This window comes from Trachemys scripta, chromosome 24 (genome assembly GCF_013100865.1).
Source record: "Trachemys scripta elegans isolate TJP31775 chromosome 24, CAS_Tse_1.0, whole genome shotgun sequence".
In the NCBI taxonomy this organism is placed as follows: Eukaryota; Metazoa; Chordata; order Testudines; family Emydidae; genus Trachemys; species Trachemys scripta.
In genome coordinates, this window is record NC_048321.1 from 5911273 (window position 1) to 5982220 (window position 70948).

Sequence of the window (70948 nt, forward strand, 5' to 3'; positions counted from 1 at the left end):
ACATCGCTGTCACTGGTTTGATGTAGCCCCCACGCTGGGGCTAGCGGCAAGTACAAGGGCACCAGATACCAAGCACCCCTCTGCATGGCACTGCTAGAGGCTGTCTAATGCAGTTGGAGAACGATTGCTCAGCCAGCCCATCACTTAAATCTCCTGTGGAGCAATGAGACACCTGGGGAGGGTGTATCAGACAGAGAGAATCCGAGAGGTTCCTCCTTATTCCCGCTGTTAGCTCTGAGCGCAGGCCGAGCTGGCTGGTGGTGGAAATGCCAGCTGTTCAGCTGTACCAGTGCTTCCCGCTCTATGCGGCTGGGGAAGCTGCCACAGTGCTAGGGGATAAATAAAATGTGAATGCAGACAGGGCCTGGGTGGGCACGAAAGTTAGTGAAACAGGGACATCAGGAGAGCGAACACTGAGCTAGTGAGAGGGGTGTAATCAGTTTTTTTTAGGGTGAGGCCTATTTAACTCCAATGACTAACTAACAGTTTGGATACAGGACATCTTTGTTAAAGAGCTAACATCCCACGTCTTTCGGTTAAGGGAGAAACCTCCTCGCAAAACCTGGGCAGACTGGATTTGACATCCCTGATTGTTCCTAGGATTGAAAAACAAGAGATGCCTTCTCTACGCTCTTGTTCTGCACAATCAAAGGTTGTGGGGGATTCTCCATCTTTTTTAAATCAAGATTGGCTGACCTGCTCTGGGAATTAGTTTAGGGCCTGTGTTAGGCAGGAGGTCAGGCTAGATCAGTGGTTCCCAAACTGGGATTCGCGAAACCCTGGGGGTTCGCAGAACGTTACAGGGGGTTCGCCAGAAAAGTTTCACTAATGGCGGACAGAGGACCCTGGGCATTGGAGACAGCAGGTGGGACCCGGTTGCAGGGCAGACACCCCGAGCCCCAGGGAGAGTGGATCCGGGCAGTTGGGGCTGGCAGCCTGAGCCCTGCCACCGTGAGCCGGGGAGCCGGCAGCCTGAACCCCAACCCGAGGCCCAGGGAGAGAGGAGCCGGGCAGTTGGGGCCGGCAGCCTGAACCCAAGTGCTCTGTGTGGGGCTGGCAGCCCGAGCCCCAGGGAGAGCAGGGCCAGGCAGTAGGGGCTGGCAGCCTGAGCCCCCTCCCCATCAGCGGGGTAGCCGGCAGCCCGAGCCCCAGCCCGAGCCCCAGGAATTTGCCAAATCTCATCTAAAGCCAGAACCACGGCCCTCCTTGTTACCACCAGCCACAACCTCACCAGAAACTAGAGATGGGTGAAAAATACCAAGCATTTTTCACAGAAACTTCTGAATTTTTTTCACATTTTTCAAAATTCCCCCCAAGAAAAATTTACAAAAAACTGAAACGGAAAAATGGTCCATTTTCAAAAACTGTTTTCATGAAACATTTTCTGATTTTTGAAAACCAAAAATGAATTTATTTTTATTAGAAACCATTTTTTTTTTAAATAAAAGCCAAAAAAACATTTTACAGAAACATCTTTGGTTTCTGGTTTTTCTATGTTCGTTAAAAAAAGTTTCAATTAAAAATATTTTTCAGAGGTTCATAGATTCCGGGGCCCGGTCGTTGGGGTATCCATCACACTGAGGAAATTTAAACTTAAATCCCTGAAAATATTCATTTTTAGGAAAGGGTTCACAAGATTTCACAATTTAGTGAAAGGGGTTCGCGGCCTGTTAAAGTTTGGGAACCACTGGCCTAAATGGTCACACTGACCCCTTCTGGCCTTGGAATCCATTACACCCCAGACAGCAGCAGGAGAGTCCAGTTTTATAAAGGCCACCTCTCTTTGAGCCCTTTCAAGCAGAGATCTTTGTTCCCTAGTCCCAAAGTGGCTTAGATTCACAGATTCCAGGGCAAGAAGGGGCTCAGGCTAGAGACCCTCATGCATCCAGCTCATTGCTTAAGTTAGTGATGCTCGTGGGCAGACCAAAACACGGACCAAAAAGGGGGAAATTAAAGGCGAGACACATCACAATAACAACAACGACAGTCACCCAACGCTTGAGCTTTAAAATCAAACCTGGGATCAGCGGGAACACCAGCTTCCATCCTGCGGGGTGCTTAGCGCCTGCGAGCTGTGGCAAAAACTCCCTCTAGATGCAAGACTGGCGGTGTACCCCAAAAGCCTCTGATTTCAGCAACACAAGTGATGCTGTGTTGGGGCGAATGGCATTAACTCCAGGGGTTTGCTTTGGGGCAGTTACACGAAACCAGCCGTGCTGTCCAGTATCCCAGAGCAGCGTGATCTACAGAGGGCACCGTAAACACGATCTCTTGGGTTACTTCTACACTGCATGCTTAACCCGGGTCTGTGGGACCTGGGCTTGTGGACTCAGGCTGTGTTTGAGCACTGCAAACCTGGGTTTCCAATGGTGGGACCCGGGTTTCAGCCGTGTGAACATGTCTGTACTGCACTGCACTGACCTTCTGATGCGAGTCTGCGGCTCACGCTGCATCCCCACTGCAAAATGACAGGGCTTGGACCCACCTCCCAGCAGGGTCCCGAGGGCTCGCTGACCCAAGTCACTGGTTTGGTGTGGACGGAAGGGGGGCTGGGGCTTAAACCCGAGTCAGAGCCTGGGTGCAGTGAGCAGTGTAGACGCCCTTGCTGGCTGAGGTTGGAGAGATGTTACCCAAGTCATTTCTTGACCTGAGGGCTTCCTACTCTCCAGCCGGATCTTTTCCACCCCTGGAAGCAGCAGCCCTTTCCTTCCGGAGGGGGCAGGAGTGATGGTGTGTTGGCCTGGCCTCCCAATGCAGCAAAACCAAATTGCTGGGCCAGAGGAAAGGGGACGGTTGCCGATCACAAACAAACCGTGCGTGGCAATGATTGGCTTTATTTAATTGCATGGCAACAGGGAGGGTGGGGAGGAGGGGTGTTATTCTGCAGCCCTGGGAAGGGACGGAGGCAGTTAGCAAATGAATATCATTTTTAAATCTTCCCTGCAAGGCATCCGGTTGCGGCAGAGCGCCCACTCCTGGGCGTGGGCAGAGGACGAGTTCGGCTTGCTGAGGCGTGGGCGCTGCACAGAGCGTGCTCAGGGGCGATCCGCTGTGGACTGGGGGCTGTGGAGCCTTTTGGAAGCAGGGCTGCGCTGGCGCCTAGCGGCTTTGTCCTCGCTAGCGCCGGCAGAGTGCAAATCCGCCGGCGACGACTCGTCCGAGCCGGACGCGTAGCACAGCAATTCGGGAGAGCTCCCGGAATCGGATGACTGAGCGTGGTCGTCAGGGGCGGAAATCGCTGACAGCAGGAGCAAGGCCGGGCTTTTTCCCAGGCTCTCCCGTTTGGTGTCTCCCAAGGGAGAGCGAGGGTGAGGTCTCCCCTCCTGGGGGCTGTGGAATCCTGGTACAGAAGCCTCACCTGGGTTCATCTGCACCTGCAAATCGTCCTCCAGCTCCGGCTCCTGGGCGCCAGCTTTCAGCTGGCTCTGACCACTGAACCGGCTGTCCTGGATGACGCTCACCTGGGAGGCGCCCGTGGCTCGCTCAGTGTCCAGCGAGCTGCCTCTGTTGTCAGCACCGGGCAACGCTCCCTTAGCCCAGCTGTCCGGGCCCCCCACACAGAGCCCTCCCGACTCTCCGGGACACGGGCTGGGTGACCCTCCATTCCTGCCCGAGACGAACGAGCTCCGTGATGTGCTACCCTCGTGGCCGGCGTCGCCCCCTCCTCCGGTCTCAGGGGCACCCCCCTCCTCCGCGCCGCTAAATTTACCCGGCGAACAGGCCTCCGTCTCATCCAGCCGCTTCCGGGGCCGACCGCGCTTCCTCTTGATGGTGGCAGCCTCACTGGGTGACTCCGGGGGGCGTTTGGCCCCTTTGGCTCCCTGCGCCTCCTGCTGGCTGCCGGCCGGCCCCTCGCTGCTTTTGGCGGGGCCGTGCTTCTCGCTGCCGCCCCCGGCTGCGCTCTTGGGGTTGGCTGGGATTTCGGCCACGGGGATGCTCACGCTGGCGGGCACGTTGGGTAGGATCATGTTGATCACCGGCACCGCCGCTTGCTGGCTGACCAGCCCCGCCGCCCCGTTCACGCCTGGCGCCAGGTTGATGGGCAGGGAGGAGGCGGTGCCCACCGGCAGCGGCAGGGCGGCCATCTTGACCGTGCCCCCGATGGGCGTGGCCGTGATCTTGGGCGCCAGGATGGGAGGGGAGGAGCGCACGGCCTGGGCACCCGGCGGCATCAGTCTCTCGCTGGCCTGGATGCGAGGCAGGAGGAAAGGCAGGCGAGCCACCAGGGCGTTGACTTGAGGGCTGCTCACCGGCTTGGGGGTCTCTGGGGTTTTCTTCCTCTCGGCTCGGGGAGGGACGGAGGGTTTCGAGTTATTCTCCTTTTTGTTCTGACAGGCAAAGACAGACGGACGGACATTGGCAGAAAGGGCATCACCACACACCCATACTGTGCCCATCTCCAGTGCCTCCACCAGACACCTACACCCGAATAGGGCTCAGCAATAAGGGCCCACAGCCCCACTCCTGAGGCTACTGCCACCCCCATTTTATAGGGGGAGACTGAGGCACAGAGAACTGGACTTGCCAACGGCATGAATTCAGTGGCAGAGGTGTGAAAGAACTCAAAAGTCCTGGCTCCCAGCCCCCCAGCTCTAACCCTAGACTCTACTCCCTTCCCAGATCTGGGGCTAGAACCCAGGGGGCCTGGCTCCCTGCTCCCTCTGATCTAACCCTAGACCCCAATCTCTTTCCAGAGCTGGAGCTAGAACCCAGGAGTCCTGGCTCCCAGTGCCCCCCTGCTCTAACCACTAGACCCCAGTCTTCCTTAGATTAATATTAAGCCGAATTCCAAGCAGGGGCTGACCATACCAGCCTTTCAGCTCTTAGGGGAGGAGGGCGCTAGTCATGGTGGGAAGGTTTCTCCCCACCACCCAACACTTTCTCACCTGGGCCTGGGTTTTGACAGCGCTGTCTGATGTTTCCAATCCATTCTTCCTGGCAGTTTGTGACGGTCGAGTGTCTCTGTGGATATTTTCTGAATTTTCTATAAACAAACCAACCAACCAAAAAATAAAATTCAGGGACTTGAGTGTTCTTAAAAGAACACCCTCTTTCCGTTTAAAAAAAGTCCCTTCCCTTAAATTATTAGTGCTTTGAGAGCCACCGAAGAAAAGCATTGGGGATTATTAATTATTATTTATTTGGGAAAAATGCATTTACTTTCCATCCTGGATATTATTTATTATTGTCACAGGCCAGGAAAGCCCCAACTCTGTTCTGCTTGACAGGTCTATACAAGAGAGCTACCCTGGTTTAATTCAGGGTTTGTCTACACCTGAAACACTACAGCAGCAGCGCTTCAGAGTAAACACTACCTACATCAAGAAGAGAGGTTCTCCCATCCTGGTGGGCAATCCACCTCCCCAAGAGGCAGTAGCTAAGTCAACAGAAGAATTCTTCCGTCAACCTAGGTACTGCCCCTCGGGGGAGTGGATGAACTACAGCGATGGGAGAACCCCTCTCATCACGGTAGTGTCTACACTGAAGCGGAGCAGCTGCAGCATTTTCAGTGTGGATGTGGCCTTAGTAAGACGGGTGCAATCCCCTACTTCAGTTTCAGGGTGGGTTTATTCTGGTTCCGCTTAAACCAGCTCCTGAGGGCTTGTCTCCACGTGAACGCTGCACCAGTATAACTTAAGACTGGTCTTTAAATGGACATTAAACCAGCAAGCGGCTGTGTACACGGCTATGTCCGAAAGTGGTGGGCCCAGTTTATTATTAAAGTTGCAGGTTTGACGCAGGCACACCAAAACCGGAACTCCCCCCCATGTCCAGCCCTGTTCCCCCCTCTATGCCCCACATCCAGCCCCGCTCCCCCCACCCAGGGTCCCGGGGAGGGAGTTGCCATCACACCTCTGTGTACCTACACCACCTAGTATAATGGGGCCCTGGGGTTCCCAGGGGAGACTGTAATACACCTAATAAATGATCCTAGACAGTGCCTGTCTCAAAGACCTTATAGTCTAAATACAGATCATACAATAGAGATAATAAATAGGGATGCACCAGTATTACCGCATCAATATTAGGGCTTTGTATTGCTTTAACTAGGCCGGTATGGTTAGAGCGCTACCGCTATTGGTTAGCCTAATCGAGGCGGGCGCTGTCTACACACAACAGCCGTGCCATTTTAGCCACACTGGCACAGTTCGAACAGTGCAGCTCCTCCCCGTGAGTTATACTGGTGTAGACAGTCTGCAGAGGCACTAATGAAAACTGGGCAACTGACTTCAAATGCTCTCGCTAAGGGAACGTCCCACTGAGTTCTACATTGAGTCACAGCTGAAAGGGTTAATCTCAGGTGATGACGGGCCCCCCGCTATGAGCAGAGGGAACTTTGCCTGTGATTTCCCCAGGAGCAGCAGGACCCAGTCCTCTGTCACAGGGCGGCTGGTCCCTTTAAGGGAGATGGGTCCAGCCCCACCTGTCACATAATTAGCTCACCTCCCTAGGTGGGGAGAATGAGAAAAGTCAGGCTTCTGGGATAGAGATGAGGCAAGGAGGTGGAATGGGGAGTGGGGCTTTAAATTCTCATCTGACAAAAGTAAGGGAACAATAGTCACTAAAAGGAAAATTGAACGAGATTATAAATTGTATCTATACGGGCCGCAAAGAAGCGTGGTTAAAAGCTTCAAATTTTTACAGGTGATATTTAGCAGCAAGCTCACACGGAAGGAGCATATTGAAAATATTGGAGACAAGGCAGAATCAACCTACTTAAAAGTATTTCTGGAACTTCCCAGGGTGGAGAGCCGCAGTATCGCTGCACAGAACGCTAATAAGACCAGTTACTGATTACGGTGCCAGGATTTCAGTTCGGCATCAAAAACCACTTTGAGAAGGCTTGACTCAATCCAAGCTCAGCAGATGGTAGCATACTGCATGTGGTGCCTTCATCACAACGCCGCTGGGAATGGCAGATAACTGGCGGTGAAATGCCCATTACTTTAAGAATGAAGCTTTTAGATGTAGCCTTTGGGGCTAACATCATTGGAAACAGTGAAGAGAAACACTAAGCTAATATATGATGAATGCTGGGAATTAAATGGTCGACGTGCAGGGCAAAAACTCAAAAATGCCTCATGTAAGGAGGGTTAAAGCGTGGACAAAGGATCTTAGCATGAAGACCCAGAGGAGGTTGAAATCTATAGCTTTGGGAAAATGCATTAACATTGGAAAATTATACCTTCGGAGGTAGATACAGAATTGTCTAGTGAAACTGAAAGAGGAAAATATAGCAAATCAATACGTCTGTGATAAGTAGCGGGGAGGGATAGCTCAGTGGTTTGAGCATTGGCCTGCTAAACCCAGGGTTGTGAGGGGGCCATTTAGGGATTTGGGGATTTAGTTGGGGATTGGTCCTGCTTTGAGCAGGGGGTTGGACTAGATGACCTCTTGAGGTCCCTTCCAACTCTGATATTCTATGATACTAACTACTGCCAAAAATGTATGCTGACGGCTCCAAAGATATGAGAACAGGAAAAGTGGGAACTGCGTTCCTGCATGTGGAATCAAGAAAGCTGTAGAGCTATCAAACTTTGGGGCCGTTTCAAGGACTGAACTGGCAGTGAAAATGCTGGCGTTAAATTGGATCATAGATGTTCGCCCAGCCGCTGTGGTCCTCCTGTCTGATTCCTTATCAGGACTCCTGGCGATCAGAAACCACTCTTCGGATAGCGGCAAGGCGCCATGTAATGAAACGTTACCGTTAACAACGGAACTGATGAAGCTGGGTGTAATCACAGTGATAGCACGGATCCCAGCGCACGAAGGGGTGGTGGGCAATGACAATGTGGCAAAAAATGCCGTTAAACACGAGCAAGTTGATTTAGACACCCCTGTAGGTAAACTGGAGTTTAAAAATCTAATTAAAAACAAGTTAATGGCAGGAAATATGGGCCCAAAGAAACAAAGGGGAAAAGATGCTGTGAAAAGGTTGTCACAAGAAGGAGAGAGAAAAATTGTTCTTCTTAACCTCTGAGGGCAGGACAAGAAGCAATGGGCTTAAATTGCAGCAAGGGAGGTTTAGGTTGGACATTAGGAAAAACTTCCTCACTGTCAGGGTGGTTAAACACTGGAAGAAATTGCCTAGGGAAGTTGTGGAATCTCCATCATTGGAGATTTTTAAGAGCGTTAGACAAACCCCTGTCAGGGATGGTCTAGATAATACTCAGTCCTGCCATGAGTGCAGGGGACTGGACTAGATGATCTCTCAAGGTCCCTTCCAGTCCTACGATTCTATGAAACGTGCCCAAGAGTAGAAAATACTCATGTACTCCAAGGCCCTGAGAGAATGATTGAAGTGGCTCTATTTAGAATTTTAACTGGTCACTGTGGCTCAAACAGTAATTTCTTTCTAATAAACAAACATGAAAACAGAACAGGCAAGGTCCAGGAAAGAGGTGATCAACTCCTTTGGGACTGCAGAATGTACCATTGAAAGGGGATATACAGAAAACTTTAAGTATCCAGACCTTTAAGTATCCACATTTTCACTGCAACACCTAGTAAGCGCATCAGGAAAACGGAGGCCTATTAAAAGCAACACTGCAATTCTTAAAGGACGCTGGGGAAGGGGAAAGACTTGAATTATTTCTGGTGTCCAGTGCTTGGCCGTCATAGACCAGGGCTACCCTAAAAAGTTCTGTCAAGCCAGCTACGTCACTTAGAGGTGTGAAAAATCCACCCCTCCGAGTGACACAGTGAAGCAGACCTAGCCCTGGGCAAAGACAGCGCTAGGTCGGTGGAAGGGTTCTTCCTCCCGTGGCAGTGGATTAACGTCAGCGACAAGCCTGTGAAGACTCAAAGGAGGAGGGGGGCTGCATGAGCTGCTCTGCACGGAGCGACCCCACCAGATCCCAGCCAGAGAGCCCAGGGGTGCAGCCTGCAGGTGGAGAGCAAGTCTGCTGCTGACGCAGTGGGGACAAGACGGCTGGAGCTGGGACACCGGACGGGGAGGGCCATGCTCCGAGGTGGCACCGAGCATTCTTCCCGTCAGCTGCTCGGCTGGCTGGCTCTTGCTCACATGTTCAGGGTCTAACCAATTGCTGCCATATGTGGGGTTGGGTAGGAATTTCCCCCAGGTCAGCATGGCAGGGACCCTGGGAGTTTTTGCCTCCCTCTGCAGCACGAGGTGCCGGGAATCTCTCACTTAATTCTCTGCCATTGCAGAGGCCTCGGGCATTGGTGCACCGGGATCCTTCCCCTTCTCTGCCTGCGGCACAAAACTGTCTAGTCTCCTGCTGGCTGGGATACTTTGGTCTCAGTCTGGTTGCTTTTGGGGTGCGGGTGCTGGGTGGGGTTGGTGGCCTGCGATACACAGGTGGTCAGGCTGGATGATCTCTATGCCTAAGAGCGTTGCGGGGTGGGAGCCAGCCAGGAGGCTGGGGTGGAGGGGAGTGCTTGAGTTTCCTTGGGAATCTGAATAAACCCAGCCCCACGAAGGGGCGTTTCTCAACACACGCAGCCCTATGTCCGTTACTGGGGAGTGGATGAAGAGGAAACTAAGGCAGCAGCTAGGCTGAAGCCAGCCTGGGTAGACAGGCCTGCGGCACCCTCAGTAGCCCCAACCCTGAAACGAGCGCTGCACGGGGAAGTCCCAATACTCCACCGAGCCCCACGCTGGGCAATGGGGATCCCGCCTGCCCACACACACAAGCACAGGAGCGGGTCCTGCGGTAGGAATCCCCTTCTGAACGCCCAACCCACCTGAGACCACCATGGCCATGACCAGGTCCGCGCGGTCGGAGCGCGAGCTGATGAGGTGCTGCTGGATGAGGAACTGAGCAACCTCCACGATGCTGTTGAAGGAGCGCTTGAGGATCTTCTCAGCCCAGTGGCAGGTCAGAGCACAGGCCGCGTCCACCAGCTCGTCGTGGTACGACTGCACCAGGTCTGTCAGCTCCGACTGCATCAGGGAAGAGGAGTGAGGTCAGAGACTGGCCTTGTAGTGCTTCTGCTCCCCTCCCTGGGCACAGTCATCGGGCGCCTGAAATTCCCGGGGCGCTCCTGACGTACGCCCAGTTCTCCCGCCTGAATTCACAGGGGGTCATCATGAGGACAGCTCCCACGGATGGGTCACGTTATACGCCAACATACAAGAGCTGGGGGGGGGGGGGGGAGAGAGAGAATCGATTTTCTGGCAATGGATGCGCTGGCATTTCCGAAAAGTCAAAATCAATCCGTTTCGGGTCGAACAAAATGTTTGATTTTTGATCATTTTTAAAAGGTTAAGAAAACGATATTTTGAGCCGACATCATTTTGAGCCAAAACACCAAAAGGTCAAATGTTTAACTTTTTTCTTAACCTTTTTTTTTTTTTTTTTTTAGTTTTTTTCAGTCGTAACAATTTGGCGAAACTGAGATGAATTCACACAATGGTTCCGTGTTGCCAAATCTGCATTTTTTTTCCAACAACAAAAAATGTTTTGGGTGAAGAGTTTTGCCCAGCTCTATGTACAAACCCCTCTACACTCCTGCCAGCCCCAGACATGATAGTGGGACAAATACCCAAGATTCCCAGTGCCCACGGTAGGGGGAATATACAACCTCCCCACTACCCTCCTATAGCTGATGGGGCTGAGCTAGGACCTTCCCATGGCCAATGGCATGAAGGCAAAACAGACTCATCGCTAGATTTAAAATTCAGAGCAGGTGTGTTAGGTAGCTAGGGCTGGGGCAGCGACATGCTAGAAATCGACTGCGACACCCCCTAACCATGGAGGGCTTTAGAGTCCATGAGCACCAGGATGGCCCACTAAAGCTCAAGAAGCCTTCACGCTAGGAGACCGTGCTTCTGGGGAACTTACAGTATCGGTAACTTTGAGGTCCAGGCTGGGCAGGGGTGGCATGCTGACCACTGTCTTCCTCCTGATCCCGCTGTAGCAATACGTTTGGCAAGGTTAAGGGATTTCAGTGGGAAGTTGAAAGGAACTAAATAAAGCTGCAAAAATGAGAAGTTAAAGCTTGAAAGGAGGCAGTTTATGTCCTTAGTGTGACTCCTTCCACCTCCAGTTAGAGAGCTGGGAATCACAAATCCTCTTGCTTTTCACTGCCGATGCAATTTATACTTCACTGTGCTCCAGACTAGTTCGGTCCACTTCTCAGTTCCCATCAGCTAGCCCAGATCTGCTCGACGCCCACCATGAGTGGAAGAGGAAAATAAACTTTCCTGCTTTTTCAACTCCCAACCTCAACTTTGACAAATATTCTCTCTGGACTTACAGAAGAGGCTATTTCTGTCCCCCGCTGGATTAGTAGGTCAACAATTCAGACTGGAAATGAGGCATCCCTGTTTAACAGTCGGGGTAATTAGCCATTGGGACAATTTATCAAGGACGGGATGGATTCTCCATCACTGGGAATTTTCCATTTAAGACTGGATGTTCTTGTAAAAGATCTGCTCTTGTTCAAACAGGAATTATTTTGGGGAAGTTCTAGGGCTTGAGTTATATAGGAGATCAGACTGGATGATCACAGTGCTACTTTCTGGGCTTCAAATTTAGGCTGTCAAGCGATTAAAAACATTAATCTCGATTAATCGCTTTGTTAAACAATAATAGAATACCATTTATTTAAATAAAAGATTCCTACGTCCCTTCATGCTTCGCCCACCATTCCAGAAGACATGCGTCCATGCTGATGACAGGTTCTGCTCGATAACAATCCAAAGCAGTGCGGACAGACGCATGTTCATTTTCATCATCTGAGTCAGACGCCACCAACAAAAGGTTGATTTTCTTTTTCAGTGGTTCAGGTTCTGTAGTTTCCGCATTGGAGTGTTGCTCTTAAGACTTCTGAAAACATACTCCACACCTCGTCCCTCTCAGATTTTGGAAGACACTTCAGATTCTTAAACCTTGGGTCAAGTGCTGTAGAAATCTCACACTGGTACCTTCCTTGCATTTTGTCAAATCTGCAGTGAAAATATTCTTAAAATCGAACATGTGCTGGGTCCACATCAGAGACTGCCATAACACGAAATATATGGCAGAATGCAGGCAAAACAGTAGGAGACATACAATTCTTCCCCTAAGGAGTTCAGTCACAAATTTAATTAATGCTTTTTTTTTTTTTTTTTTTTTTTAAAACGAGTGTCATTGGCATGGAAGCATGTCCTCTGGAATGGTGGCCAAAGCATGAAGGCGCATACGAATATTTAGAATATCTGGCACGTAAATACTTAACAATGCCAGCTACAACAGTGCCATGCAAACACCTGTTCTCATTTCACTGTAAGTAAGAAGCGGGCAGCATTATCTCCTGTAAACGTAAACAAACTTGTTTGTCTGAGTGATTGGCTGAACAAGAAGTAGGACTGAGTGGACTTGTAGGCTCTAAAGTTTTACATTGTTTTGGTTTTGAGTGCAGTTATGTAACAAACAAACAAACAAAAATCTACATTTGTAAGTTGCATTTTCACGATAGAGATTGCACTACAGTATTGTATGAGGTGAATTGAAAAATACTATTTATTTTGTTTATCATTTTTACAGCGCAAATATTTGTAATAAAAATAATATAAAGTGAGCACTGTACACTTTGTATTCTGTGTTGTAAATTTCAAATATTTGAAAATGTAGAAAAACATCTAAAATATTTAATAAATTTCAACTGGCATTCTATTGTTTAACAGTGTGATTAAAACTGCGATTAATCGCAATTAATTTTTTTAATCGCGATTAATTTTTTTGAGTTAAATCATGTGAATTAACTGCAATTAATCGACAGCCCTACTTAAAAATCTATCAGGGGTTTAAAGATGATACATTTCCTTTTGTATTAGCTTTCATCAGAGGATCCCAAAGTGTGTTCTAGAGTAACAGTACTGCCAATCCCACATGTTCAACCATTATGAGTCAGACACCCCCCAAAAAAATCACCAGATCTAAAAATAATAATAAAATTGGGTTCTTTTTTATTTGCCTTCTGGTTTTTGCGCCTTTAGGGTTTGCATTGACAAGCTTTTCTTAGCAACTATGAGAGCTAAAAACTTGGGGTTGGGGTTGTCATAGGAAAGCCAGGTTTCTCATGGAATCACATGATTCTAAGAGCCGGGGCTTTAAGGTAACTGCCAAATACCATGAGAGTTGGCAACACTGTTTTGCTAGATATGAGAGGGGTAGCCCTGTTAGTCTGTATCCAATGGACACAAATCAGACATCAGGAATGGTAACATACAAAAGCCAGGAGGAGAACACTTCAATCTCCCTGGACATTCAATAACAGATTTAAAAGTAACCATCCTTCAACAAAAAAAATTCAAAAACAGACTTCAAAGAGGAACTGCAGAGCTACAATTCATTTGCAAATGTAACACCCTTAATTTGGGCTTAAATAGGGTCTGGGAGTGGCTGGCTCACTACAAAAGCAATTTTCCCTCTCTTGGTATTGACCCCTCCTCATCAATTATTGGGAGTGGCCCATATCCACCCTGACTGAATTGGCCCTGTATCTGTAATTTTCACTCCATGCATCTGAAGAGGTGGGTTTTTGACCCACGAAAGATTATGCCCAAATAAATCTGTTAGTCTTTAAGGTGCCACCGGACTGCTCATTGTTTTTGTTTTGCTAGAGCACTGGTTCTCAAATGGTGGGTCGGGACCCCAAAGTGGGTTGTGACCCCCTTTGAATGGGGTCGGCAGGGCTGGCTTAGACTTGCTGGGGCCCAGGCCTGAAGCCCAAGTCCTACTGCCCAGAGCTGAAACCAAAGCTTGAAGGCTTCAGCCCTGGGCGGCGGGGCCCAGGTTGCAGACCCCCTGCCTGCGGTTGAAGCCCTTGAGCTTCAGTTTTGGCCCCCCCTGCCCAGAGCAGTGAGGCTCGGACTTTGCCCCCCCCACCCCCCACCAGGGGCGGTGGGGCTTGGGCAGGCTCAGGCTTCAGTCCCCCCTCCCGGGGTCGTGAAGTAATTTTTGTTGTCAGAAGGGTCACGGTACAATGAAGTTTGAGAACCTCTGTGCTAGAGGATCCCACAGCACTTTGTTAATGAGAGCTGGGAACAGAACCCAGGAGTCCTGACATGCAGTTTCTTATTTCAGTCATTCACTACCACCCCCCTCCCAGACGCCTGTCTCCCAGCCCCCCTGCTCTAACCACTAGACACCACTTTCCTGCCAGAACTAGGAATACAATCCAGGAGACCTGCTCCCAGTTCCCTGCTCCAACCACTCCATTCCCCTGTGGTGCTGCAAAAGGCAAGGACCAATCAATTAAAAACAAATCATTCCCATTCTCGTTCTTTAAATTTTAAAAGAAGCCAACCCTGTCCACACAAAACGAAGCTGACATCGTCCCTTTGCATGGGCTAGTTCTCTGAGGTGTAGACAGTGGCTATTTAGCGTACAAGGATATTTCGATTGTCCTCGTCCTCCCAGTCTTCTGGCTTTGATGTTCGGGAAGATCTCCCGGATGATCTTCCCGAAGTTAGCAGCACTCAGAGGGCGACAACAGAGGTTATCACAGTATCGCCTGCGGGGTGAGACAGAGAGAGGGGTCAGAGGCGAGAGAGTTTCATCCCAATAGCCAAGGTCCTGCACTTGATACTATTGTCTTGGCTGTGCATTCAATTGCTTCCCTGTGGATTATCACCAGCAGTTCTGAACACTGGGTGCTGGCACTTCTTCTAGTTAAGTCATATTACGTTTATCACAGAGGGTCTTTGTAAACTCAGCCTCCGCAAACTCAACGTGATCTACTCCCTATACAGCGGGAAATCACTCTCCACCACTGAAATGCAGCCACCTCTGGGTGAAACGGCATTTTAACAGCTGCCCTACACATTACAGCCTGGTGCTACAATTCTGACTCAGACAATGGATTTTTTGCCCAAGTAAGAACAGCAGGGTGTGGGCCTACACGGACGTGGAGGATAATATCTGGGTGTGTATCTGAAACACCATTGGGAATTAGTAACGCTGAGCATCACTAGCAGAGTTGGCATTTGGTCAGGATTATTTATTAGGTGTATTATGGTAGTCCCTAGGCATCCCAGTCATGGAGCAGGAAGGATCCCATTGCGCCAGGCGCTGTACATTATTTATTAGGTATATGACAGTAGCACTTAGGAACCCCAGACATGGACCAACGCTAGACATTGTACATTCGTAGAACAAAGAGACAGTCCCTGCCCCAAGGCGCTGGTAATCCAGGATGTTATGGGTACAAACTGACGATGAATGAACTGAGGCTGGAAATCAAAGGCCTCCCAGTCAAGCACTGATGCAGCCAGTCCTTGCTTAGCCTGCAAGATCCAGAGGGTTTGCAACGCAAGGCCGCTGGCTGCATTGGTTCCCGCTGGGCCCTGTGCGCACGCTCACTTGTAGGTGTCGTAGACATCCTGCTTGGGGAGGCACGTGTCCGTGTGTTCCTCCAGGTGATTCCGGATCCAGTTGCACGCATGCATGTGTTCAGCAGTGCTCAGGGAGCTCAGGTCCAGGCTGCTGCTCCCAAGGGGTAGAGACAACAAATTAGAGACAACATTCATTAGCACAGAGACAGCATCAGTGGGGGCAGACTGAGAAAGGTTGCCAGGCCAGGCCTACATTCCCCTCTGTAGCAACTTACAGAGGATCATAGGCATTATTTGGAGACTCCTTCCCTCCCATACCCATGAGGCTGGGAAGTAATATAAAATGGGTGGGGGGGTAATACATGGGAAAACTGAGTTACAGTGAATCAGTGGCATCAGCTTGAAGAGAACCCAGTCATGCTGCTTAAATCACCAGGCCATGATCCCTCCGAGAACCGGCAACAGAACCCAAGAGTACAACTGCCCAGAACTCTTGCACTCCCTTCCCAGAAGTGGCAACAGTCCCCAGGAATCCTGATCCCCAATCTCCTCCTGCGCTAACCACTGAACCGCTCTGTAGTGAAAGACAAGGCACAATGGGATCTTGATCTGTTCCCTACCTTTTTTCCCCAGAACTCGGACCAGACGGCAGCTGTAGGTACAGGTAGAGTTTATCGTTGTCGGAAAATTTCTGCACATCTTGCTATTGTCGGCAGGGACACGGGACAAAATGGTTAGACACTCAAAGGAGGTGGCAAAACAACTAGATGTTTAATTACTTTGCTAACTGCCATGACTAAAAAGACTTCTTAGCAGATAAGATTCTATGACCAATAATTATGTTTGCTGCTGTGCAAGGGAAGGTAAATAAAATCGTATGCATCAGGCCATGACTTGACCAATGAAGGGGTCAGGAAGGAAGCACGCCTTCTCCCACCCCTCTATTTAGCAATACAAGGGCTGCCCGGGGGAGGATGGTCTGATTTGCTCTGAAAGATCATGCATTGCTCGCTGCTCCTCCTGGAGATCGGATCCTGGACTGACTGAACCACTGAACGGATCCATTATGGCAGGATGACAGGATTAGGTAGAACTGAGGGACTGAGCCGGTATGATGAAGCAGAGCAGCATGGGATGTTGCCATTGAGGGAAGATCCAGGGTTGACACTCACTGGCGCTGGTCTCTACACTACAGGGCTTTTAAGCAATGTAAGAGCTGCTCAAGACACTCACCAGAATGCTGTCCACTTTGTTCTGCACGGATTTGCTGTTTAAAACAGGAGAAAAAATAAAGCGTCAGTTAGGTTATGAAGCAGGACTGTACAGCACTCCCTGTGCTAAGCAGAACCACAGGGATGGAAAACACCTCTTGGGTGCCCAGCCAAACCCCACTGCTGCCTCCAGTACATTGGCGTCGAAGCACAGCCTCTGTGCAGAACAGAGAAAGCTTTCATGTGCTGTAACAGAACGTCTCCTCAGTCAGCAGTTGCTTTTACATCCATCCCACAGATCCACTTCCCCGCCAAAGACGCAGCCGCTTAAGGATTAACAAACTAGGAAATTAAAAGGCAAAAAGCTTTGTTGGGAAACGTTTAGGCTTGCTACGCACACACAGCCTACCTGACTCAAACCCACACGAGCAATGAAATGTTAAGCCACCTAATCGTACATCCCCTCTATTCCTCCACCCATAGGCATATTCTTTTCCCTTGCTACAAGTACCATCCACCGTAACCCACACACCTTAACACTGCCCTGCTCGCACCAGCAGGGACAGCTTAAGGCATGGGCAAACTGGGCATGTGCCCAGGGCCCACAACGGAAAGGGGGCCCCAGCAGTGATGTGTAAGAATTTTTTTTTTTAAATTGAATCTATGATGAATATTGAGTCTGGAGTGATTCAGGAAATTGGATTTTCAGAGGTCAGTTGTCGCTTTGCTGCCTGCAGATGTTTTTAAATCAGCAGAATACATTCAACACTTTTTCTGTTACCGCTACATCGTGTTTTAGTTCCCAATAACATTTTACAGGCAAGAATTACTATTTATTTTCTACTGTAATGTGGTAGGGTCCCCCCTGCCCCTCCCCAAGATACACTGTGCCCAGGGGACTCTGAAGTCATTAAGATGGCCCTGCACACTTGGGGTGAGCCTTTTGTCACCCCCTTTACCAAACTGCCCTCCCCCAACACACCACCACTCACAGAGTCATGGGTTCTGGGCTATGTCCCAGCCTGTAAGTAGTCTCCTGGGATGACCCCCAAGGACCCACACAGATCCACAGAGGCAGGCCCGTGGACTCCAAGACTGGTTCTTTAGCCCTAGCATTCCCTGTCCCTCTCCATGGCTCCCTGGAGCGAATCCAGTCAAGCCAAACTCCTACGGGAGGCTTGTACTGGGCCTGCACCGTGCTCTCAGGGAGTATTTACAGTGACACAGGCAGCCTTTTTCGGAACAAGGGAACCATTGATAAATCACCTGGCTACGGAATCTGAATGTCCTTGGGGTAGCACAGAGAGGCAGAAGTTATGCCATAGTCCACTCTGGTTAAACCAGTGCCCTGATGAGCCAGCCAAGCTGTGATGGACTCCACCTCTGGCTCTCGTTCCGTGTTCCCTCAGCTCCAGGCTCCTGAGTCCCTCCAAAAGGGTCGCCCTTCCTCCAGTCACCTGACACCTTGTTCTCCAGCTCAGTCCCCGGTCCAGCCTGTGGGGATTTCCTGCTGTTAGGTGTTCAGTCCTTGGGGCATCTCTTTGTCTTGCTGGACACTCTGTTGACTTGGGTTGGTTTGAGCCAGTTCTTTACTGACTCTATTCATCCCCCCCCAGACAGTGAGGTGACACACGCCCCTCCTGCCCTGTTCCAGGAGCAGGGTTAAACCACTGGGTAGCAAGAGGGAAACTGAGGCATACCTAGGATTCATAAAAATATTACAGAAACTACCCACTCTGTCACACCTCTGCACCAAACACTCACAACAAATAGTGTCAGGAGGGGATAAATTGGTAATCAGAGTCCAGGGTCTGCGTAGCTGTCTGTGTATCACTCTGAAGCCTAGAATGTTGGCTGAGTCGGTGTCACCAAATCATCACACGCTCAGGGTCTACTGAGGACCAGAGTGGGTGTGAAGCGACGGACACAGCTACAAACATGGCTGAACAGCTCTTTTTGTTCAGCATATCACCCGGTTGAATCATCGCCGGTTACCTTCCAATTTTTAAGTTCTCCGCCACTTTCAGGTTTGTTTGTTTTTACTCTTCAGGAATTACATCCATATGACAACTTGGGCTTTCACCTAGTAAATAACAACACTGACTAATTTTTAATATAGTGCTTTTCATCCATCGATCTCCAAGCACTTTATAAAGGAGGCCAGCGTGAAGGAGGGAGGCTATGTCAGGGCAGAGTTAAGGTTACCATGTGTGGGCTGGGGTAGCGGTAAGGGAAAGCAGCGTGTCTGTGGGTGGAGCATGTAGGGCCATGTGGCTTGACTTTTTCTTTTCCTTGCTCATGTGGGTTTCAGTCAGGCATGTTGCATGTGGACAGCAACCCTCATTGCGCCACAGCAAAACACTTTGCCTGTTAATATTTAAAGACCTTGAGCATCACTTACATCTAACGGACAGCTAGATGTGGGATCAGGAAGGAATTTTCTCCCAGGCCAGATTAGCAGGGACGTTGGGGGGGTGGGGGTCCCTGTGGGCTGTGATACTTCGGTCTCATTTCGGTTGTAGGGTTTAGCGTGCGGGTGCTGGAGTTGGCCTGTACTAATCAATCGCACACAGCACCAAGTGCTACGAGATCCTGACACTACCACAATTCAAAGAGATAACAACACCCAAGGTGCAGAGCAACGCAACGTCTCCGGGGCTGGGCGGCCAGCCCCTTTCACTACCACCTAAGAAGCTGGCCATCAAAAAGCGAGAGGGAGATGCTGCCCTTACGAGATGGTGCTCTTCAGTTTCTGTAACAGGGTGCTGGGCTCCGTGGCATCCCCTCGGGAGTTTCCAGACTGCGAGGTTCCCTTTTTAGAGGCCTTGGGACCAGCTTTGTCGTCAGCCATGACATTCAGCGACTGCCTAAAAGACAAGAGCCGTGAAAAAGCAGCCCAGAACGGATCGCCCCGCAGCAGACGGCCACCCGACCGGTGCAGAAGTGCCATTTGTTATTACAACCGAGCGCCCAGCCCCTTCTCCCTGCTGCTTGGGGAGAAACCTGACAGCTTAGGGTGAGTCAGGTGTCGCTGACGAGGCAGAGGTCCAAAGGCAGAGTCCTGTGTTTGTGCAGCACCTCACACCTTGTGTGCGACTGGGGCTTATAGATGCTGTCACAATACAGGGAGTCATTTTGCAATTAAATAAATGCGTGAAAATACAATTCACGCTTGTAAGGCTGGTTAGGAGAGCTGGGAGCAAAGGCTGATGTCATCTAACTTGGGGGCCTAACTCTAGGGCCCCCACATCTGCATTTAGGCCCCCAAATAAGGTGTTCAGCACCCTCAATGCCCATCAACTTAAACAGAGCAGTTAGAGGGTCGCATTGCGGGATCGGGGCCAAGGAGAGGAAGCGCGAGGGAAGGAGAATCCCACTGAAAGCATGAAAGGGAATTTTGGCTCCTAATTCTGAAAGGAGAGTAGCACAGACAGCGGCGCTCCGCCTGGAGACAGAGCTCTGCCTGGAAAGGGTTCCCTAGCCTTGAATGAATGCAATAACCCCTGCCAGAATTTGACACCGGGGCCTAGATTCTTGCAAAAAGTGTCATGTGGTCATTAAAGACTCCAAGCAGTTAGGATCTCTCCCCCCCACACACACACACTTTTCCTGGTAGGCCCCGACCCTGGAATCGGGTCTGTGGGCTTAGATTGTAAACCATTCCTACGAGTTTGTACAGCACCTAACACAGATGCTGACTGAGGCCACTGGACACTATCGCAATGTTAAACTAATCAAGAAGTAAAAAAATCAATGTCAATAATATGGACATAGAACTCAAGCTGAGCGCACTGAAGAAATAACGCTTTCTTATGTCATGTGATTTTCCCACGGTCGCCCAGCAAGTTGGTGGGTGCCAGCGCTGGGAACAGAACGCTGCAGTCCCAATGCCAAGTTCCCCTGTTCTGACCACTAGACCGCACTCCCTCCTAGGGCCAGGAATTGAACCCAGGAGTCCTGACACTCAGCCCCAGCTCCGACTACCTCCGCCAGACAGCGTTCTTCTTCTTCTTGTCCTATTTCCCTTCCAAACAAATAAATAACAAACATCAAATCAAATTAACAAGACCATAAGGTTTTTGCTGAGTTTTTCCCCTGTTTAATCGCGAAAGTGAGGATTCAGCACAGCTCAAGGAGGCTCCATTAATAACCCTGCATTCAACAGAAGACTGGAGCTAATTTAATTATTAGTTTCTACAAGAAATTTGCATGCAATGCTACAATTCTGCAAAGCTCAGCTCCGGAGTAGCCTGGTTAGCTACAGATCCTATATCTAGATTTCCTTCTTCAGGGAGAGGTGCTACCACGGAGAGGAAATCAATTAACGGCTGGAATGCCCCAGGGGGGAGTGTGTGTGTGTGTGTGTGTGGGGGGGGGAATCCCACGACGAGGGAGATTTAAATATCTGCAGTTGGACTGGGAGCCGCAGCTTCAGACCTGCCACTTCGCGCTCTCCCCAGGCTGGGGAAATCTCCCTCCTCCGCTCTCAATTTTTATTTTGCAACCTATGGTTCCAGATCTCATCTTTTATTTTCAAGGGGGTGGGGGGGGGCTGAAATTTCGCACCCCCACGCGGTCCCAAGGTCGGACAGCAGCCGCACTGCCCAGACACAGCGTGGCCCAACTAAGACTACGGTTTTCGGTTTGGAAAAGCAGATTCTTGTGCGTCCTTTGATGACGATTTTGCAAGACCGATTTCCTCTCTCGGGAAGCGCCCGGTACTTTGTAACCTTCCCCCCCCCCCCCCCACCCCCAGCCTTGACTATGTTGCAAAGCAAGAAAGAGATTGGGGACAAAACAAAGGCAACTCACCTACTCCCAGCTCTCCGGGTCGCCACAACTCCCCTCTAGAGCGAGGCAAATTGCCCAAGGGGCGTTTGCAGGAACGGAGAAGTAGGCACGCACCCCGGGCGCTGAGTCCACCGCCAACCTGCCCTTTCAGTCCCAGCCTTGCAGCCCCGGTTTGCGAGAGCGCCCCTGCAACATGCTTCAAGCCCCTGGCTCGCCCCCCCTGGCCAAGCACCCACTACAGGCATGGGCAATTGCAAAACAGAAAAAGAAAGTACCTAAGCACCAACTAGCCTTGCAGGGGGGGGGAATAAAAAACCCACCCCAAAATCCCCTGATTGCCGGTGTGTTTTTCTGATTGGCTCACACCCCTTGGAGCTGCCCGGAGACTTTGGCCTTTCATTAATATGATTGGCTGCGGCTGGCTTTTCTACCCGGATACAAATCAGAGTTGTCTGTTGATTGGCCGGCTGGATTTCAACTCTGCCTAGTAACAAGCTGCGGATTGGTAAAGGGAGGGGCGGCTGGAGGAGGAAGTTGGGAGGGAAAGTTGCAATGCAGGTGGGTGGGAAGGTTTTGCTCACGGGGCAGCTGGGGGTCACCGCTGCAAGGGCTGTCCCCTGGCAGAGGCCGGGCCTGAGCTTGGCTGCAAAGCTCTGCACTGACACCAGCCCATCCCTCGCTATAAAGCAGGTCTCTCTGATCCGGCCAGCAATGCCTGACCCGCCAAGGACAGCACCATGCATCCCAAACCGGCGTTATCTGGAGTTGTTTTTAAAGCCCCAGCTCCCGGAGGCATGTGATTAGGGGAGCCGCTCAGCTTTCGTTCCATCGCTAGCTCTCCTGGTTGCAGAGGAAGGCATGCAAACGTGGCCGAAGGGCCCCCGAAAAGCTCAGAAAGCAGCAGATGAATAACGCAAGGCCCAAATGTATTATTTCAAAAACAAACTCATTGTTTTTACGCAACTCTCATTATTTTTGGAGGCTTGACTCAGGATTTTTGAAGGCTGGGGTTGAGGGGTGGGAGGTGGTACCAAAAAATACATCAGAACCCTGCCCCCAAAATGATGAGGGTTTTTTTAATCACGAATTTTAAGACAAAGCGTAGGTGGGGTTGTGTCTGCCTTGTGGGGTTGTGTCTGTCTGTTTCTGGCCTTTAGAGATCAAGTGTTTCTCTACCAATACAAGGGCCACGCTTTGTTTCAACACTGGAAGCGGCAAGCCTCACGTAGTCATGTGACTCTGGGAGCTGGCGCTTCAAGAAAAACACGGCAGATCACAAGCATGGGCAACACCGCACTGGCACCTGTGCAAAGCAAGTGCTGCCAGGCTGCAAGGACCAGCGTTTTACAGCCACTATGTGCTGCTGTGCTTGGGTGTGCTTCGGGGCTGGAGCACCCATGGAAAAAAAAAGTGGGTGTTCAGCAACCACAGGCAGCCCTGCCAATCAGCTCCTCCCCCTCCCTCCCAGCACCTCCTGACCACCACAGTCAGCTGTTCAGTGGCACGCAGCAGGCTCTGGGGGGAAGGGGTGGAGTGGGGACGGGGCCTGGGGCGGAGTGGGGGTCGAGCACTCAGGAAAACGGCACCTCTGCTGGTGTGAATGGCTGCCCAAAGGGGTGTGGTAGCAGGGCAGCAGGCCCAAGCAAGGTCAGTCCTAAGATCATGGACTACAAACAGAGAGGTTAGATAAAAACATACATATATCTTTGTTGGACGATTGCATTGTAACACAACTTTATTTCTTGGTATTCAGAACCCTGACAGATAAGAATCAAAAACAGAAAGAGACAAAGTAGGCTGCTCCCTAAAAAAAACCCACCCCACTTTATTGTAGGCTGTCCGTCTGCAGAACTGACTCTGATCATATGTTTCCCTACAGAGCCCCCTGGCCTGCATGCAGGACCAGGAAAACGCTTAGAATTTAAGGTGACCACTTGTAATTTTTTACAACGTTTTCAATATGCCTCAGCAAGCAGCAGGGTTGGGCCCAGACCCTCATCTCCCCACCCTTCTATCAGCAGGAGAGCAGCCAGCATCTAAGCCAGCTCCACGTCCTATGCAGAGGGTACCACACCGGGAGGAAGCTATTTGCCCACAGCCAATCTCCCACTGCATCAGTGGTTCCTCAGTCTGACCTCATTTTCCCCTTCCTCTGGCAGCAAGATCTAGGGGGACGGGGAAATAACTTGGCACCTACATCTGTGGGGTGTGTGATGGGGTATATAAACCCCGCACTGGACAGGAGGGGGTTAACGAGCAACTCTGGGCTAAGGAGGCCCCACCCTTCCATCCATGCCCAGCATCCTGGGGTTGGAGGCGGCGTTTAGAAGGCAGTCAGGCACTCAGTCTGGGGCTGGCAGGCCAGGTAGAAGGATGTGCTCTGGGAGGTCCAGGGAAGGACATGAGCCGAGCCCGTGAATGAGGGAGCTGCAGCACCCGGAGAATGGGACCAGGGCTGGAAGTCCGAAAGCGCTCTCCAGGGATGGACGGCGGCTGGCTGGGATGCAGTGGGAGGGAAGCCATGATCCGGGGAAGCTGACCTGAGGGTGGCGCACGGCACCACCAGGGTGAACGAAGCCAAACCAGTCTCCCAGCCCTCTGGGTTGGAACCTGGCAGAGTGAGAGGGCCCGGGTTCCCCTACCCTGCCGGGAATGGCACCCATTAGGCGGCAGATACTGCCTCCCACACCCCGGGGGAAATATCCTGTCACCTCCATCACAACAACCTATTCTGTTCTTACCCCCGCTCATTGCTGTCATATCTAAGCACCTTCCAGCTAACCAATATGACTAACCCCATTGTGCGCAGCTCCCTCTCGCTCATCCTCTCCCCGTCGTGCATTGGAGTGGTTTGTTTTGGTAGGGTTTCGTTATTATTTCTTCCACATGGCTCCAGGTCTGCATTAGAGAAGATAGGCTGAAGTAGAGCACCTCACACAGGGAGTGGAAATGCAAGAGCACGTTGCCAAGAGGTTTGGGGCAAATGGAACCAAAGCTAAGCGGCCAGGTTTCCTGCCCCACAAATCATAACAGGGGTCCCAATCCAAATCTCTGCTAGAGTGTCCCCAATGCCCACTCCTTTCGCCCAGCGCTCAGGTGAGAACGTCAGGATCAGACCCACAGATCCTGAATCAGGTGGTTATGATGCTCTGAATGTAGAGCTCCTAGGTCATCTCTTTCTGTCAGCTGCCTCTGTGTCCAGAACCCAGCTAGGGACATTACACTAGCGCAAACACCAGAGATTTATAAGAATAAAGTTTAGGCACTTTTCACATGCTGGACATGCATGCGCACGTTCATCTAAGGTCAGCCAGTCTAAGGAGCCAAGGCCTGCCTGGGCCCTAATCCAGGATGGAGGTGTGACAAAGTCCCAAAATAAGTGACTCATGCCAGAAATTCAAAATGCTGTGGATTCCTTAACCCTCCAAGTGAGGGGGAGGGGACACCAAATCCAACTCAAAAGTGCTGATTCTTGGGACATTTGAGAAGGCGTAAGCCCAGGGTTAGTGTTGGCTGTGAGGCAGACTGGCCTTGTATATATATAAAAAAAATCAAACCCCAATATTTTTATTTTAAAGTCTTGTGGCTCTGACCAAGCAAAAATCTGACTTTTCATCCACATTGCATGTGCCAAAAACGCTGTTCAAAGTTGAGTTTTACTGCGTAGTCAAATATGCAAGAGGAAGTTATAAGCATCTGTCTGAAACAGGAACTCTCTCTCAGTGCATGGGTGGAAGGAATGTATGATTTGTGTTTTTTCTACAATTTCAGTTCCAATTTGTTGCTAACTTTGCAGTTTTTAGATCATTTTTGAGTCAGGGCTCTTGTAAGATGGTAGAGATGACGTCTGTGGGCTGACATGTGATCTCACATGGCTCAGATTACCTATAGACCTACTGACTGACTAGATAAATTTATAGATATGTGGACTTTTCGAGCCCAAAATTACTGGAACAAGGAGGTTCATGTCATAAAGGTGACTTCATCAAATCCCTCTGGGTAATGCCCATGATTTCAAATGGGGAGTGCTTCATTCTGATTTGCCAGAGATGTAGTCTCCATATTGCCTTCAAGTTGGGAGCAATTTGACCCTCCCTCTAACCCCTATTTGGCTGAAACATAAATCTATCAAGTGGCATTGAGAGTGAGAATACCTTATTGCTTTTGAAGCTGATGGCTAAAGAAAACTCCCTCTTGCTAAATTATTACAAAAAGCTTACAAGGAACTGTTTCTTCCCACAACCTGCAAACTTGATTCATTTGATCTTACTCACTTTCTTTTAATCTGATTTGTTTATATGGACTTTATTTATGCTTTCGTTTCATTAATAACATGTATAAAATTGGAAACCTAGGTGGGGGCTTTGTCTTCCCCAGACATCAGGCCACTGGACCTGGGATAGATCAAAGAGACAATTGCATGACCCAGGATGATGGTCCACACAACCTTTTTGTAGTCCTCCCATAACTAGTGGCCAGATAGGAACACTGCTAGATTTGAAAGAAAGTTGACGGGCTTATTGATAATCTATTTGAGTAAGTAACATGGGTTCCAGAATCTTTGGCATGGATACCAACCTTAAAGCTGACCAGTTCCCCATAGTGAGTTCATAGTCCCATGGCACTAGGGTGAATACAGTCTGGATAAAATCAGAATCTTCCCAACTCTCGCACTCAACCTTGTTTGAAAAAAGTTTGAACTTTCCTGCAGGTTTTCTTTCATTCCAGCACGAGCATCTGACACCCCTTCAAACAGGAGCCTAGTTTTGCCCTCCAAAGCCCAATTTAGATAATCTTTCAGGCCAGCTCATCTAGTCTGAGCTCCTGCAAAACATAAGCCAAAACACCTCATCCAATTTCTGCATCAAACCCATAACTTCTGGTTGAGCTGTAGCATTTCTTTTAGGAAGGCATCCAGTCTTGATTTAAAGACTTTACATGACAGAGAATTCACCATGTCCCTAGGTAAGTTGCTCCAAAGGTTAATCACCCTCTCTGTTAAAAATGGGCACCTTATTTTGCAGAGCCAAGGGGTCTTCATCCAACTACCAAGGTGTTTATCTGAGTGCCAGACATCCTGGAGGTCCCTCCAATCACTCGCTGGCACTTGTTCTGAAAACTGCTGACTGGTCAGGATTTAAAACAAACAACAACATAAAGCTGGAGACGGAGCTTTGCCAGAACTAGAGCTCCTGTCTCCTTGGCTTATGCTCAGGTGACTGGCTCCTCCAGTCACGCACAGCTGCTCCGGGCTGAAATGCACCTAGCCCTGCATTTTGCTGATGAAACCAGACTAGGAGTAGAGAGCTTACATGGTGCGCGGGATCGGAAAGGTGTTTGTTTTTAAACTGTGGTTGGAAGGGCCTCGCTGTTTTTACACTTCATTTTTACACTTCATCCGTGCCAGGCCCCCCTCTGCTTGCGCCAGTAGCATTCACTGCAGAGATCACTGCTTGTACCTTCTGCAATTTGCTCCCCTCCTCAAGCAGCAGCACCCATTCACTGGCATCAGCCACCCCTAGCAGGTGGTGGTAGTTGGCATGCATGTGTTTTTTCCCCATGTGCCCTGACAGCTGGGTGCTGATCGCCAGCCCAGCAGACCTTGATAGTATTACTCAAAGACCACAGACTCGGTTTGATGGCGAAGGCTCGGCCAGGTTTATTGCTAACGAAGCACGGTTCTAGTGTCCGGGCTCAATGGTTACAGGTATGCTAACACATGTATGCCTGTCACAATAGACCAGCGAATTCAGCACCGGGACTCTCTGCTGCCCCCTAGGCGGGACAAGGCGCCCCTCCTGTGATTTCTCTTTTATATGTTAATACAAACAGTGACATATGACACCTCTGACACGGTTACTTACCAACCCTGCACCTTGTACCTGCTGGCTCAAACAAAACATCCCCATTCATAATCTGTCCTCCCATCCTTGTCTTACTTGAGGTCGGTGTGTTTCTATACCATTTTCCAGGAATGTGTCCATACCATAACTTTATGTTGGGTGTGCTTGTACTAGTGTTGTGAAATGTGTTTACATGAATACCTAGTGCCTAGGACTTCTTAGGAATGACTGTGTTTTTAGCAATCCCAGGCATGTTTTTGCCAAGTTCATGTACCGGACAGCAAACGTGTAAACAGGCGTTTGCTTTATGACAGGACCTGACTTTTGCTTATATCCTGGCTATTGCTGACTTTGGTTCAGGCCTCAGGCCTTGAATTCCAGGCTCTTTCTTTCTTTGACAACAAGAGTATACCCCTTAAGGCCATTTCTCCCTCCAGCAAGCTGCAAACATATTTGTTCTGTTCTAATCTCCTTTCTACCGTATGTCTTTGTAATTTCCCTACATGCCAGGCCTGTGCTCATTGCTAGAAAGGCAAATACAATAGCATTGCTTCAGCGTTGGTTAATTCAGAGGAGCCTCTTCATCATCCCTCCTGTTTCCTATGCGGGTTCCTCAGGGCTCTGTCCTTGGCCCCTTTCTCTTCTTCTTCTATACCAGTGGTTCTCAATCAGGGGTCCGTGTACCCCTGGGGGGTTTCAGAGGTCTTCCAAAGGGAACATCAACTCATCGAGATATTTGCCTAGTTTAACAGGCTACATAAAAAGCACTAGTGACGTCTGTACAAACTAACATTTCATAGACAATGACTTGTTTATACTGCTCTCTATACGATACACTGAAATGTAAGTACAATATTTATATTCCAATTGATTTATTTGATGGTGGTAATGAGAAAGGAAGCAATTGTTTAGTAATAGTGGGCTGGGAACTTTTGTAGTTTTATGTCTGATTTTGTACGTTTTTAAGTGAGGTGAAACTTGGGGGTACACAAGACAAATCAGACTCTTGAAAGGGATACAGTAGTCTGCAAAGGTTGAGAGCCACTGCTCTACACCCTTGTCGCTGGGTGAGCTTGTTTGCAAGCAGAACTTCATTTACCCTCTGAGGCTGATGACCCACAGATCTGCCTACCCACTCATTGTGGCCCAAGGACCCCTTGATGCCAACTGGCAGAGGGGTACATAAAGGTTACAGGGATCCTCTGGGTCTGATATTTACATACTAGTCTGCCAAAGAATGTAATATAAAGTCTCTGATGAAAGCATGTGTCTCACTGGTCCATAGGTGCTGAGTTTTTCTTTTCCCCAGGGCCCCGCTCCTACTTCACCCTCTCCCCCAAGGCCCCATCCTCACTCCACCTCTTTGCACCCCCGCCCTGCCCCCTCCCCGAGACCTCATCCGCTTGCTGCTCTCTGCCCCCCGCCAGATCCCTTCCTCCGCTGCCAAACACTTATTTGGTGGCACCGCCAATCAGCTAATGGGGTGCGCTGCCAAACTGCTGATTGGAGGTGCCACCAAACAGCTGTGGCTGGTGGGTGCAGAGCACCCCCTATTTTTTTTCTGTGGTGCTCCAGCCACAGAGCACCCACAGAGTTAGTGCCTATGCACTGGTCAGCAGAATCATTGTGTGATGTATGTGTGGAACATCTGTGAAGAGTAATACCTAAGGCTCTACTTGTATCGTGACAAGATTTTCAAATAATTGCAGCTGAGTTGTGGACAAGACATGGAAAATCGTAGAAAAGTAATAATGGACCTGTATTAATTGCGGTAATTTGGACAAGCCAGAGAAGCCCTATTTGCTTAAGAAAAATGTGCTGGAATAATATAAACACTCAAGTATTAGGCTATGCCTGCTAAATGTTTTTTGATATCAGACATTTTGCTGCCACTATATTACAGTCATTAATGTGCGGGGGTGACTGCCAGAGCCCCAATTGCTGTCTGCTCAGGTAAATGGCGTTCTCCTGTACTAATGGGGGCGTAAAGTGCGTGTTGCAAACCTCAAAATGTGTGCAAAATTGTGGACTGTGCAAAGTAAACTAATTAAAATCAAAATTGCGATGGAAACCTAATATTGCGGGATCTGCAATTTCCGCAGTATTGCAAATTAAGTGGGGCCTTAGTAATGTCTAGATGCTAAAAATTATTCCCTACAGGTCTGTGAATTAAGGCAGGTCACCAAAAGGTGATCCACACACTCCTCTCAGGCAGCGAGGATGAGGGGTTTATTGCACTCTGGCTGGTCACATGCAAATTGAGTACAGTGTTGAATGGTTCACCAGGGCCCCACATTTACATCCTGAGCAAAATGTTAATCAATAGATTGTGGGGGCTGCAGGAAAAAGCCAACAAGTGTGATCCTGGTTAGGAGACAGAATGAACTTTTGAAACTATAACTGCTGTGCAGATGAGCCCCCAGGTATTCCTTCCATCCGGGAGGCCAAGCTTCCAGCAGGCTTGATCTTTATGAGAAGGGAGCTCACCCAAAATGGTTGAAAACACTGGGAAAAGGTCTTGGGGTAAGTGATCCTGTAGGGGACAGAGGAATGCCTTGCGAGTAAAGATTAGGCTCTAAAAAGTGGGTTATGGTTTGTTTCCAAAAGTCTTACTTTCTATCACTTGACTCTGTTCTTTGTTAATAAACGTATTCTTGTTTTCACTATAAATACATGTGAGTGCTGTGTGGTAAGCAGCGTGAATCAGTGGGCGTGTGCTGTTCCTTTGGGAGGAGAGGCTCTAAGAGATCTGTGAATGTTCGGTGGAACAGGCTGGGTGCTCCGGAGGACTCGGGGGTTGGTGTGAGCCTATTGTTGACCTGTACCGAGCGAGCGAAGAAGCCGGGGGTGGGAGCGCACGTGGGAGGCAGTGCTTGCATTCCCAGAGGCTGGTGGAGAAGGGGCAGGGGATGGGCGGGGCCTAGGAGAAAGGGTGGGGTGGGGCAGGGGGGTTCGGTTTTATGTGATTAAGAAGTTGGCAACCCTAACTCAGACCCATAACCTCGGCACCCTACCTTCAACTTGGCCCTCTCTCTACATCCTTACATTCAGGAGGCGTCTAAAAGTTGCCAATTCTTCCTGCATCCTATCTTTAAGATTTGGCCTTTCCTTGTCATCCACCCCACTGGAGCTCCCATGCAGGTCCACATCATCCTGCTTTTCAGCCACTGCACCCTCCTCTTCTCCGGCCTGGATGAATCCCATCCCACCCCCCTGCCCATCCATTCAGAATGCTGCACTGAAGATCGCTTGTCTGGCTTACCACCCTCATCCCCTTTGACTGCATCACCCCTCTCTCTGCAGCCCTGCTCTGGCTCCCCTTCTCCATGCATCAAATACAAGTGACTTGTCTTTACTTTCACAGCCTAGCCCCACCTACCTCTTCTCTCCTTTATTATTGACAGCAGAGACCATCACAGTTATGTGTCCACACAGCACTCAGCACCGTGGGGCCATGCTCCATGACTCGGCTCCCGTTAGTTACGAGAACACAGCTGGTAACTAACTGACTCCCTGCCCCCTACGTATCACCCACCCGCAAAAGGGAAGTGGTTCCCTCTTGATAGTGGTGGGTGGAGGGCTGAGACTCATGCCTGGCTTCCAGGGGAAGTGGGGATTTCAGTGTGTGCCGCTAGTGTAATTGATAAGAAAGAAGCAGCTTGCAGAGCTCTGGAAAGAAGGTTAAGGTGACAATGATTTGCGGAACTGAAAGCAGTAATGGAGTGCAGCCACCACATCTCTAACAAAAACAGGGTCAATAGGCTTGGCCTGCCAGCGTTCCGAAGGTTTGTTCTCTGCAGAGGAACGCATCCAACTCTAAAGGGGTTCTTACCCCTCGCTGGCTGCTTCAGAGTCTTCCCAGCCCTCACTGACTTGTCCTTGCCTGGCAGAGAATGCTGAAGAGCAATGTTAGGAAGCAGGTGATCGCAGCAGGTGACATGCAGACATAGGTTGCCATTTAAAAAGAATACTCCATGTCTGGCAATAGTTACCACTGGTGCTCGGAGACACTGCGCTCTACCATTAGGGTAGACCTCTGTGGAAATAAGTGGCAAATGCTGACATTTTAAATGGCAAGTGAGTTATTTTCCCTGAGTTAAAATCAATGTGAAAGGCTTTGTTCCCTGCCCCCCCATCCCTGAACATTCCCCACATCAGAACACCGGACTTTGTATTCACTTCAGTTGTAGGTTTCACCTTGGCAGCTTGCTAACCTAGAAGTATGCTTTAGATCTTTTGTTCTTTGAAGTGTTTTCCTTCTGTCACGAGCTCTATCACAGCCCAGGGAGGCAGATCACATCCAGGAGTCCAAGGAAGAAGGCTGGCAAGAGCTGAAGTTTGTCTCTAGGTTTTAATTCAAAGTTGATCTTACTGCCGAAACAAAAAATCTTCTGACTGAAAAATCATCCAGAAGTCGTCACCCCATCAAGAGGCTTGGAGCAAGTGGAACCAAAGCTAGGGGAGTCCAAGATACACAGAAAGCGTTTGCTGCAAAGGGTGCATGTAACTCTATCTGTGAGGATGGGAACGTGGGAGAGTTTGCAGGAGAGTTAGGATGGGAACGTGGGAGAGTTAGCGGGAGTTCAGTATCACTGTCTAGGAAGCCCATGGCAAAACGCTGGAAGAGCAGAAACTAGATCTTGTTTAGATGGAGGGTTTAATCTAATTTATACCAGTGTAAATCCAGAGCAACTCTAGAGAGCATATTAAATATCTTATCGGGACCGGGATCATCTTGACCAAGATTTAAAAGGTGTATTTAGAAGGTTTCAGTTACCCCATTCTGCACTACACTGCCCTGTCCGTGCTAGACTGATGCGCTAGTTGATCAAGGTGAAGTCCAAATATCCTCTTAACATCAACTTGACCAGATAACCAGTGTTAAAGGCCATGCTAGAGCGACACAGCGATTTCTACACACACCTTTTATCCTAGTCAAGATCAACCCTATGAGAACTGAAAGGATCATGCCGATGATAGTTCCAACTAGATTACACTAGATCCTCTATGGGACCTATATGGCCCCCAATACTGTACTATCTGAGCACTTCACAATCATTAGTGTAGTGATCCTCCCAGCCTTAGTGTAAGGACTCGGGGGTGGCTGATAATCCCACAGTGCCACTAGGAGGTCATGCAGAGGTACAGCCAGGGAGCTGTGAAGAGTAGGTGCTGCAGGAAGTACTGCCCATGAGACCCAGAGTGACAGTACACTGTGGCCCTCTGATTGGCCAACTCCGCCTACTTAACCACAGGGGTTGCCCCAGAAAGTTGTCTGGGCAGCCATACAGACCTTGGCCTGCTGAAATGCCAGACTTTGCCTCATCCTCTGGTCTCTGACTCCAGCCTGACTTCGACCCGGATTCCTGCCTCTCAATTCTAACCTGGTATTACCTCTGATCTCCAGTCTTGGACCCCAGCCACCAACTTTGACTCTTGTTTATGGGACTTGACCTTGCAATTCCTCCAACTCCAGCCTAGCAACTCCTGTCCCGGTGGGCAGACCTCAGCCCAGCTGTGACTGCTAGGCAAGACTGCCTATGCCCCGGTCCCTTACTCTCACAGTGGTATGGCAAAGTGCCATTATCCTCATTTTACTGATCAGGAACTGAGAATATAGTTCCTAGACAAATGCTATGTTTCAGTGTCTTTGACTGCAGTAACACAAATATACTTTTTTTTGGGGGGGAACAGGAAGACCTTGTACCAGCTGGTTTCTGGATTTTTTTTTTTTTAAGTGATTTTGGAAAGTCTCCCCCGTAAGAGATTTCAGGCACACAGGTCTTCTTAATTTTCAGACACATGATTCACGAATCACCATCTTACATTTTTCTGCTCCCTGAAAGATGCGGAAGAGTTAAAAATTATGACATGAGGATTTAGCTGGTGCAAAGAACAATTTTATTATTTGTTTGTTAAAGCAGTTTAAGTGCTGCATTACTGCACAAGAACTGAAATACAATCCAGCTTCAGGAAACAGACACCAATTTGCAGACTACAATCAAATCCTGTTTACATAGTACTGTGCAATAGGGCATTGACTAAGTAATAAGTGTATTAAGCTAAACAGAAACAAGTTATCTGTTCCGGAATAAGGATGTTCCTACATGCAGTTATTCAGTTATTGTGCTTTAAATTTGCACCCTACCTTAATCCATTTAATGTCTGAGCACAGACAAGCCCTAAAGCTTGAATGATTAAAGTTTACAGAAAAGAGAAAAAAGTGTTTAATCCCATCTCTTGTATGGGATTAAAATGGGTAACTCTAGTCATCTCAAAGAGCTGTTGGACCCTTTGGGGGTCAGAGGCTTGTTGTATTTAGTCTTGGCTACAGCTCTGGGCACACAAATCACAGATTCCTTATTGTTAGACCCAGAGACTGGGGTGAAGAATTTAATTCTAAACCGAATTGTATGTGCTCAAAATTGTAGCTCTGCCCTCTCCATTAACTCTGCCAACTTAGGAAGTCTAGCAGATGTTAAGGTCTGTAGCATCGTTTCGGAGACATTGGCATGAAGGCAGCTGCCAAAATCCATCTCATCAGGACTCCCACAACAGAGGGAGTTATACACCTTGAAGTTTACGGCCATCAGTGAATAGACAGGCCGTCAAGAATAGGGGAGGGTAGAGAAGTAAGCGAGACATCATGTTTCATGGTTAAACACACTCACTTGGCTGCCTCAGCCAAGTGTGCAAGCAGGTGCAGGGCTTCTGTGGCTCAGCACCCATGGAAATCTAGACATCTGTAGTGGATAGAGCCCCAGCAGATCAGACCCACCTATGCCTTTTTCACATATATAGTTAGGATATGAGAGAGAGGGGCGGGAGCACCCACACACAACAGTTAGACCCAGATATCAGAGCTGCAGTCTCCACCAGGGTAGCGGATCTCATGAGCAAGGACGGGTCCATCAGGTTCTGACCCAAAATCCACTAGGAAGTTTTTATTCACCTTCAGTCCACCTTTCACAGTGTCCACATCAATCTGCAGCATGACAGAGCCTTCCCTGAACAAGAAACAAGAAAGCAGACGTTGGGGGGAGGGGGAAAAAAGAGGCTGTGTCCTGGTTTAAGAGATTCCTACACTTTGTTCTTCTCTTCCAAATTTTCTAGTTAACCAAAAGGTCTTTTAGACAGAGTGGAGATGAGCCCCGCAGCTGCAATGTTTGGGCACACCAGTATTCAGGGGTGTTTGGAACAAAAAAATTGTTTTGGTCTGGGACTCAGACTGTAGTGCCCACTGTGACAGGCAAAGGTTTCAGGTTCACTGCACTACACTGAACCGCCCAACAGAGGCCTGGGGGTCACACTCAGAAGCATCCTACGGAGAGTTACACTGCTCCATTGAAAACCTTGACTTAGAGCTGCCAATGAACCGGAGGGTGCCAATAACTAGATGTGCAGTTATACATTAACTGCAAGTGATGGGCAAGCCGCACCACGCCCTCATGTGGTCATGCGGAAAATCATCTGCTTTATGTAATAAAAATAATGTATTTGCGGGTGCTTTGAAGTAATACAGGTTTCCTGTAGGCTAGGTCATCTTCAAAATACTAGTATCTAATGAATTCTTCCACACCCCCACCATTAGAGGAATGATTTCAATATCAGACATTGTTAAATTTCACAGATGCTCAGAGGCTGTTGTGCCTATTAAGTGTGGCCTGATTCTTACTGGTGTGTGAAACCCTGATATGGGTTAGTAGTATGCAATGAGCTAATAAAGCCAGTCCTCCTGCACACATCAATGGGCCCTTGGAGGCGGTGCAATCACCACTCACTTCCGCTGCGGGGCTCGTGAAAATGGACTTCTGCTGCAGGCACAGCTGCCTGTGGCTGGCCCTGGGATTTCCCATCCAAGAAAGTTTTCTTACTTGATAAGGTCTGGGTAAAATTGCTTGTCCCATCCACTGTAGAGGGAAGTGGAGACATATAGTCTCTTGCCATCCAAGCTCAGCTGGATCATCTGCGGTCCACCTTGCACCCTCTTCCCCTGATGTTACAGGAAAACAAGACCTGGGTTTATAAGCTGCTAGTGGCATCACAAAGGAAAAAAATGCAACAGGAGGGAGTACAGCAGCATGGCAGGTTCTGTTCCTGGCAGAACATCTGACAACCAGCATTCCTGAATGCATGGGGTGGTGAACCCCGGCGTTTGGGCAAGGAGCAGTTCTAACCAAGACTGACTGCTTGCCTGACGCAGGTTCCTGCCAGAAAGGACCTGATTCCACAGCATCTACTCAGGCAAGTCCTATTGTACTTGGATGAGAGCTTTGCCTCAGTAAGATGTGCAGAATCTGGCACTCATATAGGAGCTGGCATGCACCAAGAGACAGCTGCCACTAGAGAAGTATTAATGGAGCAGTGGGGAAAATAGCTAGCATTGCTCACCTTGATCACAAAAGGCTCTGGCTGACAGTTCAGCTCTTGGTCTTCCACCACAACGATTGGCCCATCTCTTGGAATCTTGCCTCCCAGGAACACCTGTAAGCAAAGATGTCACAAAGATGTCAGGGTGTCCGTGTATGAAAGGAACATGGTCATGAGGGTACAGAATTGACCATCTAACCCCTATGCAAAAGAAAACTGTCCTTTTCTCTCCTAAAGACATGGGATTCCCCAGCTTCGCAACCTAGTAATAGAAGCCTTTATGACTCTGACTTACCTGTCCCACCAGTCTGGGCTTCCGAGTGTTGGAAATATCATACTGACGAATGTCTCCATGGAGCCAGTTGCTGAAATACAGGAACCTGTCATCCAGTGAGATCAGGATGTCGGTAATGAGACCTTGGAGAGGGCAGTCAGAGGTGGAGTCAGGAAACACACAGAGAGCAGCAGACAATGACAAGGCTCATATGGCCATAGATCTGTCTTTTTTAGAACCCCAGTCCTAGAGCATCAGCGCAGACCCAGATCAGACAAATCTAGTTCAGATATGAAACCCAGGCCCAAAGCAAAAGGTGGTCTTAGCCATATCATTGTATTCACTCTGTTTCCTCTCCAGGTCTCTTTTCGGCCCTCATTAATTACCAGGATTCCAGCCAGGATCAACCCACTCCCTGGAGAACACAACTATTGTGAGTTCCTGTTGAAAGACACAGGGACTCCCACATTCTTTCTAGAGACCACTGTCTGTCAAGCTTCAAGCAACCAACCTGGGAGGAGGAGCCAAACCCTGTCGCCTGCACGGTAGTTCACAAGCAGGGCTGAGCAGAAGCCACTCTTCAACCTAGAACGTTCCCAATTAGCAGTTGGTGACAGAATATAGCACACTACATATGGGCCCAGACCAGAGGTACTATGTTGGAGAATCCAAACCCAACCTGTTCCAGGATCAGCATGTTTAAGCTGCTTTGGGAAGGAATAGGACACCCTGTGCTACTCTGAATGAAACCTTCAGGCCAAGACAAAAATGATGCAACCAGTTTGTCACGGGCAAGAGAGTCAGGCCCAGCCTCATCTGTGACTGATTGGCTCCCTTTCCATCTGATCCTGGACAGCTAGAGATCATGTGGCTGTTTAATTATTGTGCCCAGCTGGGAGGGGATCCTGGGTTGCCTACAAAGGGTGAGAGCTCTGCTAGTGAGAGAAGCTGCAGAAGGGTTCTTGGCTGCTCTGGACGGTGCTGGAGAAAGGTAACTTCCAGACAAACGGCCTGGAGGAGGGCTGAAGAAGGACAAGAGGACATGGCCTCCAGTAGTAGGTCCTGAAGCAGGAGGGACAGAGAGGAAAAGGGGGGAAACCCCTGGGAGCTGTAGCCCAGGATAGGCTGAGGAACGGTTTTGTTTATGTTTTATGTAAGGAGAATAAAAATGTGCCTGGAAAAGACTCAACGTGGCAGTGAGTCCTTCATGGGCTGGGGAGACATGCCGGCAGCGTACTGCTCCCAGCTGCTCCTTTACAGCCACAATTTCCACTGTTGGAGGCGGGGCAGGGGGAGAAAACGGCAAGAGGTGATGTCATGGTCATTAAATTGGAGAGGTGGGGGAATCGGAGGCATGGATTTAAAGGAAAGGGTCCAACTGGAAAATGGGCTCTCCCCTGACCAACCAATGATTGGGATCTCAACTGAGAGGCCCTCAAGTCCCTTTGGATACAGAAGGGGGTCTCCCAAATACAGGGACCAGTTGGTATTCACCAGCCCATAAATCTGCTTTTGGGGAACCAGCTACTTGAGGGAGAATGTGATAACTATTGTGTAAGGGTGATGACAAGAGGCAGATACATGGTGTCACAGGCGCTGACTTTCCAAAGTGCCAGGGGGTCTCGACCCCCAGCTCTGCCCCAGGTCCTGCCCCCACTCCACCTCTTCCCCCAAGATCCCACCCCAGCCCTGCCTCTTCCCACCCCTTCCCGCCCCCTCCCCTGGGCATGCTGTGTCCTCGCTCCTCCCCCTACCTCCCACAGCCTCCAGCATGCTGTGAAAGGGCTGATTGCGGCACATGGGAGGCACGGGGAGGGAGGGGGAGGCACTGATCTGTGGGGCCAGCCAGTGGGCGGGAGGCGCTGGGGGGGTGCTGATAGGGGGGCTGCCGGTGGATGCTCCAGCCCCAGAGCACCAATGGAGTCAGTGCCTATGGATGGTATCCAAAGGGCACTGCAAAAGAATCTTCCATAGGAAGAGACACTGGCCACCTCCTTAGAGCGTCAGTCAAGATGAGCCAGATTCCCACTCATAACACACATTGGGAGATCTTAATACAAATAGGTATGCAATTGGCAATTCTAAGCCATTCCCTCTTTGGAGGGACACTTGCATCTCTTTGAAGGTATGCCAAAGTCCTTGTCTAACTGATAAGCTCCTCCATATGGTTCATGCAAAAAGTGTTTGTCATTCAATGATAAGATGCTCAGCCCAGCTGCAAAGCATGAGGAGAAAATTTTGAAACGTGCTTACACTAACCTGGCATGTCAGGAAAAAGCCAACCGTTCACCTTCTTGCTGGGGACTTGAACCACCTTCTCTGCTGCCCAATTTCCATTCTGTACAAGAGTAAACATAATATTCCCTTGCGGTAAGTCAGCAAGAACCCAATTATACATGACAAAGGCAGAATAAGCATGTGATGGTGTGTACCTAGCATATACAAAGGTACTGCAAATAAATGTTAACAATTGATGTGAATAGTAAATAGGGGACTAGCTAGAAACACAGAGTTAATGATTATATATCTGTCAATACTAAAAATAGAAGCATTGTCCATTGGACCTCAACAATAGCCTAGGTTTTGGAGCACAGCCATGGAGTTATGTCTACACTACAGATGCTACGGTGCTACAGCTAAAGCACTGCAACTGTGCTGCTGCAGTGTAGACACTGTAGTTAATCAATTCACCCCTCTGAGAGGCAGTAGCTAGGTTGATGGAAGAATCAGTTGACCTAGCCGTGTCTACACCAGGGCTTAGGTCAACTTAAAACTAAGTCTCTCAGAGGTATGAATGTTTCACATCCTATATGTTGTAGCTAAGTCAACCTAACTGTTAGGTATAGGCCAGGGAAAGGGGGATATATACATGATGGATTAGGAGGCTTTGTGCAGTCTATGGAACTGGGGCTAGATCTCCCCAACATAACCACCTTGCAGAAGCCTTTAGCACAGGCCATAAAGAACATGGCAGGGAAAATATAGTAACCACTGGGCAGTTAGTTCACTACAAAGAGTCTAGATAATTATACACGCACATAGAAAAACCAGTTTAATTCTATTTAAGCTGTTCTCTAGATCCATCTTAAGACGTAAAATGAATGTCCCTTATATCAACTCCACTTTGTATTTAGCTGTGACCCAGTACTTTTCCCAGACCTGAAGAAGAATTCTGGGTAAGCTTGAAAGATTGTCTCTTCCACCAAGAGAAGTTGTTCCAATACAAGATATTACCTCACCCAGCTTGTCACCTCAAATTAACTCCATGAATAAGAACAATATTGTAAGAACAGGTTGTTTGGCAAGACTCCTCCAAGCCACCCAGTTCTCAAGAGTCAAAGAGTTTATTTTAAAGTGGCTAGTGGTTGAGGGCACATTATTTCACATGGGGATATTGGCTCTTTTTGGGTTCCCAATATAGCAAGTTTTGGATTTATTAACTATCTTTTAGTTTCTAAATGCCCACTGGCTTGTAAAGGCACTGGCAGGGCTCAGTGCACACTGAGAATTTCTACAATGCAAGTGAAACTCAGCCAAAGACAGAGAACATTAGGAGCTTGTGGGAGTTCCCAATGTAAGTTGACATTGGCCTATTGATTTCCTTTGAGAACAAGTAGTATTTTCCTGGGCCTTCTAGAGCAAAGATTTGGCTCCTATCCAGAGCCTTTCTGGGAGGTGTGCTGTTTCATAGAGCCATACAGCTCGATCAACTTGATGAAACACAAAAAACAGATGCTGCCCAAATCTATCCTAACTGAATTCCATTGTCTAAGTGACCCATTGTTTAAGTGGCTTTCTGAAACATGCTCATGTTTAACCTTGCCTTCTGTCACATGGCAGCTGCTAGAGTGCTTACCCCCGTCTTGTAGAAGCGATGAATTGCACTACTCAGAGCACAGCCAACATATCCCTCTGCTGCATCGGGGTTGTGGAGGAATCTGATTTCCAGAGGGATGGAATCTTCCCCCAGGTCAATTGACTGAGTGAAGACATGAGTGGTCCAGTCCCACACGTTAATGTGACGGCCATAGCTCCCTGAGAGATCAAATCAAACAAAAATAAAGTCAGGAGAGTTGATTTTAGAATTGGAGAACAACCAATTCTAAGAGTGCAGACAGACAGCTAAACAATAAAATGCCTCTGGCAAGGAGAGTTATTGCAGCTGCAGCCTATACTAGGATTGAAACATTAGAAGCAAGAGGAAGACCCAGGACAGGACAGGCCCATTACTCAATGAGGGGGAAAAAACAAACAATAACAGAAAATGTGGAAATGGCAGAAGTGCTAAATGACTTTTTTGCTTCAGTTTTTACCAAAAAGTTTAGTGGCGACTAGACATCTAACATACTGAATGCTAGTGAAAATGAGGTAACATCAGAAGGTAAAATAGAGAAAGAACAAATTAAAAATTACTTAGACAAATTAGATGTCTTCAAGTCACCAGGGCCTGATGAAATACATCCTAGGATACTCAAGGAGCCGACTGAGGAGATAAATGAGGCATTAGCGATTATCTTCGAAAAGTCATGAAAGACGGAAGAGATTCCTGAGGACTGGAAAAGGGCAAATACAGTGCCCATCTATAAAAAGGGGAATAAGGACAACCCAGGGGATTACAGACCAGTCAGCTTAACTTCAGTACCCGAAAGATAATGGAGCAAATTAAGCAATCAATTTGCAAATACCTAGAAGATAATAAGGTGATAAGTAACAGTCAGCATGGATTTGTCAAGAACAAATCATGTCAAGCCAACTTTAAAGCTTTCTGTGATAGGGTAACAAGCCTTGCGAATAGGGGGAAAGTGGCAGATGTGCTATATCTTGACTTTAGTAAGGCTTTTGATACGGTCTTGCATGACTGTCTCATAAACAAACTAGGGAAAATACAACTTAGATGAAGCTCCTATAAGGTGGGTGCATAACTGGTTGGAAAACCATTCCCACAGAGTAGTTATCTTTGGTTCACAGTCAAGCTGGAAGGGATATCAAGTGGGGTCCTGAAGAGATGGGTTCTGGGTCCAGTTCTGTTCAATATCTTCATCAATGATTTAGATAATGGCATAGAGAATACACTTATAAAGTTTGAGGATGATACAAAGCTGAGAGGGGTTGCAAATGCTTTGGAGGAGAGGATTAAAATTCAAAATGATCTGGACAAACTGGAGAAATGGTCTGAAGTAAATATAATGAAATTCAATAAGGACAAATGCAAAGTACTCCACTTAGGGAGGAACAATCAATTGCACACATACAAAATGGGAAATGACTGCCTAGGAAGAAGGACTGTGGAAAGGAATCTGGGGATCATAGTGGATCACAAACTTAATATTGTATGAGTCAACAGTGTAACACTGTTGCAAAAAAAGCAAACATCATTCTGGGATGTATTAGCAGGACTGTTGTAAGCAAAACACGATAAAAGTAATTCTTCCGCTCTACTGTGCGCTGATAAAGTTTCAACTGGATTACTGTGTCCATTTCTGGGTGCCACATTTCAGGAAAGATGTGGACAAAGTTCAGAGAAAAGCAACAAAAATAATGAATGGTCTAGAAAGCATGATCTGTGAGAAAAGATTTAAAAAATTGGGTTTGTTTAGTTTGGAGAAGAGAAGACTGAGGGGGGACATGATAGCAGTTTTCAAGTACATAAAAGGTTGTTACAGTGAGGCGGGAGATAAATTGTTCTTGTTAACCTCTGAGGATAGGACAAGAAGCAATGGTCTTAAATTGCAGCAAGGGTGGTTTAGGTTGGACATTAGGAAAAACTTCTTGTCAGGGTGGTTAGGCACTGGAATAAATTGCCTATGGAGGCTGTGGAATCTCCATCACTGGAGATTTTTAAGAGCAAGTTAGACAAACACCTGTCTAGATAATACTTAGTCCTGCCTTGAGTGCAGGGGACTGGACTAGAAGACCTCTCGAGGTCCCTTCCAGTCCTACGATTTTATGAAAGGTTTCAAGGGTGTTAATAGCACAGCAAATGGACCTTTGCTCTTAACTATATAATCATGCCAAACATCTTCATCCATTTAAAAATCGTCACAGGTGAGGGGTCAGGCATCAGATTGTGGGATTCTTGTCACTACAACACCTTGGCCCGTGTGCAGTAGAAAACAGAGAAAGACTGAGTTCAATGGGAAACCGGAGGACAGAGGGTCTCAATCCATTGATCCTTCAGAGCTGAACACCCCAGGTTAGCTACATATGGGTCTTTTCAAAAGCAGTATGAGTGGCCTCCAACATTTTGGGTATGTGACTGTCTCCTGTGGAGGTGATAGAGAAGAGCAAGATGACCTTTTGAGAGGAGGTCAGACTAAACTGAGATGCCCCACCCTCCTCACAGCTGAATTCTGACACTGAGTACAGCTCCATAGCAGCCCTTGTGGCCAGTCTAGTTCATATGTGCCCAAGGTTTTGCTGAACTTCTGATGTCACCAGCTAGAACTATTAAAGAACACTAAGAGTAGGTTTGTCCTGCCTTGTTCGGGGTTATATACATTGTGATCTTTAACAACTGATGTAAACTAGCTCTGCAGACATCTTTACAGGACAATTTTGCCTATGTACTCTGAAATCACCAGCCTCCACTGGTGACAGGAGAGTCCCTGGATGCAGTCCTTGCTTTATTGAAAGCTGGACCAGAATGTCACCGAATTTTAAACAAACACGCCCTCACCAGTCTTTAGGTCTGCTGGGTCTAACCCATTTGCCAAGACTTTTGGGATTCCCCATTCCGTGCTCATCAGGACATTATGCCGTGGCTGGTACCAGAAGTCATAGCCAAGTGCAGGGATGTTGGATCCTTTCTCCCAGTTCCCCTTCACCTCAAAAGTCTCTCCATCCAGCAAGATAAAGCCACCTGATGCCAAAAACAAAACAAATTGTTTGATTTTAATCACCCAGTTTAAGAGCTTAAGCAGGATAAGACACAATGCAATAGTGAACTCTTCCTCTAATAGGCTGTAGCATGTTACATGTACTCTGAGGGAGGGTGGAGAAAGCTTTCTGGAAGGAGATGTTTTTTCTGTGCTTTCCATTGCAAGGGCTTTCATTAGTATTTCTAACAGTAAGCAAATTAACTCAAAGAGAATTTCCTCCCAAAGATTCAACAATGAAGTATCTTAACAGAAGTGTCTCCTAACCAGATACGTATGCCAACTGACCAAGCAAAGTGAGGCCCAGCACAACTCAATGGCATTTCTGTTGGCCTGTATGCGATAACTTTGGAACGGAGGATCTGATCAATTCCAAAATTTCAGTGAACGATCTAGGTATCGATGGGCACAAGATATTGATTTGGGTGCAAATCAGAAAACGGTAAAAGCCTGATTCAGAGGAAAACCAGGGGCCCCAGACTGCCTGGTGCTGCAGGCAGAGGAATTTCTCTGCTGCTGCCAACATGTATCAGAGGCAGCTGCTTAACTTGCCTAATGAGGAAGTTGTCTGTAGACTGGACTAACAGAAATCAGAGCCTTACAAGGAGGGTTTATAGGGGTGCAGTGGAGAAGTTGGGCCTGAGGAGGACTGGGGGAGAGTAGTGGTGACGAGGGAAGCAGGGATCTGGATAGCGGGCCTGGAGCCCCGGGTAGAGGAGGAGGAAGGGAATGGGGACAGAGCCACAGAGCTCCAGACATGTAGCATTCTCTTCTAAACCAAAGTGTTTCAGTTCCCTGTGTTCTGAAAAGCAATGCCAGCACATCTGGGGGATCAGCCCTATCCTACTTAACAACTGACAGCAACCATGCAATAAGAAAGTCCTATTAGTCTCAGCCTAGTACACCTGCTGGCAAGTGTCCAAACTACAAACATTCACAATTGTCCCCTTGTTAGGATCAAAGCTCTCAAGGACTGAATGCGCCCTAGATCCTGAACTCCCCTATAACACTGGAGGTGGGTACTCCAAGTCAGGATTGAATCACATTGACAGGGGACTGTGTTTGTGAAATCTGCCCTCCCACGCCTCCTGAAGTACCTATTCTGTGGTAAAGTAGAGAACTTCTGGCTACAGGGCTGCTAAGCTGGCCAGCAGCTCAAAAGGATTGCAAGTTCTCAACAAGGCTGCCAGTTTTGTAGCAAGTATTCCTTCACTTGAATGACTAAGGGGGATAAATACCTTTGCCATTGCCAGATGGGTCTCCCATGCTGCTGATCATGATCTCACCATTGCCCAAGCAGTGAGTTGTGTGGGGATTGGCTAAGTCGCACTTCCAGAATACATCCACTGGCTCAATCATCTAAGGAGAGTTTATATGCACATAGTCAATCCCTCCTTTGTCAGGCCACCCCCAGTCAAAATCAGAGTGTCAACCCCCATCCCCATCGAGGAGGGTTTCCTGCCATCTTAAAAAAATCTTCAAAGTTCTAGGCTGTTGGATTTTTTCCACTTGAAAACTCAACCCCTGTGTGTTCTGGGCTTGGCCAGACAGAGAGAAGGAAACTATGAATAAAGCTGGGCAAAATTTTTCAACCAAAAAATTTATTCAGCAAAAAAATGCAGATTTGGTGACATCGAAACATTTCATGAATTCATGTCAATTTCACCGAACCATTTTGGTGGTGGTGGTGGGGGGGGGGGGCATCGAAACTATTCAGGAAAAAAATTAAAACATTTAGATTTTTCCCATTTGATGAATTTTTGTTTCAAAATTAAAAAAAAAAGTTAAAAAAATGCTTGAAATTTAAACAAAATGTATCATTTTGGGTTAAACAAAATTTTTTGTTCGGCCCCAAACTAATTTCCTTTTTAATTGCAAGTGAACTGAAAAATCTGTTGTTTGCCCAGCTTGAACTATATAAAGACAGAATAAACAAAACCCCAGTGCTTTGCTTGCCTGAAGTTCAAAGGTACGAGTTTGTATAAATTTTAATCAATTCCACTGTCACTAAGTGGTTCTCCTGAAGAACGCGTACCCTGCTGCTACATTGAGAGCATGTCTCTATTTAAAAGACAAGTTATGTGAAACCAGTGGCCCCGAGTTACTCGGTACGTCTGAAAATCAGAGCTGTCTGTGACACACTGGAGTTGTCTGTTCCCTCAATACATCTCCAGGAGAACTAGATGGAGTCTAGTCTGTCTGTGAATCAGCAAGATACCAGTCAGCTAAATTGTGACTGCAACATCTTTATTACTGGGGATTGTATTAAAGCCAAAGAGAACACTGCCTGATTTTCAAGTGCCAGCTATCAAGTGAGCTAGTTCAAAGCAGACGTCATTGCTCTAGAGCAGTTTTCCCCCCCTCATCCCCTTGTATGTACTGTTTAGTCACGCTTGTTACCCAAAGAAGCAAAGTTACCCTGAACTACAAGTTGTACGTTGCGAGCACCAATTTATATCAGGTTGAGGGAGGGGGTGTTGCTCTACATATAGAACTCAAGGATTTGAGAACTTACTCTTTTTCCACAGCCAAAGAAGATTAACTTTCTTAAAAATTCTAAGACTTTTGAGACTGACCAGTTCTTAAGGTTCCCCAAAAGCCCTAAAAAATTGTTCTGGATTTCCTCATTCACATTCATAAGTGGGAAATTTTAGTTCCCATCTCCTAAGTGAGATACATCTCTTGGAGTCACCTCAGACATACCTTATGAATCCTGGGAGCCCGCATGTCTGTGCCCACATCCACCACATAAATGCGGGAAGAAATCAGACTGGGAAGAAGCAGACGGTTCCGTTTCTTTGTGACATCCCCAAAGCTGCTGCTGCAGGTGTTCCACCCAGAGTGATGGAGCTCGTCTCGGAGGTTGGGCATGGGCAGGCGGTGGATCACCTATGAAGTCAAAGGCATGGTTCAGATTCAGTCTGTAAGACAGGCAGTCCTAAGAAAAACAGTTCTTTAGAAATACAGACATAGCATAGGAAACAAGAGGGAAATTGTTGATGTTATCCAGTGAGTAGTTCTAGGCCGAGATTTTCAGAGTAGTTTAAGAATCCCTTGATGCTCAATCCCTTAGGTGGTTTTGAAGAAAATCCCATTCTGGGTCTTTAGCACAGGAGACCAGGAGCCAGGACTCCTGAGTTCTATTCCTGGCTCTCTACCTCCATCACGTGTGATATTGGGCAAATCACTCTCTGTGCATCTGTGACTGGGTGTCCACCCCACACAAGGCATGAAGAGGTTAAGGTGGCCAGATGGACCAATTAAATGCGTAGGCTGCACCTGGAGGAGCCAGGGAACAAGGAGGACTAATTAGAGATGAAGCTCAGCTGAAGAGGAACAGGAGGGGCCTGTAGCTGAGAGTGATGGGCAGGCATGCATTCACTGTTAGGGTGAGAGAAGGTGAGGTCACCCAGGGATAAAGCAGTAAGGGATAGGACTATGCAGACCTTGACACCTTGTTGTAGGTTCCCTGGGCTGAAACCCAGTGTAGAGGGTGAGCCTTGGTTTCCCATGGGCTTGGGATCCCATAGAAGCCACTGGAAGTGGCACCATTAAGGGGTAGTGAAAGAGAAGAATGACAGGGACAGTGAGTCCTGAGACACTTTGAGGCACATGATTTCCCCAGAAAGGGAAAACCGCAATGATCTGGCTGGAAGGCCAAAACAATGAAGCAAGAGCAGTTGAGTCCTGAGAGAGCAAGACAGAGTGACAGAGTGCAACTGCAGGAAGGGTTGTTGGCTTGGCAGAGATAATTCCCAGATGTAGCCAGAGGGAGGCGCTCTAGCGGATAGTAGAGAGCCCCGTGACAGCATCGCACGTGAATTTGGACATCATGACGTCCTAACATTTGTTTTTAATGGGTGTGCTATTAAATGTATCTAATATTTGGAAGGTAGAAAGACTGGCTAGCAGTTGCAAGAGACACAGAACAGTGATAGAGAGAAAAGAATAATTGTATCTAGGCAGCAACAGTCTGACTTTACAAGGTTTATCCGATTTCAGCTGGGACACGTTGTGGCAAACTGACTGGAGTTAATAATACTTTACACTCTGGCGGCTGGTCGTTAGTAGCATATTGTGTGCATTTAAGAAACACGGAGAGATCAGTGCTTAAGAAACTTTAAGAAACTGCATCCCTCCAGTAAGAGCCTTAGCAATAGTTATGCAAAGGAACAGTTGTGACAAGATGTCTTGTCAACACAGATAAACTGCCCCTCAGGTGCATTGTAATGCTAGAGATCTGAGGCTAAAATGCATTAAGCATTTTGAGACATACAAATATCTAGTATTTTTAAATGCAGTTTAGATTACACTTTTTTAAACCATGTACCAATTGGTTCTAAAATACAGTTTTACCAGCTAACTGAAAGTAGTAGTCTTGGCCAGGAAGATTGTGCTTTCCCATTTTATGACAGAACAGATTAGTTTTATAGAGTTCCTAAAGCAGGATCAATTTACTCACCTTAAACAAACAAGTAACTGTCAAACCTGTTGGATACTCCAAACAAATTTGATTCTGCAGTGATTAGTAATCTTGCTCAATACCTACTGACAATGGGGTTTCAGAGGGAGCTACTCAAATGCTTATTAAGCACAGAAAGGCTTTGAAAGAGACCTGGAACAACAGATAAATATTAGCCTTCAGTAATCCCTGGAAGATTCCCAAGACCAAGTTTAGAAAGGGGCTGAAAACTCAAAGCAAACACAAGGCTAAGCCACCAAGTTTCATATAGCTTTTATGTGAAATCATAAACCAGGCAAATCCAAGAGGAACCTTTTGGAGGAAGGTTGAGTTTAGAGTTTCTAATGAAATAGGAAACAAGTTGAGTTACCCATGGTTTGGGGTTTCATTGTGAACTGGCTGCACATCTCTAAGAAACGTAACATGAAGTTAGATTGATAGTCAATACTGAGACATCTATTTGAAAGTGGTCATGGAGAAAGATCTGCTAGAGTCAAATACCAAGGAGACAGCAGACAAAGAAAGATTAAGGCAGGACCCTTGGGATCTAACCTTAATTTTAGGAGGTCCCAGATAGGATAGCAAGAAGTGGAGCAGAAGGAGAAATGGCAACATAAAGCTGACCTGCCCCATCTGGCAGGAAAATTAATGGCTTAGGAGTGGGCACAAGACAAAAATCCATCCAGGATAGATAGATAGGTATGAGAGAGAGAGAGAGAGAGATTGTTCAGGGTCCTCTAAATTATGGTGCATCAGGTCCCCATTTAGCCACCACTGGCAAGCACAGAAAATTTTTCCCTTTGCAGGGGTTCAAGGAGCTGCAGCTACAGAGTGTTACTAAATGGCATAAAGCTGCCTGGAGTCAGCCCAGGCTAAGTAAAGAGGATTAGAACCAGAATCTTGACAGGGAGTACCTGGCAGTAGTGTGGAGATTTGGGGTCAACATCCACTGTTGCCAGATAGTCAGGCTTCTCTATCCCAGTGTTTCTGTAGATACAGGGCAGGTACACAATCTCCTCTCTGGGACCTTGCAAGGCAGAGAGCTTGTTTAGGTCAACACAAATCAGCTCCACGCTATCCCCAAAGCAAGCCTTGGAGGAATCTCTCACTGGGTTGGATTTGCCCAACTGGAGCATAGGTGCTAGGGGTTCTGGGGATGCTGCTGCACCCCCAGCTTGAAGTGGTTTCCATTATATACAGAGTTTACAGTTTGGTTCAATGGCTCTCAGCACCTCCACTTTAAAAATGGTTCCAGCCCCCCTGAACTGGAGGTTGGGAACCTTCCTCCTTAGTCTTCTTCAGGGGTGGGATGGGGTTAGGGTGACCAGACAGCAAGTGTTAAAAATCGGGATAGGTATGGGGGGTAATAGGAGCCTATATAAGAAAAAGACCCAAAAATCGGTACTGTCCCTATAAAATCGGGACATCTGGTCACCCTAGATGGGGTAGATATTATCAGAGTCTTCATTATGCAGGAAAGCACACTAGGCAGGGGTCAGTCTGAAGGGGATTTCCCTGCCTGTGGTGTGGCCCATTCGCAGTTTGGGGTTCTATTACCCCATCTTTGCTCCAGGAGGACTCATCCCTGGATCAGAGATATTTCTGAAGGGCCCCATGAATGTAAAGTGCACACACCTTCAAAAAAGTATCCTGAAGATGGAGAGACCAGGGAATCTCCCTACCCCTTACAAGGGCTTGTCAGCCCTTCCATTATGCCAGCTGCAGAATAGAGTTAGCTAATGCTACACCCAAAAGGCATCTCGTTAATCTTCACTTAATCTGAAGGTAGTTCAATAAAGCTCTTTTTTTGATAACCTAGATTTCAGAACGCAATTGACAGGACTTGCCTTTCATGGCATCTAAAGGAGTCTTGTACCCAGGACCACATGCTCCACATTTTGCTGATGAAAAAGAGGAGGGAAAAAAAAAAATAAAAAAAAAGGTTAGATATCTCCAAGTTATTCACCTGCACATTTTCCAAAGAGGTCACTGACTTTTGGTGCTCAGCTTAAGAGATCTTAGACCCAGTTTTCAGAAGTGCCACCCACAAATCCCATGGACCAATAAAAGTTGAGAGAACTCAAGACCTCTGAAAACGAGGCCCAGCATGTCAGGTTGGAGATCCAAAAATGGAAGAAAGTTTGGGTCTTAGTTTTCAAGAAGTCCCATCCTGCAATTTAACACCAAATGACTGAATCATAAGCAGTCAGATAAACATTGGGGATTTAGGAAGACTTGATTTGTGAAAGGTTTTAGGGATTAGTAGTGAAGCACTGTCAAGACAGATTGCTCCATTTGACCAACCCATTTTATTATTGTAGGAGCACTGTGCAGGCCTCTTCCGGGTATTAACCCTGGGAGTGGCTGTTTCTAGAGATTTAGAAGCTGGTTGGGGGCCAGTAGTGCAGAGTGTTTTGCTTAGTGGGAATCCTCACCTGTACCACCTCCTCACTGCTAGAAACTCAGTTCCCCAGCTTCTGCTCCTCAGCACTCCATCCTACCTTCCTGCTAACTGTAACCTTTATTGATCCCTCTCTGCACTCTTCAACTAGTCTCAACCAGCAGAAGTGGGGGCAGCTCAGCTGCGAGTCCACGTTCCCAGAGACTGGGAAGGAACCTGACAAGTGTCAGTGGAGGAATCTGACAAGCAGCAGGTGAAGTTCAAATCTGGCTGGAGACTCAGGGCTTGTTCCTTTATTATTAGGGGAGATAAAGCAGTAGAGGAACTGAAAACAAGTGTTCTTCTGTGCTTTAAGGGTTCACGCAGGAATTGAGTGGATTCAAGGTGCATTCCATGTGTAGCCCGATCTATGAATCGTATATTAACCATATTGAATACTTAAGAATTCTCAGTTATCACTTTGAGATTTGACAGGTTCTTGTCCCAAAATCAGGCCCAGTATTATTATAATTAGTTCAGCTGGGAACCCCACTGTGCACAGTTGCAGCACTCACACTTTGGGAAACCTTCTGTATTTGCAATAGTTTATCAATACATTTAGCAAAGTCACAAACACTCTAACCCAGAAAGACAGAGAAACTACAGAACGTAGATCTGAACATGTATCTACTCACACCATCCCTTGCAGAACAACCTGAAATGTTAGCCATTGTCTTCCTCATCACCATTACTAATGGTCATCATTCTGGCACCACCCAAGGGCTACATCTCTTGCTCTCCCTGCCCACACTGGGATACAAATTTTATAATATGGCATGCTGATGCCACTATATTTAATGCATTTTCAGTAGGGGTTTCTCCCCCTTCCTTATGTGTATTTCCTTGCCCTACTAATGTTGGGGTGCCCTTCCCCTATAGATTAGTATATTAAAGATCTCAACTTATCATATATGTCAATTCATTGACATGGCACTCCTGTGGTTAGACATCTGAAGATGTTCCCATCCTAAGTTATCCAAAAGCTGGTGTTGGTCATGTTCCTGTGGTTGGCTGGTGTCATTATGGACCAACTTCCCCCTTAACCGTTCTATTCTCAGTTCCCCAAAATTTAGGAGTGACCAGTAGGCCATTTATCAGTGCCAAAGTCCATAGGCCTCAAGCCTTATGCTAACCGCTGAAGCCAATGTCTTACAGGATACAGGCCTGCGGGTTCCTTACATTACTGCTGAATAAAATAAATGCTAAAGCTAGCTCCATGGACTACACATGTTTCTTTGGCACAAAACCTCACAATTTGGAGCTGTTGATCACTTTCAAATCAGAACTGTGATAAACACCATACCCAGGTCATGTAGAAGTAGTAGTACAGGTGCATTCTTCAGCAAACAGACACTGGACAGACAGTTGCCAGTTACTAGCCTTCTTTCTAAAGGTTTCTTGGCTCCCTTTGTATCAATGCAGGAGCATATTCGTTTTAACTACTTAGGAGCACGATGGTTCACAGTTGAATAAAATAATAATAAAAATCTACCGTATAGCAGTTGCTACTGTAACAGTCAGTATTCCAGATAGTCACAGGATTCCTGTTTCAGGTTTACATTAACAAATAACTATCTAGGATAAAAAAAATATTATCCTGACGCACTGTTTAAAAACACATCAACACCACATGGCAAGTTTATACACCTTATCAGAGTATACGATTCTGCACTGCTATAGTCACAATGCTCCAGTCCTGCTGAACCCATTCCAACATGGATGGAGAGTCCAACTGCCCCTCCCCACCCCCATCTTATACAAATAATAAGCAGCAATGTGATAAATTGAGACAATTTTGAGCAGGACCAAATAATGTAATGCCCGCTTTGCAGCTGAGTGCAGTGCTTCAAGCATCTGCCTGATAAATGACTTGCCATTTTGCTCATTTTCACCCCTGTGTTATAATCTTATATTGTGACAAACAAGTTCTTCAAAACAAACCCTACAGAATCCGACACCTTCAACTCAATAGGATGTGACAGCTGTATTTCCCCATTAAATCAGGCTGCTATTCTTTAGGAAACAAAGATGACAAGTTACTTTGTAGAATCCACTCACTACCTTCTGAGATTTGTTACTTTAAAACATGATTTCCTCAAAAAGCGAGGGCTCTTTAGTACTAAATAGGCTGTCTTAGAAGATTGTCTGAAAATAGGCAAAAGGACAGAAAATCTGATGTATTCCACACCATTGAATGTCTAAGCCCTGAAAGGCACAATGTAAACTTTATTAAAAATAGATACATATAACTAAACTCCATCCTATTTTTCCTAGTCAGCTAAATTAGCAGGGACAAAACATGGATTAGACCAGTACTAGATTAACAGTGCACAAATACGTTGTTCTTTTGCAGATTAATAAAGGAAGAGACCGTTTAAACTAGAATGTTTGCTAGAGATAACCTAGGGCAAGATGGTGACATTCCCCGCCTTTCCTCTTCCCCTCCCTCCCCTTACTCCTCTTCCTTCCCTCCCACTTTCTCTCCATTCCTTCCCTACTTGTTCAAATATTCTGTTGTAATAAACTGTTGAGCATCTGTTTGAAGTTGACATATAGCTTTCACTGTATTTTGGGTCAGACTCTTCATGAACACACACGTCATGAATCTGCTATTTGTACCATTTTTGTAGCAAGATGTTGATAAAAATGTTTATATTAGAGATATTAACGTGTCATTACACATACTAATAGTCGTCATTAAATGCAGCTTCCCAGCTATCTTGGCGTCTGACTGAATGTTTAGAATACCTTGAAGTTGGACTGTATTTGTAATAGAAATCTAGCGAAAGACCAACATGCTTTGCAAACTACTGTCATTTATCACAGTGTGACTGGGATAAGTAGCTAGTTCAGTTTACTGCTAGATCAGGAATACTTGAGGTTTTTCCCCCCCAAAATGTGGAGGATATCTTTATTGACACAGCTTCTATGCCATGCAATCCACCTCCCCTCTCGGTCACCATAAAGATAACAGCCTTGTGGCAATTACAGCAATTGCTCACGTGGAAGCTGTTTTTAGTGCAGAGTGTGTTGTCCTTTTTCACAAAGATGTCGCACTAGGCTTGATTCTTCGTTTCCCTGTATCTTGTGCAATCATTTGCCCCTGTGCAAAGTGAGAGTAAGACACTGCCATTCTGATGTTGGTAGATGTTGGAAACCCATTTACAGCAAAACAAATGGGATTAAGTCTTTAGTTTTCCTCTTTATTTCGTCTTCCTCTTCTATCTGTCCTGTTTCCCACATCTTAAATCAAGAGGTGAGCCAGCCCCATGTGAGCAGCCAGCTCATAATCAACCAACCACCAGCATGTGCTCCACAGGCCACAGCTTGGCAACCTCTGTTCTAGTTAACAAGAGGGTATATGGATGGCCTGCTGCAACATTTATAGTTGTTTTGAAGATATGAACCATAATTCCCAACAGAACAGTGAAGGAACAGACCTCAGGGGCTTTCTCCTGCCATCCAGCAGGGTTTAAAGTTGGGGGAGACAGTTTTCATGACCTCATGGAAATAGTAAAGGGCCGTTCTTTTGATGATTCCAAGGACCCCCCATACAACCAAAAGTCATCCCCGAGAATGATAGTACATCCCCACCCTAGTTTTTTAACCACACCAAGTTCTGCTAAATGATATAACATGCTGTACAATGTCAGAAAGTGAAGACTGTATCCTTTACTCCAGGGGTTCTCAACCAGAGATCTGGGCTCCCCTGGGGGGCTTCAAGCAGGTTTCAGAGGGTCTGCCAAAATAAACCAGAGAGCAGGGCTGGTGTTAGACTCGCTGGGGCCCAGGGCAGAAAGCTGAAGCCTGAGCCCTGCCACCATCCTGCCACCCAGGGCTGAAGTTGAAGCCCAAGTAACTTAGCTTCATGGAGCCCTGGGCAATTGCCCTGCTTGCTATCCCTAACGCCAGCCGTGTCTTTTAATCTAGTGGATATGCAGAAAAACAGTTATGGTGGTGCAGGCAGCCCATGAAAATTTTTATAGCATGTTGGGGGGACCTCAAAAAGAAAAAGGTTGAGAACCCCTGCTCTAGTCTGGTGGTCAGAACAGGGGACTAACCTCAAGATGCCTATTTGTAGCTATTGCTGACTCACTGTATGATCCTAGGGCAAGTCACTTGATTTCTCTGTGCCTGTTTGGGAATAATACTTTCATAGATTCTAAGGCCAGAAGGGACCATTGTGATCATCCAGTCTGACCTTCTGTATAACACAGGCCATAGAACTTCCCCAAAATCATTTCTAGAGCAGATATTTTAGAAAAATATCCAATCTTGATTTTAAAATTATCAGTGATGGAGAATCCACCATGACCCTTGATAAATTGTTCCAATGGTTAATTACTTTCACTTTTAAAAATATGTGCCTTATTTCTAGTCTGAATTTGTTTAGCTTCAACTTCCAGCCGTTGGATTATGTTAGTCCCAGGGGATTGTAGACTTTTAATAAATAGCAGTAAAGTGCTTTCAGATTTGTAGGTCAAAGATACCATGGAAATACAAGGAAGCCCAAAGACACTGGGTACCATGCAAGTGATAAAAATGGGAAGTGGGAGCCTATTTTCAGTATAATTTCTGAAAAGAACAATCTTTTAAAAATAAAAAGGTCATTCCCTTTATGCTTAAGCAACCTGGCTGTTACATTATATGGCTGAGCTATAAAGCCAATGAAGCAGCTACAGTAAATTTGCAGACTGTTAGGATAAAATGGGAGTTGTTGGAAGTCTGCCTAAAGAGACTAGATTTTATAGATTTACAACATGCAATATGATAATAAAAACTGTTTTAGCCTCTGAATAGAGTATTGCATGCTAGTTAGTTCAATGTAACAGACATTTGCACAATCAAGGGATACCTTCCTATATAATTTGGTTTAAAGCAATATGTTTGAGGTTAAAGGAGTATGAAAGATTCCAGCATGTTTAACTACACCACTAAACAAGTACCCTTTTATGTATATGATTGCACAATTTCTGAGTTAGACACTGTGTACCATGATTTAGCAACAGTACATTTTTATAGACAAGTTATAACTGCCTCCCCTAAAACAAAAACTTGTATCACGAGCCTAAAAGACCTTTCACATTGATCAACACAGCCCACCACTACTACAGTATGCTTTGTAAATTAGCTTACATTAAAGCATGTCTGTGCTATACTCTTTTTTGGGGGGGGGCGGGGAGAACCCATTTACAGCAAATCAAATGGGATTAAGTCTTTAGTTTTCCTCTTCATACTGGAAGCATTAGATTGGTGGAGTGTCTTTTGCACATCATCTGCTTGTTAGAGTTTGAACAAACCGGCAGTTCTCTTATCAAGCTACAAGATTATGTTTAACTTATCCGGTAACATATTAAAAAAGAAGGAGGTAGACAAATAAGTTAGTTTTATGACATAACTTTGCCCACATTAAACTGATGGGAGTATACAGCAGACCTGGAGGACAACAGCAGTAATTATGCCATTGTTCAACAGTCACAACCTAAGCATTAGCAGGATGAAAGGGCCAAAAGTAACACTCCTGTGAAAAAGCAAGACAAGACCTCACCCCACCCAAACAACAGATCACTCATGATCATGGAGATTGAGGATTCTGTCTCAACTCTAAAAGCCTGCACAAGAGGGCTTCACCCTCACCCGCCTCTCCCATCGGAGATTGATTTAGGGCTCATCAGAAATCCATGAAGCATGGCACAGAGACGTAGTTTTCTCTACATGTATGGTATTCGGATCACTCTTTAGGCATGTACACTGCAGTCATTATGACAGGAGCCTTGTCTGTGTTACTAATCAAACCCTCCTAATAAACAAACAGAGCCCAAATTCTAGTTTATTTTTCACCATTTATGCTGTCAGAACTGCAAAAAGGAAACATTCAGGTTGGACAGTTAAACCAGTCTAGTCAGTTTAGCTTTCTGCCTCTATAAGTTTTTTACCATGGTCTCCAAGCACCTTTTCATGTACCATGACAAGCACAATATACTAGTTCAGGCTGTAAATATTATAGGGGAATATTTATATCTAAAGAAAAAAATTCTCTACTTGTGTTCATTGTTTCCCCGAAAAATGTTTCCAAAAGGAGTTTACATTAGTAGTAGGATTTGCAGAAAGCAAGTAAATACAACGTTAAATGTTGGTCCTTAGCTACCTGACTGTCTCCCTTAAAGGAGGGGAGAATTAGTCACTCAGCAAGATTACTGTTATCACACATTTCATGCAGCTTCCAAATTCTGAAACAAACAAATGCAGCTGTTGCTCACATACCAAGAGATGCATTTAAAGATTTTAAAACTTAGTCTTATTTTTAGTTAGTTTAAGTAGCTTAAAGTAAAACTTTTTATCAGTCCAACAAAACTTTAGCCTACACTGTTCCTTTACATGTATACTGCATTGGTTAGGCAATAGCAAATCCGCAAGTCCCTGCTTAGGGGAAAGGTAGGAAGTTTCAAAGGATAAATGCTGCTGTCTGCAAATACCAACAGCAGCAAGATAACAGGTTGGAAACACCAGCCAAAACCATGGGTCTTCATGCCTAATGCTACTTGCAGACTGGGGACAGTTTCTTACCCATGTTGAGTGCCTTCTGGTTAGATCTTCTCAGCTGCTTATGACTTGGAATAAGCAGTGTTTGCAGTGTAACAGGAGAAGATTCCACAGAGCAAAGGCTGGTATTGAGGGATCATATATAGCAGTCCAGTGGGCGGGCAGGAGGGTTTGGAAGAGGTAGCTGCCAAGGGGAGGTCTAACGGTGGAAAGCATGTGGGAGGTTCCAGAGTAGCACACCACCTCCTTCTTTCCCTGCTAATAATACACAGGGAAGCTTTGAAGGACTCTGCTGCTCCCTTCCCCAAACGCTGGGTAATGCAGCTGGTTCTGGTGGAGCTCCCACCTGCTTCTACTCATCTACTAGGGACGTGTGTATGTTTGCTGCACACCAATAGCGTTCTTACACAGAGAAAAAACAGGCTTTTAACAGTGAAAGGGAGAGGAAATAATTCTGTTCATAAAACTCTTGCTTCTGGGCAATATTTCAAGTTCTCCAGCAGGCAGTGAATGCATGACCTAGTTACAGCTCCCAATTGTCTCTTGTTTGGCAGGCCGGTGTTTTTTTTCATTGACATGTTTTTTCAACCCTCTAAGCAAGACAGCTGCAAAAGCTCTTCCTGCTAGTTGCAGTTTGATCCATTTCTCCCATGAAAACTTCAGAGCTTAATTTTTTTTTTTTGAGGGGAGCCCTCTTTCACAATAGACCTTCCCCCCCCGGCACACAGAACCCAATAGCTGATTTGAAGGGAGGGATTATTCTACTCCCAGGAAAGATTGTTTTCCACTATGGATAATGCCTGATCGGGAACGAATATAATATTTCCCCCCTGGCTTTCTAAAGAGCAATAATTTTTTGTTCTAGAATGCAGTCGTTTTGCCCTCCCATTTCCAAAAATGTTCCCGGGGAGGATGTAGCAGTGTAGAGCCGCACACCTATCCCTTCCTCCACAATCCACAAATTACTCAACTGAAACCCTAACCGCTTCTCAAAACCCACCATTGAGAACCCCCTTGACAATACTAGAGCCAAGGGACTGGTAGGTAGAATAAAATGAACAAACTGTAGCTAACTATTTATTTGGTGAGTTTAGCCCTTTTTCCTGTATGCAAATTGTACATGAACAGTTTGCATTTTTTAACTAATTTGTTTGCCATTCCAAACCACTTGCCAAATGTTTTGTGCAAATAAATTCCAGCTTAATGGTTGCTCGAAAATTATTTGCTGTGAATTCCTCCAAGTCCTTGATAGTTACAATTCAATATTCTAGCTGTGTGATGGGCCGTTTAAGTCACATGGCATTGTTTCTCTTTCCTGTTTGGATACTCTGGCTTCTATCAATTGCTTGTTTTGTGATTAAGTTAATGTTGACCACGGGCCTGAAATTTGTCTTCTGCAAATGCTTGAATGAACAAAGCTTCACTTAAATAACACTTTGAGAATAGTGCATAAAAAAGGATGCAAGAAAATTTAGCAACGCTCTATTGAGAATTCATTTAATATTTGCCAGTATGGGTTGTATTCCCAGCTCAGCCACTGACCTGCTGGGTGTTGTTTGGCTAGTCTTTTGGACAGAAGATGTAAATGTTTAACAGTGAGTAATTACTCATTGGAACAATTTGCTGGGAGTTGTGGTGGAGTATCCATCCCTGACCATTTTTAAATCAAGATTGGAAGTCTATCTTAAAGACCTGCTCTAGGAATTAGTTTGGGGAAGTTCCTGTCCTGTGTTACATAGGATGTCAGACTAGATGATCACAATGGTCCCTTCTGGCATTGGAATCTGTGAATCTATGTCTTTGGCCTGGTCTACACTATGAGTTTAATTCGAATTTAGCAGCGTTAAATCGAATTAACCCTGCACCCGTCCACACAACGAAGCCATTTATTTCGAAATAAAGGGCTCTTAAAAATTGATGTCTGTACTCCTCCCCGATGAGCGGAGTAGCGCCAAAATAGATATTGTCATTTCGAATTAGGATTAGCATGGCCGCAATTCGATGGTATTGGCCTCCGGAAGCTATCCCACAGTGCACCATTGTGACCGCTCTGGACAGCAATCTGAACTCGGATGCACTGGCCAGGTAGACAGGAAAAGCCCCGTGAACATTTGAATTTCATTTCCTGTTTGCCCAGCACAGAAGAGCACAGGTGACCACAGAGAGCTCATCAGCACAGATAACCATGCAGGACGATAATCGAAAAAGAGAGCCAGCATGGACCGTATGGGAGGTACTGGATCTGATCGCTATATGGGGAGAGGATTCAGTGCTAGCGGAACTTAGTTCAAAAAGACGAAATGCCAAAACTTTTGAAAAAAATCTCCAAGGGCATGATGGAGAGAGGCCACAACAGGGACTCACAGCAGTGCCGCGTGAAAGTCAAGGAGCTCAGACAAGCCTATCAGAAAACAAAGGAGGCAAACGGTTGCTCCGGGTCAGAGCCGCGGACATGTCACTTCTAAGCCGAGCTGCATGCAATTCTAGGGGGGCCGCCACCACTACCCCACCTCTGACCGTGGATTCCGAGGCCGGGGTAATCTCATCAGCCACACCTGAGGATTCTGCGGATGGGGAAGAGAAGGAGGAGGAGGAGGAGGACGAGCTTGCAGAGAGCACACAGCACTCCGTTCTCCCCAACAGCCAGAAACTTTTTCTCAGCCTGACTGAAGCACCCTCCCAAGCCAGGACCCAAGACCATGACCCCATGGAAGGGACCTCAGGTGAGTTTACCTTTTAAAATATAAAACATGGTTTAAAAGCAAGCGTTTTTTAATGATTAATTTGCACTGAGGACTTGGGATGCATTCATGGCCAGTACAGCTACTGGAAAAGTCTGCTAACATGTCCCTGGAGGATTTCCGCTCCATCCCCAGACATCTCCATGAAGCTCTCCTGGAGGTACTCCAAAAGCCTTTCCACAAGGTTTCTGGGCAATGCATCCTTATTCCGTCCTCCATGGTAGGACACTTGACCACGCCATGCTAGTAGCAAGTAATCTGGTATCATTGCATGACAAAACCTGGCGGCGTATGGTCCCAGTGTTTGCTGGCATTCAAGCAACATCCGTTCTTTATCTCGCTGTGTAATCCTCAGGAGAGTGATATCGCTCATGGTAACCTGGTTGAAATACGGGAATTTAATTAAGGGGACAGAGGTGGCCATTCCTACTGGGCTGTTTGCCTGTGGCTGAAAAGAAATCCTTCCCTGCAGTTAGCCAAGCGGGGGGGGGGGGGAAGGGAATTGGCCCTGAGCTTTTCGCCTTTGGCTAGCAGGGATCTTCCCTGATACCAGCCACGTGGTGGGGGGAGGGGTACAGCGATCATCCCAGATAATTTGTGGTAGGAGGGGGGGGGGTGGGGGGTTAGTTTGGTTTCTGCAGGGATCTTCCCTGATACCAGCCATGCGGTGGGGGGAGGGATAAAGCGATCATCCCAGAGAATTGGATGGGTGGGGGGGTTAGTTTGTTTTCTGCTGCTGAAGTTTAACAGGAAAACTGCAGCAGTCAACGGGCTTTGCTTGGTATGTGGGAAAAGAGGGCGCAGAAGCCGAAAGACATTGGCTTACCATGGCCGCATGCAAGCTGAATTCTATTGCCTGGACCTGCGTCTGTGATCTCTGGCAGCAAAGCCACAGGCACTCAATATTAAGAGGCAAAATGCGACCTTGTACTGAAATCACATGTGCTATGTAATGTGAATAGTGTTGTTCACCATGAAAGAGTATAAGCATTATTCTGTAAAATGTATTGTTTTAAAAACTTCTCTCCTTTTTTTCATCCCTCCAGCAGCTGCAAATTTTTCAAGCCTCCCTCCTCCGTCCCAAAGGCTATCTCAGATAAGGCGGCGGAGAAAGAGGACACGAGACGAGATGTTCTCAGAAATAATGGAATGCACCCGCAATGAAAGAGCTCATTTGAATGAGTGGAAGGACACGGTATCTAAGTACAGGAAAGATGCCAGTGAACGTGAGGTCATGAGGGACGCTCGAGATGAGAGGTGGCAGGCTGCAGCGCTGGGGCTGCTGCGTGATCAAACGGACATGCTCCAGCGTCTGGTGGAGCTTCAGGAACGGCAGCAGGATAACAGACTGCCGCTGCAGCCGCTGTATAACCTCCCTCCCCCCTCACCATGTTCCATAGCCTCCTCACCCAGACGTGTAAGAATGCGAGGGGTGGGAGGAGAGGCTCTGTGCACCCTCCCACTCCACCCCAGTGGACAGCCCAACCAAAAGGCTGTCATTATATTGAATTTTTTCAGTGGCCTTTTACTTCCCTCCTATCCTCCTCCCAAACCTCACCCAGGTTACCTTGTCGGTTTTCTCCCTATGTTTATAATCAATTAATAAAGAATACATGATTTTTAAACGATATTGACTTTATTTCCTTTAAAAGCAAGCTGTGATTTAAGGGGGGAGGGTGGTTTGCTTACAGGGAATGAGTCAATCAAGGGGGCGGGTTTTCAACAAACAGAACTTTCACACCGTAGCCTGGCCAGTCATGAAACTGGTTTTGAAAGCTTCTCTGATGTGCAGCGCTTCCTGGTGTGATCTTCTAATGGCCTTGGTGTCTGGCTGCGCATAATCAGCAGCCAGGCGATTTGCCCCAGCCTCCCACCCCGCCATAAAGGTCTCCCCCTTACTCTCACAGAGATTGTGGAGCACACAGCAAGCAGCAATAACAATGGGGATATTGGTTTGGCTGAGGTCTGACCGAGTCAGTAACGAGCGCCAGCGACCTTTTAAATGGCCAAATGCACATTCTACCACCGTTCTGCACTTGCTCAGCCTGTAGTTGAACAGCTCCTGACTCCTGTCCAGGCTGCCTGTGTATGGCTTCATCAGCCATGGCATTAAGGGGTAGGCTGGGTCCCCAAGGATAACTATAGGCATTTCAACATCCCCAATGGTTATTTTCTGATCCAGGAAGTAAGTCCCTTGCTGCAGCCGTTTAAACAGAGTAGTGTTCATGAAGACGCGAGCGTCATGAACCCTTCCCGGCCAGCCCACGTTGATGTTGGTGAAACGTCCCCTGTGATCCAGAAGTGCTTGCAGACCATTGAAAAGTACCCCTTGCGGTTTATGTACTGGGTACCCTGGTGCTCCGGTGCCAAGATAGGGATATGGGTTCCATCTATCGCCCCACCACAGTTAGGGAATCCCATTGCAGCAAAGCCATCCACTATGACCTGCACATTTCCCAGAGTCACTATCTTTCGTAGCAGCAGCTCAGTGATTGCTTTGGCTACTTGCATCACAGCAGCCCCCACAGTAGATTTGCCCACTCCAAATTGATTCCCGACTGACCGGTAGCTGTCTGGCTTTGCAAGCTTCTACAGGGCTATCGCCACTCGCTTCTTAACTGTGAGGGCTGCTCTCATCTTGGTATTCTGGCGCTTCGGGGCAGGGGAAAGCAAGTCACAAAGTTCCATGAAAGTGCCCTTACGCATGCGAAAGTTTCACAGCCACTGGGAATCGTCCCACACCTGCAACACTATGCGGTCCCACCAGTCTGTGCTTGTTTTCCGGGCCCAGAATCGGCATTCCACGGCTATAACCTGTCCCATTAACAGCATGATCTCCAAAGCACCGGGGCCCGCGGTTTGATAGAATTCCATGTCCATGTCCTCATCAGTCTCGCTGCCACACTGCCATAGCCTACTCCTTGCTGCCTGGTTTTGCAGGTTCTGGTTCAGCATAAACTGCACGATAACGCGCGAGGTGTTTACAATGTTCATGACTGCTGTCTTGAGCTGAGCGGGCTCCATGCTTGCTGTGGTATGGCGTCTGCACTGTTCACCCAGGAAAAAGGCGCAAAACGGTTGTCTGCCGTTGCTTCCCTGGAGGGAGGGCTGAGGCTGTACCCAGAACAACCTGCGACAATGTTTTTTGCCCTATCAGGCACTGGGATCTCAACCCAGAATTCCAATGGGCGGGGGAGACTGCGGGAACTATGGGATAGCTATGGGATAACTACCCACAGTGCAACGCTCTGGAAATCGACGCTAGCCCGGTACATGGACGCACACCGCCGAATTAATGTGCTTAGTGTGGCCGTATACATTCGACTTTATACAATCTGTTTCCAAAATTCGAATTATATAAATTCGGATTAATCCCGTAGTGTAGACATACCCCTAGTGCCTCTGTTTCTTCATCTCTAATAATGGGGATAATGCCATGTTAGCTACAGATGAAAAGCATTATAAGAGATAGGTGTTATTTTTCTCACTCTTCACCCTGCTCTCCAGGCACATTCACCCTCTGGCTCTGAACAAAGCCACTCCTTTAATCAGACAAAAAGAATCACTCAAGAGAAACATGAGGCTACAACTCCTACCTGTCCTTGGGTTGGTGTTTCTGCTAACAGTTACTTTTGTACCTCATCAAATTCTACACAGTTTAATGTCTGGGGGATGTTGTGATAATTGGGCTGACAAATGTACTTTAATTGTGAGATCAGTTGTAAAAAGTAGATGATACAATAACCTATAACAAGAAAAGTTGATGGGAAAAGGAACAAAAGGGAGACAGAAAAACTGAATTAGTCTGAACAAAAAGGCCATGATAATATGATTCAAGGACTGATTTGAAATCATGGTTGGTAAAAACAAAATATGTGGAACCAGAAATCAACAAACCAAAATGGCATGTTGAATATTAGGTATAATTGGTAGACAAAATAATGAGGGGATGGGCTATTCCACCCACCATTCCCTTTGGGGGTCCTTAAAAAAAGAATTTGTGGGGAGAAGAATAGAAAAAAAAATCAGAGGGAAGAACAGATGGAGGCTACTGGAGTGAGCTTCACATCATGGTTGCCACCCCCACCATCTTCTAGGACTCCAGACCCTTTTGTCCTAATCCTTAGACATGTTCTGACCAACTTGGGCCAGAGAGGGACCCTGGTGACATCGCAACCCGGACCAGCTCCACCTGAATCCCGACACTGCCTGAGATGAAACCAGTTTGAACTTTTGCAACCGTTCCAGCCCATTTCAACTAACATCTTCTCTTTTCCCCAGAAGACCAGTTTTTACCATCTTTAACAACATCTACAAGACTGTCAAAGAAGAGGTTTTTCCTTCTAAATCTCTCTGCAGGGAAAGGGAACAAGGATGTTGTTAAAATGAAAGCCTTACTTAATACTTTACATTTCAAATGCGTTTCCTTCTGTTCTGTATCTTTAATAAAAGATTCAAAGGACTTTTAATAGTGTGTTTGCCATGGTATTAAGCAGGCTGAGGTCTCTATATACCAAACCCAGACCTTGTTTAACATTGTGGTTATGTTAATATCTTTGGCCCATTTATTTCATCAAAATTAATACAACAGGATCCCCACTGCCTACCCCACACCCTGTTCCCGCCTTAACTTTTGTTTTTAACGTATAATTTTAGCTAAAAATAGTTGCCTACTTCAGTGTTTTTCAAGCTACCATTTAAAAGAGTAACTATATCACCCCAGTCTACCTTAGTATTATTTTTAGAGTACCCAAAGGCATGCTTACTGTGTTAAAGAACCACCAGAACATATACTGAAGAGCTGCCTCAAAGAGTTTGCATTTTAAGGCTCTGATCTTGCAATCAGATCTCCCGAGGAAGACCCATATGTTCCTGCAGCATTCCACTGAAGTCAATGGGGCGCCAAACTGCTCCGAGGGTCTGTTCATGTGACTCCAATTGCGGGGTCTAGGGCCTAAATTTTAGACACCGAGTGGGATTTTCACAAGTGCTCTACATTGGCCTATCTCTGTTCCCACTGGAATCATGGGGAGTTTTACCTACTGAAGGCATGGAGAGCAGAATTAGACTACTGCTGGCTTGTGAAAATCCCACTCAATGAGCGAGAGTGCCAAACAGCAGGGAGTGTCTGACCAGAGGAAGGATTTGAGTTACAGCAATATGATCAAGTTGTTATTCAGGTTAATCATGTGTGCTTCACATTGGCTCAGTTAATTAAAAAAATAACAAATATAACAATATAAAATAATAAATATTGTTGACTTATGTCTAGTGGGTGTCGTGGAAGAAGTGAGACTTAGTACTCACCTTGGAAGGTGTCTTTCATGAGCACAGAATTGTAGTCAGGCCTTGATTATATTGCACACATATACATCTTGGAGAAGAACTGGACTCAGCCTTGAGCTGGGGAGCCAGGAGAGTGGAGCTGGGAGCCCCAATGCACTGGTGCAAGATGGTGAAGTCAGGTACAGCACATTCACCCAGTCCTTGAGGTCAAAACTATAACACTCAGAGCAGGACAGAAACTCTGTTTAAGAAAAAAAAAAACAAACCATGAGCAACGTACAACTTAATTTATCCTACCTCTCCGTCTGTCTAAGGTTTCTGTATAGCACTTATTACCATGACATCTAAGTGTTGATGACCAACTTCTATTCCCTAAGACCCATTTATACCTCGCTTTGGGCTGATCTACACACAGTTTTTGTACTGTTATAATTATGTTTGTTTAGAAACCAATATAGCTAAAGCAATACAACTAGGCGATTATAAGCTATACTGTTATAAAGTACCTTTATAACATACCTACATCCACAGAAGGGGTTTGTATTAGAATAACTATATCAGTTTCTAAATCAGTATATTTCTAGCAATAAAAAAATTGTATGCCCTTTTAATTTAGCCCACAGATTTTTAATTGATATCTGAGCCGCAGCTGATGTCTGATGAGAACCCTGAATTTGTTATAGAAAATCAGACATTTGGCCCATCTGTTCTGGTGTCCCACATCCCCAGTAATCGCAGGAAGAGAAATTCTTCTCCTCCATGGCCAGTTGTGCAATTCTGTATGTGATGAATGATTGAGTTTTTCTTCATACCTGAAGCAATCATCTTATGCCCTGAAGCATGAGATTTAACAATACGTGCCGCCCTCCCCACTTTTGCAATAATAGATGACAGCCTGATTGCACGGTACAGAATGTGAAATGAAGGTATGGATTAAGCAAATAACTTCAGATGCCATTATTTTTATTTATAGCTCTTTGTGAGAGTCTATACAGTCCATTCTCAAACAGCACAAGATGATTTGCACGTCTTCATGTTCTGAGCTATAATTCTTCAAATGCTGACAGCACGTACATTGAGTTGCCCCAGGTTCTTTCAATTTTCGGTCTCAGTGCTACGACCACCAACAATTGTACCAATTAAGAGTGCGCTGTGGATACTAGATCGTGAGCTGTCTTAGGCAACAACTGTCGCTGTTATTTGTTTGCAGACAGCCTAGTAAAATGGGGTCCTTAGATGTTACCATGATAAAAATAATAATAATTGTTACACTAAGAACTGGACTGAGACATATCAAACATATTTCACATGGTGCAAGTCAACAAACAATTACAATCTGAGTTGGTCATTACTTTTGCTCAAAGCTGCCCTAGACAAGATTGAAACTGGCCATCCATCAATCTATTTATCTACCCCATCACTGACCTCTCCCCACACCCAATACTTTAACACATTAAGAAACCAAAAATTATGCAACACTTTGTTTGTATCATTTGTCCCATCATCACACCAGCTGCAAACCTTCCTCATGAAGCATAGATCTGACCTTCATTCTCCTCAGCTTTTATGGTTGTCATATATCATTAATCCAAACAAAATATGTTGGCCAACGAAGTCAGGGTAAGCATACAAGGAAAATAAATATCATCCAATTGTAAACAATACTCTTCTGTCTCATATTTGTCTTTACAGGCAGCTTGGGATTGGGATCTTGTCCTTTGAGTGTTTGCAAAGCACTGTGTATGTTTAAATGGATGTCTACAAAATAAGAGGGTAAATCGTGCAGTCTTTAGGAAAAGTGGCATTGAGAGTTTTGACTGAGTAAGGACTGAAGGATTTGGCCCAATAATTTTAATTTTTTCCTCTTCTGATTGTGAAATAAGTATCAAAATAAAGGACCAAAACCAAAACCCCCTACCAAAACAAAACATTATAGTGCACACGGAATTCTCTTACCGTAGAGAGGATGAGAGAGAGGAGAAGGAACTATATGTGACAGATGTTAGTCAAGTGGCTCAGTGCAGGACTGGAAAGAATTCAGTCCTTCAGAGATGCGGGTGGGTTAGGAACTGACACAAAATTACATCCAGAAAAACGACATGAAAAGATTGTTTGATTTTTCAAGCTTAACCTTCAAAAACTAGGAAATGCTAGAATTAAGACTATCATGCAGAATAAGGATAATGTGTCTTGAATTACAAGATCATCCTGGTATATTTTCCACAGGACCCCTGGCTCAATGAATCAGTAGTTATTTAATAGTTCTTTTTATCATCCACATTCAATGTGCGGCCCCAGATCTTATGTAAAACCCGCCACCCTGAACTGAATATATAGTTATTAATTTCCTCAAAGATGTATCTTTCCATCTGAGTGCTTCAAATACATTAACAAATTTATCTTCATATCACCCCTGTGAGATGAGGTGGCATTATTACCCCCATTTTATAGCTTAGGAACTGAGGCACAGAGAGATTAAGGCCAAAAGTGTCCACTAACTTCAGGTGCTCAATTTGAGATGCCTATGGTCTGATTTTTTCAGAGCACTTAGCATTTTGCATAGTGATCAAAGCACTCAGCACTTGTGCAAATCTGGCCCCAGATTGAGCAGACACAAAATGAGGAACACCCTATTAGTGGCCAGCTGTGAAAATTTTGTTTTAAGCAACTAGCCCAGCATCACATAGGAATCCTGTGGCAAAGGCAGGAATAGACTCCACGGGTACATAGACGCTAACTTCTGCTGGCGCTGGTAGGTGCTCGACCCCCCTCTGTCCCTGACCCCACCCCGACTCCGCCCATGCCCCGTCCCCATTCCAATTCCTTCCCCAAAGTCCCCGCCTCTTCCCTGCCTCCTCCCCTGAGCACGCCATGTTCCTGCTCCTCCCCCCGCCCTCCCGGAGCTTATTACACTGCGAAACAGCTGTTTTGCGGTGGCAAGGCTGGGGGAGAAGAGGGGACGTGGCACGCTCAGGGGAGGAGGCGGAGGTGAGGTGGGATGGGGCGGGGAGCCCTGGAGCATCCACAGAGTCGGCGCCTATGCAAGGGTATGTCTACACTGCGATAAAAGACCTGTGGCACAGCCATGATTGGCTTGGGTCACCAGATTCGGGCTCATGGTACTCATGGTATAGCCCCACAGCCCGAGCCCCACGAATCTGAGCCAACTGATCGGGGCTCTGAGACTCACTACTGCAGGTTTTTTATCACAGTGTATTCATACCTCAATTCTTCAAGGTGGTATTCTACTTCTTTAACCAGGAGACCATCCTTTCTCTTTTTGCGATCTCTCATTCACAACACACCTTTCAGGAGGTCCACATAAGTACTTAGACAGGTCACAATCTGTCTCCTATTCCAAGATCTCCTGTTCCCAACAGAGACCCAGAGCTGCTTATGATTCACTAAGATGTATGCTGCTTGGCTTTCCCAACACATCCCAGCAGCATGTGTTGCAGTCCCAGCTGTCATAAAAAGCAGCATCCCTATTACAATAGAAACAAACAAAAACAAAACCTGCACACCTTTCAGCTTCTGCAACACATGAGGCAGAGGTCCTACCGACAACACTCATTCACTACACAACCGTGATTCATCCTCAAAGTACCATACATTCTCTGCATTGAATGAGACAGGGGTTCTGTGTTAAAAATATTATGTGATTGTGTAATTAAAGACTGTTTTCATAATGTATACATACAAGAGAAATTAAGTTTCCATGGGAAAATCTTCATTCTGGGTTTTCCTAACTTGTCAGTGCTTGACTTTGCAACCTTAATGTTCTTTTAATATAGTTTTTTGGAATGTAATTTCCTAGTTTATTAAAAAAAATAAAGGGGAAAAAATAAAAAATTCCATCATGTGGAACCATATTGACCCCAAAATTTGGTCAACAGCAGGGTTCAGACCTTCAGATCCACACACAGACCTCTATCACTTCAGTTAATGGAAAAACAACGAGAAGTCCTTGTGGCACCTTAGAGACTAACACATTTATTTGGGCATAAGCTTTCGTGGGCTAAAACCCACTTCATCAGATGCATGTAGTGAAAAAATACAATAAGCACTACAACTATTACAGCACATGAAAAGATGGGAGTTTCCTTACCAAGTGGGGGGTCAGTGCTAATGAGGCCAATTCAATTAAGGTGGATGTGGCCTATTCTCAACAGTTGACAAGAAGGGGTGAATATCAAGAGAGGGAAAAAGTACTTTTTGTAGTGACGCATCCACTCCCAGTCTTTATTCAGGCATAATTTGATGGTGTCCAGTTTGCAAATTAATTCCAGTTCTGCAGTTTCTCGTTGAAGTCTGTTTTTGAAGTTTTTTTTGTTGAAGAATTGCCACTTTCAGTCTGTTATTGAGTGTCCAGGGAGACTGAAGTGCTCTCCTACTGGTTTTTGAAAGTTAGAATTCTTGATGTAATGGAGTTAATGTAACAGTTAGTGGAGTAATTGGTAGCAATAGTAGGCTGTTATCCTCTACGTGGACCAGTCTTCGGAGATGGGATGAGTCATACCCTTTGCAAGTGGGTTTCACAGTTATTTGCTGACAACAAAGGAACAAAGATTGAGGGCTCCTGTGTTAAATTCCAGGTTCTGTAGCCCTTGTGCCCCTAGCTTGTCTCCTTCCAGCTTTGCTCCTATCCTCTCCCTCCAATGCTCAGCTCAGGGCCGGCTCCTGCATTTCTGCCGCCCCAAGCAGAAAAAAAAAAAGCCGCGATCGGCGGCGGCGGCAGTTCATCGGCAGGTCCTTTGCTCCTAGAGGGAGTGAGGGAGCTGCCGCCCCTGAATTGCCGCAGGTGCCGCCCCTCTCCCTTGGCCGCCCCAAGCACCTGCTTGTTAAACTGGTGCCTGGAGCCGGCCCTGGCTCAGTTTCTGCCTTTCTCCCTCCCTGCTCCTCGGCAGCCTCTGGCTCTCGCAACTTCTTCTCCCTTTAGTCCTCGCCACCATCATTCTTCTGCATTTGGATCAGGCAGCTTCCTCCTCCCCCATGCTTGCTGCATGGAGGAGCATTGAGGGCACGAGAGATATTCTGCCTGCTCTCAGTTCCTGTGCTTGGTGCCACAGCAGCCAGAAGGAGCAATCTCAGCTCCTGCTGCTCATGGAGGGAGCATGCCCAGTCGAGCTATCAGGATGGTAAATGCCCAGACTGGTGGTGTGTAGGAGCTGTGAGAGATGGCGTATGCTCAGAGCCTATGGACTCATTGGACTTCTTAGCTGCCAAACCCTAACAAGTCTCTGCTGAGCATGTGCAAAATGTGATTTTCAGAGACTCATAACTTGCCCATATTTGAGCGAATTTTTACAGGTACAGCAAAAGGCACATCACTGACACCAGGGAAACCCCCTACCAAATTTCAAATCTCCAATGTTCGAAACCACAAAGGCACTCAAGCTTCTCAATGAAACTGTTGCAAGGATTTGTTAACGTATTTTTCCCTACACTCATTCTTGGAAATGCCTGAACCATTTTACCTAAAACTTTCCATAAAGATTCATCCTAAGGCAGACACCCAGCCTGAGAAATTTTAAGCTTCATCCTGCTCTGCTCCTATTCACTTAAAAACATGGCCAAAGTGTGAGTCAAAACAGAACCAATAAAAGGACCCCAAATTAAATCTCATGATTTTTGAGGGGCTGATTCATGATTTTTAAATGCTTGCGGTTTGTAATGCTGAAATTATAACAAATGGATGTTTACAGAAACTGCAAGAGGAAATCCCAGCTGGGAGTTGATGAGACGAACAAAACTGATGATTTAAAAAAACCACTTTTATAGCCACAACAGCTTCCTCCAGAGAAATATCCTGGTTCAGAGCCAAATCCTAAGGTCCTTTGGATCATTAGGGTATGAATTCTGAGGTACTTAACATAATTTTTACTAATTTTTTTACTGTCTTTCCTCAGGGAGTTTGCCCGAGTAAGAAGCTCACATTTTGGCCCATAATATTGTCAGTTGTCCAATACCAGAATTAAAAACAGTTAAGAAAAGATTAATCAGCATGTGTTAGCAGCTTTCTAGAAAAGCAGTCAAGCTCTTTATTTATATCTCTGGGGTCCAATAAGGCTTTCTCCAGAATAATAAGAGACCTACACCAGCTGAGAATCTGGGCCCTGGTGTTTGCTAGTTTCTATATTTGCTAGATCACATGGTTATCGTCTTCTTAAAAGAATAATAATTCTTTAGGTTTAATCTGCACAATGTATATTCAGCTTTATTGGCCAATAATTTATTTAAATAATTGTTTACCCTATTAAAACATACAAGATTAAATTCTCAAGTAACGTCTTGGCAAATGGACCCAAAAATTTCAGAGAGAACTCTAAGGATATAACTTGTCCATAGACTGGTTTATGCTTAAAAGGGAATATTTTTATTATGTAACTTCTGATACATACCTCCACCTGTCTCAGATAAAGTCCCATAGGACTTCATACTGAAATACCTCATTTAAGTAATAAAAACAACCCAAACAAATAAACCTTTTAAATGCCCCAAAGAGGAAATAAAATAAAACTTGCATCCTTATTTGGTTCTTTATGATGCATAAAAAAGACCTGAAAAGTCTTGGAATATCATGAATGTCAAATTTTGCTGTTGTGCTCCCTTGCAAGACACGGAGATGTGGACTGAGAGCAAACTGAAGGCTTTTGAATCTTTAAATTTTAAGAGTCTGAAGTCTTTAACAAAAGACTTCCAACTGTTTGGGTTAAATAGATGTTAATAAAAACAAAGAGGACAGTCAAAAGAAAATCACTTCCCTTGGCAATTAATCAGGTTCAATTTTCTTGGTATCCAGGATGTACTAAACCTGCCCATTCTT

At 46.5% G+C, this 70948-nt stretch overlaps 2 protein-coding genes and 1 long non-coding RNA gene across 7 annotated transcripts in view; all 3 read right to left on the bottom strand.

Annotated features, from left to right (window-relative positions):
• Window positions 1–2818: 2818 nt before the first annotated feature.
• Window positions 2819–21625, bottom strand: RFX5 (regulatory factor X5). Of its 4 annotated transcripts, XM_034756684.1 has the most exons (11): window positions 21310–21625; window positions 19230–19364; window positions 16520–16553; window positions 15907–15989; window positions 15315–15437; window positions 14350–14466; window positions 10809–10890; window positions 9709–9907; window positions 4887–4984; window positions 3026–4328; window positions 2819–2961 (listed from the first exon to the last, which is right to left on the bottom strand). In XM_034756684.1, exons 2-10 carry the CDS (start codon window positions 19346–19348, stop codon window positions 3036–3038), a joined length of 2148 nt encoding a protein of 715 aa, XP_034612575.1. In that variant the 5' UTR covers window positions 19349–19364; window positions 21310–21625; the 3' UTR covers window positions 2819–2961; window positions 3026–3035. The 4 variants fall into 4 exon arrangements, with proteins under 4 accessions (XP_034612575.1, XP_034612576.1, XP_034612574.1 ...); XM_034756685.1 differs by having other exon boundaries at window positions 2819–4328; window positions 19230–19360; XM_034756683.1 differs by having other exon boundaries at window positions 2819–4328; window positions 21310–21624.
• Window positions 21626–33015: 11390 nt separating this feature from the next.
• Window positions 33016–56274, bottom strand: SELENBP1 (selenium binding protein 1). Its single transcript, XM_034756588.1, has 12 exons — window positions 56120–56274; window positions 48960–49013; window positions 48027–48139; window positions 45354–45539; window positions 43889–44009; window positions 42452–42634; window positions 39632–39810; window positions 38035–38113; window positions 35797–35918; window positions 35523–35615; window positions 35006–35124; window positions 33016–34138 (listed from the first exon to the last, which is right to left on the bottom strand). The coding sequence occupies exons 1-12, from the start codon at window positions 56121–56123 to the stop codon at window positions 33976–33978; spliced, it is 1416 nt and encodes a 471-aa protein (XP_034612479.1). The 5' UTR covers window positions 56124–56274; the 3' UTR covers window positions 33016–33975.
• A 7875-nt stretch (window positions 56275–64149) lies between these two features.
• The window catches only part of LOC117869480, a 14207-nt gene continuing 7408 nt past the window's right edge, over window positions 64150–70948 (bottom strand). For both annotated transcript variants that reach the window (XR_004643821.1, XR_004643822.1), the window contains exon 3: window positions 64150–64363. This is a non-coding gene — a long non-coding RNA (uncharacterized LOC117869480). The remainder of the gene's footprint in view (window positions 64364–70948) is intronic.

Bases quoted from the DNA above. Each gene is read 5' to 3' on its own strand.
- RFX5 (XM_034756685.1), bottom strand. From the start codon at position 19,348: ATGGCTGACGACAAAGCTGGTCCCAAGGCCTCTAAAAAGGGAACCTCG. The intron at 16,554-19,229 runs GTAAGGGCAGCA...TGTTTTAAACAG, and splicing joins AAACTGAAGAGCACCATCTC to CAAATCCGTGCAGAACAAAG. The intron at 10,891-14,349 runs ATATCCTTGTAC...ACCTTGCCAAAC, and splicing joins GGAGGACGAGGACAATCGAA to GTATTGCTACAGCGGGATCA.
- SELENBP1 (XM_034756588.1), bottom strand. The intron at 45,540-48,026 runs GTACTCCCTGTC...TTGACTTCATAG, and splicing joins AATCTCCACACTACTGCCAG to GTGATCCACCGCCTGCCCAT. The intron at 34,139-35,005 runs GTAAGAAAACTT...TTTCTTGTTCAG, and splicing joins TTTTACCCAGACCTTATCAA to GGAAGGCTCTGTCATGCTGC.